The 67957-nt window shown below is 57.8% G+C and overlaps 3 protein-coding genes across 4 annotated transcripts in view; all 3 read left to right on the top strand.

Moving 5' to 3' along the window:
- Positions 1–15787, top strand: part of NAPA (NSF attachment protein alpha) — a 26647-nt gene extending 10860 nt beyond the window's left edge. The window contains exons 2-11 of the mRNA XM_081107817.1: positions 1583–1662; positions 3953–4069; positions 9527–9573; positions 10948–11025; positions 11251–11306; positions 11395–11479; positions 12308–12412; positions 13556–13624; positions 14046–14096; positions 15038–15787. Coding sequence (XP_080963943.1) covers positions 1583–1662; positions 3953–4069; positions 9527–9573; positions 10948–11025; positions 11251–11306; positions 11395–11479; positions 12308–12412; positions 13556–13624; positions 14046–14096; positions 15038–15139 — 790 coding nt within the window. The 3' untranslated portion in view covers positions 15140–15787. The remainder of the gene's footprint in view (positions 1–1582; positions 1663–3952; positions 4070–9526; positions 9574–10947; positions 11026–11250; positions 11307–11394; positions 11480–12307; positions 12413–13555; positions 13625–14045; positions 14097–15037) is intronic.
- A 3467-nt stretch (positions 15788–19254) lies between these two features.
- On the top strand, positions 19255–29301 carry KPTN (kaptin, actin binding protein). Of its 2 annotated transcripts, XR_013996927.1 has the most exons (13): positions 19270–19590; positions 19932–20014; positions 20137–20221; positions 20305–20359; positions 21801–21876; positions 21971–22044; positions 22263–22372; positions 22449–22526; positions 23215–23290; positions 24305–24440; positions 24525–24707; positions 28144–29103; positions 29208–29301. XR_013996927.1 is itself a non-coding variant. In XM_081108537.1 (12 exons), the coding sequence occupies exons 1-12, from the start codon at positions 19368–19370 to the stop codon at positions 28270–28272; spliced, it is 1308 nt and encodes a 435-aa protein (XP_080964663.1). In that variant the 5' UTR covers positions 19255–19367; the 3' UTR covers positions 28273–29301. The 2 variants fall into 2 exon arrangements, 1 of the variants encoding a protein (XP_080964663.1); XM_081108537.1 differs by having other exon boundaries at positions 19255–19590; positions 28144–29301.
- Positions 29302–36408: 7107 nt separating this feature from the next.
- On the top strand, positions 36409–64851 carry SLC8A2 (solute carrier family 8 member A2). Its single transcript, XM_081107574.1, has 9 exons — positions 36409–37098; positions 44090–44754; positions 51454–51876; positions 56579–56682; positions 56829–56846; positions 58107–58231; positions 58538–58637; positions 61406–61684; positions 63203–64851. Exons 1-9 carry the CDS (start codon positions 36424–36426, stop codon positions 63577–63579), a joined length of 2766 nt encoding a protein of 921 aa, XP_080963700.1. The 5' UTR covers positions 36409–36423; the 3' UTR covers positions 63580–64851.
- Positions 64852–67957: the final 3106 nt, after the last annotated feature.

Genomic DNA, 67957 nt, shown 5'->3' with positions numbered 1-67957 from the left:
GTTTGAACAGTTACAGAGACCACAGACCTCGTGGGCTAAGCCTGGTGGGGTTATGGGAGATGGAATGACTTACCACTGGTGGGTGAGGTACTAGTGAAGGTCCCCCGATTCAGGAAGAAGTTCATATGTACCACTTGGAGGTGGGGGTGCCAGGGTAGCTGTCCCTGCAGGGTGCTCTTTGTTTTTCTGAAAATGTACTCCTCTCTATCTCACCGGTCCCTACAGTCACACAGTATGTTACAAAGTAGGTTTTCTGAGGGTGGTTTTGCCATCCTGTCCTATATAATAAAAGGCTAATATGAAAAGTGTCCCCCTGGCCAGTCTCCCCCCCAATTGCCCCCACCCCCACCCCAATCCAGGGCAGAGCCGGCCTGCCATACCCAACCCATGCACAAATTCGTGCACCAGGCCTCTAGTTTTAATAATGCTGTGCTGAACATCCTGTAGTTTCTCTGATTAGCTTCTTAGGATAAATTGCTAGAAATGTAATTCATTGCTGGATCACAGGACCCAATATAAATCCTGATATTTAAAATATACATATTTCTTTTCTTGAATAGATAAAATATGCAGGTGATTAAAAAAATTCAGACAGGGGCACACTGTCCCTCCCAGGAGCACGCCCGCACCTTTCCCTTTCTCCTCTTTTCCCCCCACAGACGTGCATCTCCTAAACTCCAAGGGACCCCCCGAGACTTGCAACCAGGGGAGCGGTGGGCAGCAGCAGCTGTTCCCGGGCTAATCCCTGAACCTGTCCCCAAGGCCCCCTTTTCTCTGACTGCCCAGTGAGCTGACAGCAGCCCCGCCCAGGCTCCCCTCTTGCTTCTTCTATCCTAGACCCTTCCTTGTTTGATTGTCCCAGCTTTAATAAGCATACTCTCAAAATAAAAAATAAAATAAAATTCTGATAGTACAAACAAAAGGTGTCCATCTGTCTCCCATGCCTGGCCCCCACCTCAGAGAAAAATGCTGCAACTTGTTTTTGGTGTATTCTCCCAGAAATATTCTGTTCACATAAACATATATGCTTCTCTTCTCGCCCTCTCTTTTTGTTCTGTTTTTAACACAAATGGGAACTTTTTATATACACATTTAAAAATAGTATTTCTGTGTTTATATTATAATATTTATGGCCGGTCCTGAACTGGTAGTGACACTGGAGGGTTGAGAGGTCTTCCCTGAACCGCTATAGTGTGCCAGGCTAGGATTAAGTCATTGGGGAAGGGACGAGGCAGCCAAGGCTGGGCTCTTCCCCCAGGATGCTTTGCAATCTCTGGGAAAGGGACTTGCAGGGAGCTTGGGAGCAGCCCAGGCAGGAAGTGGGAATGGTAGTGGCTGTTAGAGGCTGTCACAATGGCGGGGAGGTCGGGAGCGCCTAGGCAGCCTTTGTGTGGAGGTGGAAGCCACAGACTCTCTCCTGAGCCCAGATAGAGGCCTGGACTGCAGCTGGATGCGGGAAGCTGGCTTTCCAGGGAAATCATGGGAGTGAATGCAGGCCACGTCTCCACTGTCTCTGCTCACTTCCCCTTTGGTACCAGGCTAGATATTCTCCTTATCCTTTCCCCGTTTCCTTTTTCCCCAGAGGCTCGTCCAAAACAGAGGAAGCCTGCGAAATCTACGCCAGAGCAGCAAACATGTTCAAAATGGCCAAAAACTGGAGTGGTATGTGATCGCTGCTACAGCTCCGCCGCCGTGCTTTCTCCTCGGCTTCCCGCCTCCCGGGCCTGGCTGGGAGCCCAGCCTCGCAGCCCCCCCCCCCTTTTAGGCTTCTCCGGCGTCACAGCCTGTGGGCCTGCTGTCTGGCCGGTAGAGCCACTGGGTTATCTTACAGCTTGGCTCCCTGGGCCTTGGAGAGAGGACGGAAGGGATGAGAACGGATAGATTCCTGAGTCCAGGTGGACCCGCATGGGTTGATGAGCCCTTCCAGGGGTTTCTCCTTAAATTTGGAATATCTGGTTTCCCCGGACACTGTTTCATACTGCTTCCAGCAGAGTCTGAATTCTGAGCCGGGGGGGACGGTCAAGTGGTCCAATAACAGTGATCACAGTTACCACTTATCAGGCACCGTGCTAAGCACCAGACAGGTATTATTTAATTGAATCATGGCAGCAACCCTACAAGGTCAGTGCCATTCATTAATTTTCCCATTTTACAGATTCGGAAACTGAGGCTTGTCCTGGCCCCTTGTCCAAGGTGCCACAAGTAGTAAGCGACAGAACAGAATTCAGAAGCCAGAGCAGGGCCCGGTGTTTAACCTGCTCCTGCGATGCCTCATAACCTTTGGAGCTGAGTGACTTGGGTTTGTGTCACAGCTCAGACTGACCTGTGACCCTGGAAGTTACTTGGCCTCCTCTAGTCATTTTACACCCACGTGTGTTTCCTCCTCAGTACCACGGCAGGGAAGTGGTTGAGACCGAATGGGGCCGTGGTGTGGGTTCATGGAGATCAGGCTCACCAGCGAGGGCGGTCAGTGAGGGCAGTAAATGTGGCGGCACAGTGTCATGTAATGCTGCAGGCGCCTCTACCCGGGAGAGGTCACCCCAGGTCAGGCGCCTCCTGAGACACTCCTATGTTGGTGGGCGGAGTGTCATCCGCTTCATGGCTCTGTGACTCGGCCCTGAGTTGTGGTCCGATTCCCAGGAGCTTGGTCGGCAGGGAGCTGCCTGAGGCCCGAGGAGGGATTTGAAAAGCCAGGGCGTGGAGCCCACCAGGGGCTGATTTCATAAAATGACTTGGAACATCTGCACAGTCGGATCAGGGGAATCGAGCAAAGACAAAGTTCCTCTCTGGGCGGCACAGGGTAAAATCGACTATTGTCATTTTCTGAGAATGTTTCCACTTCCACAAAACACAGTGTGCGTAAAGGAAGGTGCTACGTGGATGTTTATGCTCCAAGCTCGGGAAGTGCTTGAAAAATACTTATTTTTCAATCACACAGATGTTGCTTTTCCCTAGAAATTTGTAAACCAACCCTCACCCAAATTCCTAGGCAATTTTTTTTCTTTTTCTTTTTTTTTTTACCTTTTCTGCAAATTTTACACTGAAGTTTCTAGCCCTTAAACATAATAAAGAACTCATACATCGTAAAACCCTGGATGGCTTTGTCTGTCCTGCTGCTCTGAAGTTCCAGGGCCGGGGCCAGGCCCTCCCGTCCTCTTCCGGCTCAGCAATTCTGTGACGGGGACTCAGCCGGAGGCGGTTGAAGGGAAGCACCTCAGAGCAGCTGAGGTGTCTGTGGGGGTCTCAGCTAGCACAGTCCCCGCCCCTGGGGGAGAGACCCCAGTGTCTCCTGCAAGTCCCTTTAGGGGATGAGAACAGAAGCAGAATGGCCTGGGACCCAGGGAAGGTGACAGCGCGCAGGAGTTCAGGACAGACTGGGCTTCGGGTGCGTGGCCTCCTCGCGTCCCAGGTACTCAGGATCTTCGGGTCTGCGTCCTGTTTCCTGTTCTGGACGTGAAGCTCCTAGAGGGAGCAGACCCTGTATGCCCCCCATATGCCTCATGATTAATAGGGTGCCTTGCCCACTCAACCTGCAGTGACTCTACACAAGGGACTAGAACGTGGACAGAGGCAGAGGAGTACAGGGAATTAGGAAGAGCTGGGAGTCCTGGGGGAAAGAAATCGGACTTGGAGTTGGGGAGTAAATCAGGAAGTGTTTCAGAGTTGAATCTCAATTGCCCTCTCTTCCCCAGCACCCCTGCCTGTCCCCCTCCCATGATTCAGCCTGCTCTCTGCCTTTGAGTAGGGTTCCCAGCCCTGTGCTTGCAGGCTCCCCCGGGGGCACTGCTGGCTCAGGGAGCCTGAGGCCTAGGCCCAGACCTCAGCTCACCCAGGCGGCTCTGTTCCTTTCTCCGGGGCGCCCTGTATTCCTGAGAGCTCCCCGGGCAGTGTCTGCGTGGCTTACGAAGCATGGAGCCCCACTTAGGCCAGGGTCACTTTTTTTCTGTTGCAGCTGCCGGAAACGCCTTCTGCCAGGCAGCCCAGCTGCATCTGCAGCTCCAGAACAAGCACGACGCCGCCACCTGCTTTGTGGACGCCGGCAACGCGTTCAAGAAAGCTGACCCCCAAGGTGAGGGCCCGTGGGCCACCGGGGCTGGCTGCCCGAGCACCAGCTGAGCGCTCTGCGGAGAAGTCCTCAGGTTTCCACGGGCTCCGTTTTCTCCAGGGGCCGACACGCGATAGGCTGGCAGGGAGCCCCTCGCGCTTTAATTTCAGAACTGGCTCCCTTCCGGTGGCATTTTCATCCCGCTCCAAGCCTCCTCCTCCCCTTCTACTGTGTGTGCAGCTGATCGCTCCCCTTCCGCTGCCTGGGAGCATTTGGGAGTGGGAGTTACATTTCAGACCCACCGCATGCCAAGGGGAGAGGAAAATCTGTTCTGTTGTCAGAATTGACATGCAGAAGCCGGTGGAGGGCTTCTGAGACCAGCCAGGTAGGAGTCACTTCCGGAGAAGGAGAGGAAGTGGCCCTAACCTGGCTTCCCTGAGGGGCCCAAGGGGGGAAGGGAGAGGCTGGGAGAGAAGAGCCTGAGATGTAGTTGCCAGAGAACAAGTTTCCTCAGATGACAATGTGTTGGGGACAGAAGCCCCAACTGGGTCTCTGTCATTGTGAAGAACACATTTTGTCCCACTGGGCTCATCGGAAGCAGAAACCCAGTGGGTACCAGACTTTCGATTTCATGGAGCTGAGGTTTTAATTTGCTTTTTAAGTCTTGGTGCCAGACATAGGTTGCTAACTTTTAATTTTAGCAAGCAGAGATTTTTTTTTTTTTATAAAGACCATCTATTGTCACTCTCTTATGAGAATGGGAAAGACATGCTTTTCTTTAAAAAAAAAAAAAGAGACGCATAATCTTGGAATAAAGGCCTGTTCTTCCCAAGAGGGGACAGTTGTCAGCAGTACACAGAGGTCTCTGGGAGGGCCAGTGAGCACCGGTTCACATGCAAGCGCTGGGGATCGCTGGCAGGCCCATGTTGCTGTCAGGGACATTCATTTGATTCCCAGGATTTGGTCTCTGTGTAAACCAAGTAGCTTTTCTCTGTCCTTAGACTTGACCAGTCCCTCCTCTGCCACCGGGGGGTCTCACAGACGTTGGTCTGAGTGGTAGGCTCAGGCTCAGCAAGAACCCGAGGGATCTCTGGCTGGGTGGCTCAGTTGGTGGGAGTGTTGTCCCATACCCCAGGTCAGGGCACATACCCAGGTTGCTGGTTCTATCCCTAGTCGGGGCACATATTGGGAGCACACCGATCGATGTTCTCTCTCTCTCTCTCTCTCCCTCTCCCTCTCTCTCTCTGTCTCCCTTCCTCTCTCCCTAAAATCAATAAAAACATATCCTCTGGTGAGGATTAAAAAAAAGAGCTGGAGGGGAGGCCTTGTGACTGGTGGATCCTTGTCACTCCTTGCACAAAGCTGAGTGCTGGGCCACAGCAGGCCACGTGGGTGAGTGACGATGACCCAGGCCATCCCGGATTTGTTTTCAGCTGGAACCACCCAGAGATGTCTGTGTGTCGTCCCCCCCACGGAGGCCCCCCTGCCCCATCCTTCCTTCTGCTCCCTGGGGAACTGGTTGACCTGGAGATGCTGCCCTGGCATCTGTGACGTTCGGCTGCTGCTCCCGAGTGACTGGAAGGACTTGTTTCTGGGGCAGGAGCAGAGTGCCAGGCCGCGTGACGTGTGCACACACCAGCTGCTCTTTAAACAACGCAGCGCTTCCCGTGCACAGGCGCCACCCGGCCCTCTGATGTTGTGCCCTTCCCTGGCTTTTGATCTGAGTTTCCTCATCTCGGCAGGCTCTGCAGGGTGTGTGTTGGATGTGGCCAGGGCCTGTCTGTAGGAGCACAGGGTGGCAGAGTCTTCAGGCTGGTGGGAAAGCAGCAGGAGGTGTGGTGACGGTCCCCTCGTGGGGCACAGAGGCCGACTTAGTTTCTCCAGGGATCAGCAAGCACGGTTTGCTGCCCTGGGAGCTGAGATGGGGGGAGGGGAGTGGTTGGGGTGCGGGGGATCTTGTGGGGAACAAGAGGGGCAGCAGAGCAGAGAACAGGGTAATTTGGGCAGAGCCGGACCAGGTGCCTTGTCTGGAGCCCAAAAAAGGGTACCTGGTGCTGAGGATGGGCAGGGCTTTGCAGTGGCATCCCCATACCACTGCCTCATGGATGCCACCCCCAGTCACAACTCTGCGTTGGGGACCATTCCAGCCAGGGTCTGGGGAGAGGGCACATTTGCACCAGGAGTAGCAGCTGCCTGGTGTCTGGGGCCAGTGCAGCTTCACGGAGGCCATGGCAGCTGTGTGGCTCAGTGGGTCTGCGAGGTCTGGGAGGAGCTGCTCTCCTGCGACCTTGGACAGGTCACTTAAGCTGTTGGATCTGCATTTCCTGATGGTAAAGCAGAGATCACACGTGAGATAAGGCGAAGACATGCCCAGGGTGGCACCTAGCATGAGATAAAGTCCCGTGAGGGACAGCCCTCTGCTCACATCTGACAGGAACCTGGCCTGGGCTCAGCCTCCACCCCCTGGCAGCCTGCCTTGTGGAATAGCTGGAGGCCCTGTTTGGAACCTGGCCCTCTTTCCCCAAGCAGGTGATCCGCTCCCTGGGGCCCTGCTGATCACCTCCCAGTCCGTCCTATGTGAGCACTTCCTGCAGGAGCCCTGGGGGGCCCGCCCCTCCCTCTCCCCCTCCAGAGGCAGCTGGTGCCAACCTGGGCCTGAGGCCTGCCAGAGCCGACCAGGCGGGGAAAAGGATTTGGTTCCTGTCATCACGCTCTCCCGAGGGGTTGGAGGGGGGTGGGGGTCTTGCTGCCGCCTGGTGGGATTGGGGGTGGGGAGGTGACGCCCATAGCTGTCAGAGTTTCCCAACCACTGTCTGCCGCTCTGGGTGGACTCAGGCCAGGGAGGCCTCTTACCCCGCCTGCCTGACAGTTGGGCCCAGGGGTTCATGCATGTGCGCCCAGGACAGGGAGGTGACCAGGCCCCCATTCCCCCTCCCCCTCGTACCCCATGCCCCACTGCCATTTATTGGGTGCCTACTGCGTACGAGGTCCGGGCATCTACCTTTAATCTGTTCCACTTCCTGTGCGGTTCCGGGATTTGCCCGGTTTATCATGGAGACTGGCCGTGTTGGGGGTGGACTGCAGGAGTGGGATGGAGTTGGCTGGATTGAGGGCCCTGGGTTGCAGACGCCCTGTGTCCCTAAGCCAGGGCCTCCCCCTCCTGGGCCTCAGTCCCCCTCTCATCCTGGGCTGGATCATTCCGAGTCCCTTTCCAGGTCCAGTTTTCTGTGGGTAGATAAGGGCGGGGAGGGGGCGGCCGGAGATTCTGTGCTCATCCAGGGGTGTGCTGGCCACTCATCCTGGGGATCCCCGTGACCTGATAAGATAAGAAGCTGGTTGTAGCCACTGTGTCGGGCTTGTCTGCCAGTGCTCTGGCCAGGGTGTCAGTGGGGCCTGCTGCTTTCAGGAACAGCTGTCATGGAGCGAAGAGCAGGGATGAAGGGGATTTAACCCTATGAGTCCGTGTTGCTGCCAGAGGTGGGGGGAGCCGCCCCTGTTACACCACCAGGGCCTCCTTGCTGACAGGCTTCAGGGCTTCCAGCCGGTTAGGCCCCCAGGGCAGCTGCAGGGGAGTGTCCAGCCCCTCCCACTGCCGGCTGCTAATGGCACTGGGAACAGCCTTGCCACCTCTGCCTGCAGGTGCCCTGTTGGACTCCCAGCGGCTCAGGAGAGGGAGTGGGTGAGTGGTAGGGTGCCTGCTGGTCACACCCACCCCTGGGGTGGAAGCCAGAACAGGGGTGGGATGTGCAGGGCCCACTCCCTGCAGCCCAGCTGCTCACTCCTCCTCATCCTCATCATGGTGGTGCAGCCAGTTGCTAGCTTATCAGTTACTTCCAGAAAAGCTGTTACAAAATGTGTGTGTGTGTGAAAGTCACTCTTACTGTTTCCGGCTGTAATTTTTTGTTGTGTTCTCTCCCTGTCCTCCTCTGCCCCCTTTTTGCTCCTTTTCCTCTTCCCTACTGCCTCAGGCTTCCAGCTGTCAACCTCAACCTTAGCCAAATGGTGTCCATTCTCTGAATCTTTTGTGAGTGTCCAGAGGCTTTTTGGACTTGGACAAAACCTCTAGATCCCCTCACTCCCAGAGCAGTGCGTACAGATGCACATCTTGCAAATGTAGGAGGCATGAATACTCCCTGCAAGCCCGGCCCGGAGCTAAGTGCCAAGTTCTGATGTCGCCTTGGGTAGTGAGGCCATAAGCCCCTTGAGAGCAGGCACCAGGCCTTACACCTCTTTGTGGCATCTCGGCCTGGTGGGCTTGGCGGACTGGAGCCCCGGGAAGCAGACCGGGAGCCTTTCGAATATCCCGGACTGCAGGACGAACTTTCAGCCTTGGCTCAGCTCAGACCCTCATCCTGGGGTCTGTCCAGGCTGTCTCCGCCTCCCCCTACTCCCTCTCCTCCTGCGATGCATTAAAACGGTGTTAAAAAAAAATCCATCCAAGAGCTCATCTCTGTCTGCCAGAAAATGCCTCCCACGCATGCTTCTCTCTTTCCTCCAAATAACTTGTCAAAGGAAAAAAGCCATTCCCAAATTTAAAATCTTGCAAGAGCCCAGCGGCATGGCTCAGTGGTTGAGCGTCCTCCTATAAACCAGGAGGTCACGGTTAGATTCCTGGTCAGGGCGCATGCCTGGGTTGTGTGCTTGAACCCCAGTAGGGGGCGTGCAGGAGGCAGCTGATCAATAATTCTCTATCACTGATGTTTCTATCTCTCTCCTCCCTTCTTCTCTGAAATCAATAAAAATATATTAAAAAATAAAGTAAGATCTTGGAAGAGATAGTACAACAAAGGTAGCCCAATTCCTCCTCTCAAGTACCTCCCTACTATGTGTGTGTTTTGTTGGCAAACCTGTGGTCTGAGGAGCTGGTGGGGATCAGTGCCAGGTTAAGGAGGGTGCAGAGGGCTGAGTGCTGAGGTGGGAGCAAGAGAGTAATGGAGAGTCCAGCTGGAGGGGCCTCCTCCTGCCATAGATGGAGGCCAGACAGGTGCAGGGGACGTGGCGGGTTCAGGGTCCGCAATGAAAGGGTGTCCCTCAGGCGTCAGGCTTGGCCGCCTCTTGCCAGCAGCTCTCCTCTTGAGAGTAAAGCCTTAGAAGATCAGGCTCAGAACACCCAGGGGAGCCTGGCCATCAGCCTGACCTGGCCCCAGCCGTGTCCTGTCCCTGGGGTAACCGGGAGGGGTTGGCTTTGTGGCAGCTCCAGGGAGAGGGCAGGCACGTCAGCCAGGCTCCCCCCTGGAGCATGTGCCCAGCAAGTCAGGCCGTGGAATAAATTAGTCTGACCAGGTTTCCTGGGCTCAGGGATTCCTTCCCCTTCCCTCCCAGCGGTTCCCCTGGAGAGCGGAGAGCGGAGAGCAGAGCGTAGCCCTGGCAACTCTATTGATCTCGCAGGCGCCTCAGCCCTGCATCCCCCCTCTCCCAGCTTCTGCCCAAATGACTTGGCTTTCTCACTTCTCCTCCCCGCCTCCCTTTTTCTCTCCCCAGAGGCCATTAACTGTTTGATGAGAGCAATCGAGATCTACACAGACATGGTAAGGGTCGCTACAAGTCCTGGTCCACATATTGCCCCAGCCTCACCTCCCAGCTCTAGCACCAAGAGCAGGCAGAGAGGGGGATTTGTCACCTGCGCTGGGCTGGGCTGGGCTGGCTGGGTCCTCACCGGGTCCCCCACCCTGCCCCCCAGCCTGGCTGCTGGCAGTCGCTTCCAGCACGTCCCGGAGGCCATCCTTGTCTTCATTTGTGGAAGTTAAGGTTGCTAGGGACATGTGTCCTCCTCCCCTTGCCTGCCCTTCCCCACCAGCATCCTATCTGATTCCCAGCTCACAGCAGCCAGAGGGGGGCGTGGGCCGCGCCCAGAGTGGGCACAGCCCCTGCCCTGCCCAGGTAACATCCCCATGGACAGATGGGGCCCAGAGAGGTGGCCGGCCCGAGGCCAGGGGGCCGAGACTGTGGACCACAACCAGGCTCAGGCCCTGTGAACTCTTACCATTTGCCTCTTCACATTCCACCTGTCTGGTCAGACCCCTCCGCCCGGGCAGAAAGGGGTCCTGGCCCCACAGGTCCTGGCGATGCTGCAGTGTTAGTTACAGCAGCGGCCGCAGCTGCCATTTATTGGCCCAGACACTCTGCACGGGTCATCTTACGACCACAGCCCTGTGAGGTGGCGCTTGTTAGCCCGTGTGACAGGAGAGGGGCCCGCACAGCGAAGTGTTGCCCAGGGCACACACCTGCAGACAGGACTGGCTGAGACCCGAGACTAGGCCTGGCTGGGCTTAGGGCCTGACCCTTTCCTGCTGCCTGAGGCGTGGGGGTGGCTGTGAACCAGCCCCTGTGTGTGGAGCAGCTGGACAGGCACCTGGACCCCCACTGGGTGGAGGCGGGGGGGTGGGGGTTCTCAGGGAGCTGGAGGCCTCCACAGGGGAGGTGGAGGGGGATTTGCTTGTGAGAAGCCACCTCGATGGCCACACTGGGGGAGGGGAGGCCAAGGAGGCCTTGGGCGGTGGGGACACTCAGGCCCTCAGCCCCGGTTTCTCCAGAGCGTTGGTCCCATGGCTGCTCTGGGCCTTCTATTAAATGCTTCTTCCAGCCAGGCCCTGTGCCAGGTGCCTCTGCACCCCCCCCCCCCCACCTGTGCGCCATGGACAGGAGGGAAGGGGGGCTGGGTGTGGAGTGTCTTGCTCAAGGTCACCCAATCAGGGCAGCACTCAGACCTGGGCTCCTCACTCTAGAGCCTTCCTTTTAAGTCCCATTCCCTCTGCCCCTCGGTACCCTCCTCTGCACACCTCACCTCACAAGTGCAGCTGAGGGGCAGGGAGCCACAGCTTTGGGGACCAGGGGGGTGCATGGCGCGGTCGAGCTGGTGTGGGGCACTGGCCACAGGCATTCCCTCCCCGTGTCCCGCACAGGGCCGGTTCACCATCGCAGCCAAGCACCACATCTCCATCGCTGAGATCTACGAGACGGAGCTGGTGGACATTGAGAAGGTGAGGGGCCGGGGGGGACGAACAGAGGGGGCTGCAGCCAGTCGCCTGGGACCTGGACTCCTCTCTCTGCCCTGCTCCCTCCGGGAGTCCTCTGGTGTCTGAGCACCAGGGAAGGGGCGTGGGCGCTGGCAGAACTTGGATGAGGGCTCTGGCTGTGTCCCAGGGGCTGCCGGTGATAAAGGCTGCATTACCCCCTCTCACCCTCCTCCCTCCCGCGTCGCCCAGGCCATCGCGCACTACGAGCAGTCTGCAGACTACTACAAGAGCGAGGAGTCCAACAGGTACCCAGGGACCACTCTGCTCCTGCCGCCCAACCCCTTGCGCTGGCCACCAGCCACCGCCAACCTCTCTCCTCTCCGCCCCACACAGCTCGGCCAACAAGTGTCTGTTGAAGGTGGCTGGTTACGCCGCGCAGCTGGAGCAGTATCAGAAGGCCGTTGACATCTACGAACAGGTGGGGACCGTGGGGCTCCGAGCCCTGCTCTCTGCGGAGGGCGCTGCTCCCTATCCTGTGTGCCAGTGCCCCCCTCCCTCTGCCACCTTCTCTATCCCCCCCTCCCTCCCTTTCTGTCCGCCTCCCTCTGCCATCCCCTCGCCCTAACTCTACTCGCCTGGCTAAACATTTCCTCCACCCATGGCCCCCCGTCTGCTGTACCCTTTCCCAGCCCAGCCCCGTCCTCAGGGAGCTTCCTGGTCGACCCCAGAGTGAGATGACTCTGAAGAACCAGAGTCGGGGAGGGAACGGGAAGAACTGCCGAAGCCTGGGGAGCCCAGAGGAAGGGGGTCAGGGAAACAGGGACCCTCCCACGGCTTCGCGGGCTCCTCTCCACTGTGTGGGGAGGGCTGGGCGGGGCCCGGGCTGTCCTGGTGGGTTCATGGCCAGGAGAAAGGCAGGCAGCTCAGAGGAGAGTGGGGCAGGCACCGCCTCGTGTTCCTTCAGCCTGCCGCCCCTCTGCCCCTGACATGCCAGCCTCCTGTCAGGCCTGATAGTGGGGCCGTCTCTTACCATCTTAGGCACCTGGGGAGGCCCACAGACACCTGGCCTTGTGGCAACACCCGCCCCCCCCCCCCCCCGCCATTATGTCTCGGTCCTTGGTCATGCATGTACCCATTGCTAGCTTCCCTGGGGCTGGTCCCTGCCTCCCTGCCCTTGGGGTCCTGGTTAACAGGTGTTCTCCTGGGGCCCAGACCCAGCCTCAGTGAGCCCCCCAGTGCCTGGCAGTGACCCTGGCCCTCTGGCTGCCTGCCGGGAGCTCACAGTGCAGCCACCATGTCCCCACAGGTGGGGACCACCGCCATGGACAGCCCCCTCCTCAAGTACAGCGCCAAGGACTACTTCTTCAAGGCGGCTCTCTGCCACTTCTGTATCGACATGCTCAACGCCAAGGTGAGCCCAGCCAGAGCCCACCCCCCGCCCGGTGGCTACTGGGGCACTGGGGTCACTGTCACTAGGCCAAGTCCCCTCTCAACTCCTCAGAAGGGGTGAGCCCCTCCCTCACGTCTGGCCCCTGACAGTGGGCCTTGGGCGAGAACCCGTGTGCTCACTGGTGTCACCGGCCCGCCGCTGTGTGTGAGTTCCCGGTTCCCGACTCGCTCGGTGCCAGGCCTTCCTTTCGTGAGAGCACGTTTTGAATCCTTACTGCTCCCCGTGAGGTCGGCATCTCTGTCACTCATTTTACAGGTGAACACTCAGGCTGAGACCAGAGTCTCTTGTTCAAGGCCACATGGCTGGTAAACAGCAGCACAATTCCAGATCTCTCTGATCCCAGTCTCACGATGTGAACCATAGCCTGCATGTCCGCCTACCCATCTTCAGTTCAGGACCCCTTGGCAAGAGGGGCAGGAAATGCCCAGGGGGAGGAGTGAACTCCTGAATCAGGGTTTCTTAGGCGTTTCCAGCCACCCTACCCACAGCCTGGCACGTCTGAGCCCCCAGCCCTGCTCCCTGCATCGGGCCCCCTCAGATCCCTGCCCCACTGCTTACCCTGTGCCCTGAGCAGGTCACTGCCTTCTCTGGGTGTTTCCCTATAAAATGGGGCTCTCTGTCATTTGATAGTTATATGAAACGTGCCCAGCACCAGGCCTGACATGTAAGACGGACTCAGGCAGTTGTCATTGGCCCCCTCCCCTGGGTGAGCCTGGTTCAGGAGACAGTACTGGGCACTGGCCCGGGAAACGCTCCGTACATTCTCCCTTAACTCCCCGACAGCTGTCTCTGCAGCCAGGCTGGCGCTGAGCTCAGCTCCTTGGAGGTGACGCTAGGCACAGAGCCAGGTGACATGAAGGTGGGGGAGGGGCACAGAGCTGACTCAGGATCCAAGCCAGCCTACATCCCCTTCGCTGTCAGGCCAGTGGCCTCAACAGCCCCTTTATTGGCTGTCCCTTCCCTTCCCTTCCTTCCTTCCTTCCTCCCTCCCTCCCTCCCTCCCTCCCTCCCTCCCTCCCTCCCTCCTTTCCTTCCTTCCTTCCTTCCTTCCTTCCTTCCTTCCTTCCTTCCTTCCTTCCTTCCTTCCACCCGTGCCATGCTCAGATCGCTGTCCAGAAGTATGAGGAGCTGTTCCCCGCTTTCTCTGACTCCCGGGAGTGCAAGCTGATGAAGGTGCGTGCTGACCCCTTTCCCTGCCCTTTTGCATCCGGGCCTGGGAGTGGGTGGTTGGGAGCCTGCAGGTGGGTGGAGGCGCTCCAGTTAGGAGGCTCACCGAGATTATAGTGGTTCTCAAGGGGTTTTCGTTTTGATTTTGTTTTCCCTCTTCTGCCATTTGGATCTCCATTTTCTGGATAAAATCAGACTCAGGCAGCGATAAAGCTAGTAGAGGCTGAGCTGGGACACGCACACACATGCACACATGCACACATGCACACACACACACGTGACCTTTTGTCCATGAGCTTGCAAGCAACTTCCAGCACAGGCAGGATTGGGACGGAACCCTTTCCTTCTTGTCAGCATGGGAGTCCCCGATCTCCCTCCGTCCAGGTGGTGTGTACACGGATCTAACCTGCCTGCCATGTTCTTGCAGAAATTGCTAGACGCCCATGAAGAGCAGAACGTGGACAGCTACACCGAGGCGGTGAGTGGCCGGCGGGTGGCCGCCCTTCTCAGACATGCTCTGCCGAGAATTTCAACCTCTTTAACTCTGGCCTTGGCCCCTGGCTGTGAATTCCTTTCTGTAGACACCCCAGAATCTCGCGAGTCACCCCCAAGAGGTGCAGGGAGTATTCTCCCCATTTTAGAGATGATGGCACTGAGGTTGAGAATGAGGAGGGGACGTGTCCTTGGTCCCTCAGGGACAGAGCTGGGTTCAGGTCCACATCTGTCTGGCCCTGAAGACCAAGGCTGCGCCCCTGGAGTCCCCCTGAGTGCGCATCTGGGGGCCACCTCATCAGCTGCGGTGGGTGACCCAGGAGCCGAGAGGGAAGGAAATGAGCCGTCAGCCTCCCCCTTCGCGGGAGTAGGAGGGAGGCAGAGCTGAGGTGCCATTGGAGGGCCCGTTCTTCCAGCAGCCAGTTCCTCATAGAACTGCCCCAGCTGCTTCTGAATGTTCCAGAACCCGGTGTGTCCAGCTCAGGACCTGATCCGGTCATCCAGACAGCTGAGCGCCTGCCCCTCCGGGTTCTCGGCCCCTATGATGACAGACCAGCTCCCTCTGGTCCCTCCTGCCCCGACAGTGAAAGCTCAAGGAGAGGGGTGACGAAGGGTGTGGGTTCCCGGGCCCCCCCTCCCCTGTGGCACCCGGGACAGGCCTTGTCACATCTCCAGGCCTCAGTTTCCCATCCATAAAACAAGGAAGCTGGGCCTTTTCTTAAGCTACAAAGTTAATTATTATCCTGAAAGGGAACCACCGGGCCTGCGGCCTCCCTTGCTCCTCCTCAGGCCGCGGCTGGCAGGGACACATCTGGAGAACCTTGGGAGCAGAGACCTTTGGCTTCAGGGCTGGGACAGGCAGGGAGCCAGGGCCAGGCGTGGGACTAGCCACCTGTCACCATAGTCACCATTGCGGGTGTGCCACAGGTGAAGGAGTTCGACTCCATCTCCCGGCTGGACCAGTGGCTGACCACCATGCTGCTGCGCATCAAGAAAACCATCCAGGGCGACGAGGAGGACCTGCGCTAAGCCCCGCCCCCGGCACCTGTCTTCCAGCCCCTCTGCTTTCCCCAGCGGCCCCTCCAAACTCTGCGTGAGCCCCGAGAGGTGGCCCAAGACCTGGCTGGGACCTTCCCTCCCTTCCCCCCAGGAGTCTCGCAGGCCACAGTGCAGGCGCCACACTGCCTCGGGGCCCTGGAGGCCGGCCTGCTGGCTACAGTCACCCTCTGTTCTCGCACCCCTCGTCCCTCCCCGGCCCATTTATTTAAGCCCCAAAGAGACCCTTTTCCACCCCGAAGCACAGAGTCTGTGGCATAGACCGATCAGCTGTGGGTGCTGCCAAGGGGTGGGGTCAGCATCTGACCCTCCATCACCTGACCAGCTGGGGCCGGAGCGTGAGGTTGGTTTCTGTCTCCCCACTTCTGTCCGCCAGCCAAGCGCTGAGCACATGCAGCAGCAGCTGAGATTGGCTCTCTGCTGTGGGGGGAGTTCCCCCTCCCCCCAGCGCCGGGAGCCTCCCAGCCTCCTGCAGCCCAGCCTCCCAGGAGAGACCCCAGGCCCCGGAGCAGGGGCTCATCCTGCACCCGCCCCACATCTGCTCCTGCCACTGTGCTCTGAGGTTTTGTTGGTGGGAAGCTGCAACTGGCCCCCAAAAGAAAATAAAAAACAACACTTTTGCATGAGTCTTCCTTCCTCTTCACCTCTGCGACCCCCTCTTTCAGGGCTAGAGTCCAGTCTCCTGGCCCCCACTGGTCTCTGATCACACTGGGGAGAGGAGGCCAGCTTTGGAGACTCGGCTGGGTCGGAGGTCTCGGAGAGGGAGGCCCAGGGATGGTGGGTTTGGGGAGGAGCCGTGGACTTGGGAGCCTGGGGACCCCCCCGTTTTCATCTGTGAGCCCTGGTTTCCTCAGCTGGGCAGATGGCTGGCAGTGCCACCCTCAGAGCAGCTGGAGGATGGGGCAGCAGTCACGTAAGAAGGGGTGGAAGAGGCCCACGGAATCTCCCAGCCTCACCCACGTCCACAGGCCCAGGGGGAGCACTGCAGGCCCCGGTGGCACCTGTTCTACATGTCACAGGATGGGGATGGGGGAGAGCGGCTTTGGTGGCAGAGTACAGGACCCAGTAGGTGTGGGGAGTGGGAGAGATGACAGGATCCCTTTGCCTGGGAAGAGTGGGCAAGGACTACCCACCTCCACCCTCCACGGTGCAGCTTGCGAGTCAAGTGAACGTCTGCCGTGCCTGTGCCTCCTTCCACCCCTCATGGGGGTGGCTGGAGGCGGCCAGAGGCAGGCGGTGTCACCGGGCAGCTCCTCAGACAGGTGCTCCAGCCAGAGCCGCAGGGAGCGCAGGAGAGGTTCTTATCAGAGTGGCCTGTGCGACACCCGGCCCTGCCCCTCTGGCCCCTTCTGCTCCTCTCACAGCTCCATTGATTGATATTGGCTGCCTCGAGCTCAGTGACGACTCCCGAGACCTGGGATTGATTACCGATGTCTGCCATGAGCACAGGCTGAAGAATGGTTTAGAATCTATTTCTGTCATTCGTGACTGAAAAAGTCATTCTCTACCCTGGCTGTGCTGGAAATCAGAAAAAGTATTTAAGCTAGGGTCACACCCTGAAAAATTCTGGTTCCCCACCCTTTGGGGTTTATTTATTTCCTGAAAGTTCCACAGGCAATTCAAAAGAGCAGGTAGGCTTGGAAACCACTGAACAAGACAATCCTTTCCAGACTAGAACTTCATTTATTCATTCGCTCAACAATTCTTAAGCGGTGTCGTTTAGAGGTTACCACGTGCGGTGAAGCCTGAAGAAAGCCTTCTTCAGAAGCAGCAGAACTAGACCCCACATGCTAGTCGCTCGGCGAGTATTGACTAAGCACCTACTGTGCCTGCCCTAGTCCAGCACCTGGGGACACAGCATTCAACATGGAGCCAGACCCTGCCCTCGAAGGCTTTCATCATCCCCAGATGCAGAGATCTGGGACCGACACACTCCCCTCCACATCCAACCTGCCTTTGAGAACTTCCTTTTATGTCTCTTATGTAACTGTCTGGCAAAGGCCTGGCACGTCTTTGTAGGTTTTTAACACATTTACTGAATGCTTGCTTTGTCAGGCCTTGTAGTCCACATGCTGGGGATGTTACTGCCATCTCGGATCTTGCAATCTGCGTATTCTTTCTGCCTGGAGGGAGGTGACAGGAAAGTTGGCCAACTATAGCCCGGCCAGCGTGGCTCAGTGGTTGAGCGTGGCCCTATGAACCAGGAGGTCACAGTTTGATTCCCGGTCAGAGCACATGCCCGGGTTGCAGGCTCGATCCCCAGTGTGGGGTGTGCAGGAGGCAGCCGATCATGATTCTCTCTCATCATTGATGTTCCTCTCTCCCTTTCCCTTCCTTTCTGAAATCAATAAAAATATATTTTTTAAAAGAATGATTATTTCTTTTAAAAGAAAGAAAGTTGGCCAACTCTGGAAACTATACAGGTGTAGAGTCCCCAAGCCCGTCCTGTCATTCTAGGGACAAAATACTCAGGAAGCTCGTAAGACCCTGGATTTAGTGTTACAGAATTTACCAGGCGACTGAAAAAATACACAGGGAGTACTCAGAGACCCGGGATAAACCCATTTACTTTCAGATGCACTAGTACAATGACTCGGGGTCAGTTCTCCAAATCCTGAGTGAGTGAATATGGAGGAGGCTTTCCCTTTATACCCTTTGGATTCTTTGTTTTCTCTGTTTCCTAACTACCAGGCTGTTGTGGGGGCTTCCACAGCCCGTCCTGAGTCAGTCACAATGGGGAAGTTACATTGTACCTAAATGCTTGGTCTGGGTGGTGCCGGGGACCTCTCCTCTAGCTAAGCTGTTACATTCTTTGTTTATGGCCCCTCTGTAAAATGGGAGTATTCTGGGAAACAGGTTCTGCAAGACAAGGCAGGCATCAATGGAGTTAATATCGGCTGGCAAGAGTGTGGTCAGAAGGCAGGTTACTGGCACAGACTCAGATTGCTAGCCCCCCACCCCCAAATGTCTTATGTCCCCCTTCATTAGAAACACCTGGTCCGCTCCTTTCTAGCCTATCAGTCAAGGGACTTACTCTCCCTGAGCCTCGATTTCATCCTCTATAAAGTGGGCTAATAAACCCCTGCAGGATTGTTGCAAACTTATCGAGGTAAATTTGGGAAGGATGTGTGGCTCATAGTGCCCAGCGAATGCTGAATAAGTGAATGCTGGGTAACAATAGGATGGTTGTGAGGATTCAATGGGATAATCCAGCCAATGTGACTGGCACAAAGCCATTCAATAAAGGAGGAGGTTGTTTGTCAGGACAGATAGCTAGACCTTTCTTTCTTTGGGGTAAGAAGAATGCATTTCACCATTTTATTTTATATATACATTCAATGTTTTACTTAGAAACAACTTGAAACCATCAAGATGTTGGTTTGAAAAAAATTAATTCAAAGCTAAATTGAAAGTAATCAGCCAGTTTCTCAATTAGAATCGATATTCCGGGATGAGTAGCAGGATGTCTAGATATAGATGAGACTCTCATCTAATATTCAAAGCTATTCCTGAGAGCCAATTGATTAGCTGAAGCAACAGGCATTTCCTTTCATAAATGTATTTTTGTTGACTTCAGAGAGGAGGGGAGAGGGAGAGAAACATCACTGATGAGAGTCACTGATGGGCTGCCTCCTGCACGACCCTCGGGGGATCTAGCTGGAAACCGGGCATGTGCCTGACCGGAATGGAACCGCGACCTCCTGATTCATAGGTAGATGCTCCACCACTGAGCCACACAGGCCGGGCCATTTCACCATTTTAAAAGTGATGTGATTAACAAACTATTGGTGCGGTCTTATTTGGATTATAATATTACTTCTTACTAGGTGTGTGGTCTTCCTTTTACCTCTGTGTGCCTCAGTTCCTTCATGCATAAAGAACAGTAACTGCCTCAGACTGCTTGTGGGTTTTAAATAAATCGATAGATGGGAAGCGCTTAGAACAAACAGTTCCTGACATATATTAAGCTTTATTGTGGGAGTTATCTACCGTCCACATAGCGCGCAGGCGCGTTGGGGCCAAGTCTCCAGGAGGCCTGGCGGCCATCTTGGTAAAGGGCAGCGACGCAGCTGTGACGTCGTCAGTCTGCGCGACGAACGGGCACCCGAGGAGGTCCCGGTCGCTTCGGGAGCGTGGGGTGGGGTAGGGTGGGGCAGGGCGGGCCGCGCGGGGCTACGGGAGTGAGTGGCTGGGGCGCGCGATGGGGGAGGCGGCCGTGGCCGCGGAGCCTTGCCCGCTGCGCGAGGACAGCTTCACGCGCTTCTCGTCGCAGAGCAACGTGTACGGCCTGGCGGGCGGCGCGGGCGGGCGCGGGGAGCTGCTGGCCGCCACCCTTAAAGGCAAGGTGCTGGGCTTCCGCTACCAAGACCTCCGACAGAAAATCCGGCCGGTAGCCAAGGAGCTGCAGTTCAATTACATACCCGGTGCGTGGCGCTGTGGGGCCGGAGGGCCGGGAAGATGGTGTTGAGAAGGCTTCTGAGGCTCTGTCTGAGCCGGATCGCTATGATGGGAAAATGGGACCAGGGTGATTGAAGGGGGTCGGAGCTGGTAATCAGGAGGCGTTGGGGCCAGAGGGCAGGGATAATAGGAGCCTGGAAGTGGTTAGGATTCAGGATCTCTGCTCCCATGATGATGGTGATCAGGACTCAATAGGATTCAGAGATCACGATCATTGCAGTGGTTAAAGGTTATGGAGTCAGAGGTCAGGGGTCACTATGATTGGAGGTATTGCCTGAAACTTGAACTTTGAACTATCCCCTCCCAGTGGATGCTGAGATTGTCTCCATCGACACTTTCAACAAGTCGCCCCCAAAACGGGGCCTGGTCGTGGGGATCACGTTCATCAAGGTACCCAGAGCCCCCTCCACCTACCCGTTCCCTCCTCCTTACACACATGTGGATCCCACGGAATCTGACCCACATCCCTCCTGCCAGCCCTACTCTCCCCTGAGGCCAGTTTCCTTTCACAGGATTCAGGGGACAAAGGCAGCCCCTTCCTTAACATTTACTGTGACTATGAGCCTGGCTCTGAGTACAACCTCGACTCCATTGCCCGTAAGTGTGGCCTGGAGGGAGGGAGAGGGCGGGGAGGGCGCCTGTAGGTCCCTCGTGCCCACCTACCTGTGTTCCCCCTGCAGAGAGCTGCCTGAACCTGGAACTCCGGTTCACTCCTTTCCAGCTGTGCCATGCCGAGTGAGTAAGCCTGGGATGGGGTACAACAGGGTGCGGGTGTACCTGCAGGGGAGGGGCTTAGCAACGGAGACCGCAAACCTGCCCCCTAGACAGTCACATTCTAGTTCTGTTTTTTTAGAGCATCGTGCGTTTAAGGTGTCCGTGGACCAGACGCGTGGCTGATGGGCTACCATTTTGTTATCACCAGACTAGATCATCAGAATTCATTGAGCATCCGTGTTCTAGATATCTAGAATTCTCAGGTTCTCGGGTCTAGATTTGGATTTTCCAAGAGCTAGAAATGCTATTTTCTAGAGTTGCCAGCTCTGAGATTCCAGGAACTGAAAGTGCTATAGTTTGATAATTCTGAGGTTCTGTCATGATAAAGTCCTAACATTGTCATATTTCAAGGCGCGACCCTACAGATCGTCTAGAATTCTGGGGTTCTAGAATCCCACACTATGAGAATTCCATTCGAGAGCTCTGGATTCCATCCTAGAACACCAATGGTCTGGCACAGGTGCTAGCAAACTTTTTCTGTAAAGGCCCAGGTGGCAAATACAGTAAACGGTAGGCTTTTGAGAGCCAGGCCGTCTCTGTCACAACTACTTGTCTGCTGTTATAGCAAGAAGGCAGCCATTGACTATGTAAATGAGTGGACACAACTGTGCTTCAATAAAACTTTATTTATAAAAACAGATGGTCGGTTGGATTTGGCCTGTGGGGTCATAGTTTGCCAGCCTCTGCTCTAGCCGGTGAGAGTTCTAGAAACTGATTTTCTGGATTCTAGGATCTGGATGTTCTACCATTCCGTGTCTGAATATCCTTGGTGGCAGTTTATTCAAGGCCTGGTAATTCAAAGGAGACGGAGAACAGAACTAGTTCTAGAGAAAGAGATTCCAGTGTCCTGGGCTCCTGCAACCCACTCTGGAGCTTTATCTTACACTAGAGGCCCAGTGCACGAAATTCGTGCACTGGTAGGGTCCCTCACAGCTGCCGGCCAGGGCCTCCCTTCCCCTGGCTGCCTGCCACCTTGGCCTGGCACCGCTCGCTCACCTGCTCCACCATCCTGCCACAGTCCCGCTCTCGTTGGGGCCCATTGGGGCCGGCAGTGCCTCCACTGCCGCATCGCCAATGCCCACCGTGTTCTGCGCTGCCCCCTGGTGGTCAGCGCACATCTAACTCCCAGCTGGTCAAACTCCCCAGTAGGGACAATTTGCATGTTAGCCTTTTATTATATAGGATTTCTAAATCTCATCCGGAATGAAGACTCTAGCAGACGAGGGCTCTAGAAATGGGAGGTGCTCGCAGGCTGACTTTCTATAGTTCTGCATCCTGAGGTTCTGGCCCTGGATCCAGTGTCTGGATCCCACAGCATTAGGGTTCTTGCAGGCAGAGGTTTTGCAGACTCTGCCACTCTCGGGCTCTGCCATACGGGGGTCCTAGATGTCTCTGCTTCCAGGGTCCAGGTCGGGGATCAGCTGGAGACCGTGTTTCTCCTGAGCGGGAATGACCCGGCCATTCATCTCTACAAGGAGGTGAGGCAGGGGGAGGCGTGGCGGGCACAGCCCTGCCGGTAGCGTCAGGGGATGGCCACTGATCCAAGCGGGGGTTGGGTCTTGGTTCTCCCAGAACGAGGGGCTGCACCAGTTTGAGGAACAACCCGTGGAAAATCTCTTCCCAGAGCTCACCAACCTGACCAGCAGGTAGGAGAGCGGCCAGATGGGACCAGGGCAGGTGGCCGCAGAGAAACTGGGTCGTGGGAATAGACCCCTAGAGAAGTCGGGTGGCGGGGATTACCTCAGAGAAATCCGGCAGCAGCGAGGGTCCCAGGGCTACAGGGCAGGCCGGGTTGGGAGATGGAATGAGGGACTGGGACCCCGTGACGGCCTCCGGCCCCTCTGTCCGCCCGCTCCCCCTCCAGTGTCCTCTGGCTGGACGTCCACAACCTCCCCGGCACATCCCGGCGACTGTCAGCCCTGGGCTGTCAGAGTGGTTATGTCCGCGTGGCCCATGTGGACCAGCGGAGTCGAGGTGATGGCGGGGCCTGGGGGGTAGGGATGGGGGGCCGAGGGTGGCGGCAGGGCCCTGAGTGCCCCCCTCCCCGCAGAGGTTTTGCAGACGTGGACGGTCCTGCAGGACGGCCCTATCTCCCGCGTGATCGTGTTCAGCCTGTCGGCCCCCGAGGGTGAGCCCTGGACATGGGGGGACAACTCTGCAGGCTCGGCGACCCCGCACCTATATCTGTGCCCTGCTCCCGCGTCCAGCCCTCACCCCTCTCTCGGTCCCTCCCGCCTGCCCCCCCTCCCTCCACGCCCTCAGGTCTCCCTTCCAGCTCCCGCCCCTGTGGTCTCCTCTGCCTTTCGCATGGGGATCTGACCTCACCCCTGCGCTGTGGCTCTCTCTGCTCCCTGCTCTGTCCTCACTCTCGCGCTGTGCTCTCTGCCTCAGCTTTTCTTGAGGCCTCGCTGTCTCACCACTCAAGGTCTCGCCTCTCCCCCCGCGTGTGGCTCTGCTCCTCCTACCGGGGTCCGCCCTGCGCTGCCGTCTCCCTGGGCCTGACCAGCTGCCGTCTGTCCCCCAGGCTGGTGTTTATTTGTCCTTCCACCGTCATTCCTACTGTGGTCTCGCCTTGGACCTCCCTGCTGTCACCAGCTTTTGCCTCTTCTGCAATCGTGATCTAACCCCAGACCTGTCCTCCTGGCCTCTGACCTCGGCCACTCTCTCCTCCTCTAAGCTGTGCCCCTCCCTTAGCACACCCTCAGGTCTTTCTCCTGAGGTCCAACCTCTGTTCCTCTCACCGAGGGGAGGGAGGTCCGAGGAGGACCCTGGGCCCATCCCCTCAGACCTACCCCCCATTCATGTTCTTTCTCCAGAGACCAGGGACGGGCCGCAGCGGGAAGAGTACAGCGTGCTCGTGGCCAGCATGCTGGAGCCGGCAGTGGTGTATCGGTGAGGGGCCCGGGGCGCGTGGGTGCTGTCTCACCCCAGACCTTTGCTCTGTGGTCTGACCTTGTCCTTCTCAGCAGAAAGTCCCTCTGGGTGAGGTGGTTCAGGGCTGGGCAGGTAAAGGTGTTCATGGCCCAGGGAGTAGGTGCAAGTGTTTAAGTCTAGAACTTGTAGGGGTACGTGGAGGCCTTGGATGGGCACGAGCTGTCCGCTCTCCCTGGAGGAGGGGAGAAAGCCTGCTGGCAGGTGTGTAACGACCGCCTTCGTGTGTGAGAAAAGCTTGATTTGTAGCATTTGCCGATTCCCGTGGTGTAAATCAGCCGTGGGCAAACTACGGCCCGCGGGCCGGATCCGGCCCGTTTGAAATGAATAAAACTAAAAAAAAAAAAGACCGTATCCTTTTATGTAATGATGTTTACTTTGAATTTATATTAGTTCACACAAACACTCCATCCATGCTTTTGTTCCGGCCCTCCGGTCCAGTTTAAGAACCCATTGTGGCCCTCGAGTCAAAAAGTTTGCCCACCCCTGGTGTAAATACTCCCGCCATGGCGGAGTTCAGGCCACTGACATGATGCCAGCAGGCTTGCCAAGCTTGTGAGCATTTCCTCTGGTGAGCCAGCACGAGGCAGCTGTGGCGCACCTGGTGGGCAGTGAGGAGGCCCCAATGGGGACCAAGCTCTCCAGGCTCCATGGGGACAGTGTGGGTGTCTAGATCCCCCAGGGGCCCATGTCAGTTTCCATTTGGGAATCAGGTGGTCCCACCTCCAGGGGGAGGTGTGGGGCTCCAGATGGGGGAGTAGCCGGTGGGCAGTCGGAGTAAGGGATTTGAGCTCCCCTTGGTAGAGAGGAAGATGATCAGGTTGGAGATGAGGGAGATCAGGGGGGTGTCCAGGCTTCAGGAGGGTGTGCAGACCTTTGACGTGGAGCTGTGTGGGCCCTGGCCCAGGGTCTGGCACTAAGGGTGGTGGGCGCTGCGATCTGACCTCAGCCTGCCCCTGCGCTGGGGACCCTCAGGGACCTGCTGAGCCGGGGGCTGGAGGACCAGCTTCTGTTGCCTGGCAGTGACCAGTTTGACAGCGTCCTCTGTGGTCTGGTCACCGATGTGGATTTGGACGGGCAACCGGAAGTCCTGGTGGCCACCTATGGGCAGGTAGGACCTGAGGGAAGGGCTGACACCCCCCCTCCCACCCACTGTCCCTGCCGCCCTGGGTCACCCAGCCCCTCGCCCCTGCAGGAGCTGCTCTGTTACAAGTACTGCGGCCCTGAGTCGGGGCTCCCCAAGGCCGAGCGCGGATTCCGCCTGCTGTGGCAGAGAAGCTTCCCCAGCCCACTGCTGGCCATGGCCCACGTGGACCTGACCGGGGACGGGCTGCGGGAGCTCGCCGTGGTCTCCCTGAAGGGCGTGCACATCCTGCAGGTAGCGGGCTCCACGGGTTGGGTCCCTGGACGTGGAGCCTGAGATGGGGTTTTTGTACACCTGCTTGATTGAGGGCATGTTCACGGGGAATGTGTGTGGGGGGGAGGGGGTGGGGGGGTACATTCTCTCACCTTCAGGCAAGTAGATTGGCTGCAGGCCCCCTCTGGGGGGTGGGAGTAATCTTTTTCTGGGAGGTGGTTCCTGTTGACTCAGGAGAGCTCCCAGGAGAAGGGGCAGCTGGGAGTACTCACAGCTGGCAGGGAGCATTCACAGCTGGGGGGAGCGCTCGCAGCTGGGGGAGCGCTCGCAGCTGGGGGAGTGCTCACAGCTGGGGGAGCACTCACAGCTGGGGGAGCACTCACAGCTGGGTGGAGCACTCACAGCTGGGGGAGCACTCACAGCTAGGGGAGCGCTCACAGCTGGGGGAGCACTCACAGCTGGAGGGAGCACTCACAGCTGGAGGGAACACCCACAGCTAGGGGAGCACTCACAGCTAGGGGAGCACCCACAGCTAGGGGAGCACTCACAGCTGGAGGGAGCACTCACAGCTGGGGGAGCACTCACAGCTGGAGGGAGCACTCACAGCTGGAGGGAACACCCACAGCTAGGGGAGCGCTCACAGCTAGGGGAGCACCCACAGCTAGGGGAGCACTCACAGCTGGGGGAGCACTCACAGCTGGGTGGAGCGCTCACAGCTGGGGGAGCACTCACAGCTGGAGGGAGCACTCACAGCTGGAGGGAACACCCACAGCTAGGGGAGCGCTCACAGCTAGGGGAGCACCCACAGCTAGGGGAGCACTCACAGCTGGGGGAGCACTCACAGCTGGGTGGAGCACTCACAGCTGGGGGAGCACTCACAGCTGGGTGGAGCACTCACAGCTAGGGGAGCACTCACAGCTGGAGGAGCACTCACAGCTGGAGGGAACACCCACAGCTAGGGGAGCACTCACAGCTGGAGGGAGCACTCACAGCTGGGGGAGCACTCACAGCTGGAGGAGCACTCACAGCTGGAGGGAACACCCACAGCTAGGGGAGCACTCACAGCTGGAGGGAGCACTCACAGCTGGGGGAGCACTCACAGCTGGGGGAGCACTCACAGCTGGGGGGAACACCCCCCCTCCCCCGTGAAGGGGATTCTGACACAGCATCTGTCCCCCCAGTGCCCCTCTGTCTCCCTGTCTTTTGTCCTTCATTCCTCATGCTTTGTCACCTCGTCTCTTCCCTGTGGCCTGGCCCAGACCTGCCCCTGTGATCTGACCTCCATCCTTCCCTCTGCCCCCAGGACTGCCCTCCTCGCTGCAGCCACCCCTGTTGTGCGCGTGACCAGCCTCACTCTGGCCGTGGTCTCCCAGCAGCAGCTGCTGAGCTTCCGGCCCCGGAGCCCCACTTCCCCCCCTGCCCGCAGTGCGGCCTCCAGCCCTTCTTCCGCAGCCAGTCCCCAGCTTTCCGCTCTGGCCACCTCGAGCCCTTCCTTAGTCCAACCTCCCAACTTTCTGCTGTGGTCAAGCCTGAGGGCTGTGGCCCACTGCCCAGCTTTCTGCTGTACTTTGACCTCTGACCCTCCCAAGCAGCCTGACTGCCGTTTCCCCTGTCACAGTCTCATATCCAGCCGTTCCAGTGGTCCAGGGTCCAACCCGGGACCCTCCATTGCAGTTTCACTTCCTGCTAACATAGTCTGACCTCTGACCTTTGCCCCATGGCCCAGCCCCCACCCCTTAGGCCAGTGGTTCTCAACCTTCCTAATGCCGTGACCCTTTAATACAGTTCCTCATGTTGTGGTGACCCCCAATTTCATTATTACAAACTGAACATAATGAAAGCATAGTGATTAATCACAAAAACAATATGTAATTATATATGTGTTTTCCGATGGTCTTAGGCGACCCCTGTGAAAGGGTCGTTCGACCCCCAAAGGGGTCACGGCCCACAGGTTGAGAACCGCTGCCTTTGGCCATGGTGAGTATGCGTTTCCTAATGTGGTATTTGCTTCTCCTTCCACCTGGTCTGACTCCAGGATCCTTTCCCGTGTTGTCCAGTCTGGGTTCTCTCTACTGTGTCTGACCTTACTGCCTCGTCTGCGTCTTGCTTGGGCTTGTCCTCCCGTCTGTCCCTCAGGGGAATGGCCTAGGTTAGAACTCAGGGCACCCATGCAGGGCAGACCCTAGGGGAAGGGTCTGAGTTGAACCAGTGGATGAGTTTAGACCCGAGTAAAACGGAATGAGGTTAGGCTCCGGAGCGGTCTGAGGTTAGAGCCTCACAGAAAGGGCGTAGGGCCCTGGCGGGGTGGCTCCGTTAGATAAGGGCTGTCCCAATACACCAAGGTTGTGGGTTTGCTCCCCAGTCAGGGCACATACAGGAATCAGCCAACAGGTGCAAAAATAAGTGGAACAACAAATCGATGTATCTCTCTTTCTCTTTATAAAATACTAGAGGCCCTGTGCACAGCCTGGCCTTTGCCCTCTCACAGTCTGGGACCCCTTGAGGAATGTCCACCTGCTGGCTTAGGCCTGCTCCCTGGGGGATTGGGCCTAAGCTGGCAGTCAGACATCCCTCTGGCAGTCCAGGACCCCTTGGGGGAGAGGCTCCTGCCACCGCTGCTGTATTTGCCAGCTGTCAGCCTGGCTTCTGGCTGAGTGGTGTTCCTCCTGTGGGAGTGCACTGACCACCAGGAAGCAGCTCCTGCTTTGAGGGTCTGCCCCCTGGTGGTCAGTGTATGTCATAGCAACCGGTCGTTCTGCTGTTCAGTCAATTTGCATATTAGGGTTTTATTATATAGGAGATGTGTGTGTGTGTATAAATTTTTTTTTAAATGGAAAGAGCATAGGTTCATCTCATTGGAAAACTCTGAGGTTAGGCCACAGGGGAGACGCCTGTGGTGTGACCGTGGCGGCAGGACTGCCCTTCGCTGGGCTCTAACCCTCCCGTCACCCGCACTGCGATCCGTCTTGAGCCATTTCACTGAGATCTCTGTCCCTTCTATGAGGGTCCCACCTCAGACTCCCCAGCCATCTAGCTCCGCCCCCCCGCCCCCATGTGGGACATTCCTCTCTCATCCACTTTGCTCTGCCCTCCTCTGCCCTGTCGGCCTCTCCTTCCCTCCAGCGTGTCACCTGTGTCTCTGCCTGTGGCCTCACCTCGGCCTCTCCAGCGTCAGACCTCCCTCCCATAGAACGCAGTCTCTCTCACATCTTGATCCATCCCATCTCTTTCATCACCTTCTAACCTCAGACCAACAGCTGGGCCCAGGCTTGATTCCTCCCACTGGAAATTCACTGAAGGCTGCCCCCTGGGTCTAACCTTCACCCGCCAGGCACCTGTCCCACCCGCACACTGGTTTGCTCTCTGGCCCCCGCCATGGCTGGGCTCCGGGCCTTTGGGGTGGTCTGACCTGCACCCCTCAGCGCTCTCAGCCCCGCCCTCTCTCTTGCTCCCCCAGCACAGTCTGATTCAGGCCTCGGAGCTGGTCCTGACGCGGCTTCGGCACCAAGTGGAGCAGAGGAGACGTCGGTCACAAGTGCTGGGGGACAGCGTGGGCCCGGGGCCTGCTGGGACATCGGCCTCCTGAACACCCACCCACTGCCCCCCATTGGGGTGCTCACCTCCAGCCCTTCCTGAGGCGGGGGGTGGGGGGGAGGGAAGAGTCCTGAAGGAGGGCATGCCTGGCCAGCCCCCAGGTGCTGGGACTGGGAGCTCTTGCCCTGGCTCTGTCCCAGGGCGCCCTGCGACCTCACCTAGCGCACTCCTCTGCCTCAGTGTCCCCACTGAAAATGGGGTGATCTCACCCAGGCCCCCCTTCCACTCCAGGTGAGACCTGGCCAGCCACCGATTGTTTTATGTCCCGAGGAGCTGGACTTCCCGTTGTCTTTATTCTTTTGTTCAGCAAGCGAGTCCTGAGAGCCTGGCCCCAGGTGCTGGGCTGGACTCTCCCAGAAGAACGGAGGGAGGGACGTGGGAGAGAGGGTCCAGGGATAGACCAGAGGCAGGACTGAGCAGAAGCCGCAGTGTAGACCTCGGAGGAGGGAAATGAGGCTGGGCCCTCGCCGAAAGGCTGCGGTTAAACCGCTGTGGAAAAGACCAGACTACAGGGCAGCCGTTTCCAGCCGGTGCCGCGAGAAGTGTTAAAGCATGCAGTACCTGACTGTTTAGTCAGGGCACGGACCTCTTCCCCTTAGATTGTCAAATTAAAAAAATGACAGCAGCCGCATGGCCAGTGTGGCTCAGTGGTTGAGCACCAGCCTGTGGACCAAGAGGTCGCCAGCTGGATTCTGGGTCAGGGCACATGCCTGAGTGTGGCTCGATCCCCCGTAGGGGGCGTGCAGGAGGCAGCTGATCCGTGGTTGATGTCTCTCTCATCATTGATGTTTTCCTCCCTCTCTGTCTCAAATCAATTTTAAAAGTATATTTCTTTTTTTAAAAATTAAATCTTTATTGTTCAGATTATTACATTTGTTCCTCTTCCCCCCCCCCCCCATAACTCCCCTCCTCCCAGTTCCCGAAAAGTATATTTCTTAAATGACAACGGCCAACACAACAACGGCCGTTTGGTGTGAACAAATAAAAATTACACCTTTTTGCGTTTGTGTGTCAGATCAGCAAAGAATGTATTGGTTGGTGTGCACAGAATATTAAGCTGGGGTTGGACCTGCAGGGAGGACGGGTGAGACCCCCGTGGAGAGCTCTGGACCTGAGACTAGAACCAGTGGGGAAGCGAGATGGAGCTCGAAGGAGAGGAAAGGGTGTGAAGGACACTGCGGGGAGCTGTCCAGCTGCAGAGAGGGTCTGAGGCTCGACCCTGTGGGTAATGCTGAGGTTGGACCCCAAGGGCCACGGTGAGACCCCAGCAGGAAGGAATTGGCGTTAGATCCCCCGGGAATGCTGGGGCGGGACTCGGGATACATCATGCTAGGGTGGACGAGGTCAGTCCTAAATGGAAAGCCCCCAGGCCTGGGGACAAGGCTGATCACAGCCTGTGGCCGTGGGACCTGCCCCTTCTCTGGCACCAGGAGGACTCAGGCCCCCCTCCCTGAGCAGTGGAGGGCCGGGGTGACCAGGCCTCCCTCGCTGACCAGTGGAGCGCCGGGTGACACGAAGGTCTGCCCTCCCCCACCAGGGGCCAGGAATCGGTCGGGAGCCTGGGGGGTGACTCCGAGCAGGACCAGGCTGGTGGGCGGGTGGGCTCCTTCCTCTGGGGCAGAGGTGGGTGGGATCCTGCTCCCCGAGGAGGGCCTGTGGCCATCGGCCTCCCACCATCGGTGTGACACACGCACTGAAAGTGAAGGCCCAGCCGCCAGCTCTCCGCGGGCGTCTTAACCAGGTAGCCCGCCATTTCTTGGTGAGCCTGGCTTCTCATCCCCCAGAACCCAGGCCCAAGTATGGGAATTGGCAGGGGGTGTCTCCCACCTGTGCCGTCACCCCCCCCCCCCCGCCGTGCTGGGCGGGTGGGGACCCTGGGGGCGCTCCGGGAGGGGGTTAGTGATGGTGTGGTCTGAGCAGGGCCACACCCTGGAGAGGGGCGTGTGTGGGTGTGTCCACTCCAGGGCTCAGGAGTTGGTCTGGGCCATGGGCCCTCCGCAGCTCACTTCCTGGCTTCCCGCCGCGTCCGTGGTCCGGGACAGCGTGTGGTGTAGCGGCGCGGGGGGTAGAGCCTGAAGCCACGCTTCACCGCCCTGTGCCTCGGTTTCCCCGTCTGTCACTAAGGCTAACATGTCCGCCTCGCAGGGTTGGTGGGCGGGTTAGCCCCATCAGCATGTGTCAAGCGCTTACAAGAAGTGTTCGTAGCACCTGCACGTGCCGAGGGCGGCGTGAGTGGCAGCTGCTGCTATTATTATTAACGGCGCCTTTGTGGTTGTTTCCGCTGGCAGGAGTTTGGATCTGAGTGGCTAAACATTCCTGTCCTCCCCCCAGTCCTGGGAGCCGGCAACTATTTGTAGCTATTTTTTGCGTCTTTGGCCCTTATATGGAGCAGAGGCGGTATGTGTGTTGGGGATGGGGGCGGAGGGTGCCTCTGAATGACCCCTCCAGGTCCCCCCCCAAAAAACATGGGAAGAGCGCCCTCCGCCGCTGTCCCTGCCTGTGGTGCTGAACCCGGGGGGAGGTGGGAGGCGCGGGCGGCCTCCTCGCGCCCCGCCCCTCGCCAGGCCCCGCCCCGGGCCGCCCCCGCCTCGCCGCCTCCCCTCTCCCCGCCTCTCCCTCCTCCCCTCCCCGGCGCTCCTCCTCCCTCCCTCTCCAGCCGCCCCTCCCCCGCGTCCCTCCCCCCTCCTTCTCTCCTCCCTCGATCCCCTCTCCCTCCCCTCTCCCTGGCTCTCCCTCAGTCTCCGGCTCCTCTCTCTCTCTCCCTCTCCTCTCTCTCTGTCGGGCAGACTCGCCCACCACTGCCAACCCAGGGCTGGGGGGACCCTGCCCAGGCTGTGGCTGCAGGTAAGAGATCCCCAGTCAGTGGGGGTGTCGGGGAGGACAGAGTTCCCCAGCCTGGTTTGGGCGGGGGGGTGGGGGGGTGAGGGCGTCTGTAGAGCCGGGAGACGCTTTTCCCCCCCGAACTCGTCGATGGCGGCTGGGGGGCTGCATATTCCGGGGGGGGGTACCCAGGCCTTCCCAAGGGGCGGGGGCGCCGCCAGGAGCCAACATCCTCAGCGCCCCCCACCCCCGCCTTCCGGGGAGTATGGCGGGCTGGGGGCTGGGGGCTGGGGAGGGGGTGCCTCCTGGGCACCGAGGGGCGAGAGCACACCCGCCCCCCTTCTCTCCCCGCCCCCGACTTCCTGTGTCTGGTGTCCCCTCCTGCCTGCACCCCTGGGGGTCTCTGTCCGGCGAGTCGGTCCCTGCATCCCCGTGTCGGGCTCGCGCTGCCCTGCGATCCCGCTGTGCCCGGTCCGCGCCGCTCCCCTCCGGGCCCCTCGCCATCTGCGCTTCGCGTCTCCGCTCTCCCCGTCCGTCTCCGCTGGCCCCGCGTCTCCCCCTTCCTGCTGCCCCTTCCCCGCTCGCCTCTCCATCTGTCCGGGCGTCTGTCTGCCTGTCTCCCTGCCTCCTCCCCCGGCGGCCCGCTCGCTCTCCTACACACCTTGGCCCCGCCCCGGCAGGGGGAGACCTGGAGGAAGAAGGTACGCCCTGCGGAGTGGGCTCCCCCAGAAGGCGAGGAGTCCCCCGAACTCCGCTCCCTTCCTCAGCCCGGCCCCTCCCGTCCTCCCCGCCGCTCCTCCCGTCCTCCCCGCCACTCCCCTGTAGAGCTCCTTCTCCCCCGCCTTGGTCTGGCTCTGAGGCCAGTCCGTCTGACCTGCGCCCTGACCTGCGCCCTGACCTGCGCCCGGTGCAGAGCAGACGGAACCAGCCCTTCTGCCCAACGTCCCCCTTCCTCTTCGCACGGACGGCCAGTCCTGCCTGCAGTCTAACCTCCACACGTCTTGCTGTTTGTCCGTTCGCAGTTCAGCCTTTTCACAATTTCCGGGCACCTTTCTAATCCAGGCACAGCGCTAGGTCCTGGGTCAGACCCCCCAGCCCCTCCTGCAGCCTCCCCTCCCTCCGCTCATGGTGTGCCGGCCTGGGACGGTCTCTCCGTGGTTCGTGGGGACGGAGCTCAGAAGCTCCTCTACCGCCCCTGGTGGGTCCGGGAGGGCCCTTCTGAGGCTAGAGGCCCCGGCCGGCCAGGGCACCCTCTTCTTTCCTGGAGGGAAGGGGCCCCAGAGGGAGTGGGCTGGAGTGAGCGGCAAGGGAGAGGGGTGAGTCTCCAGGTGCCACGTGGCTCCGGCTGGGCTAAAAGAGCACCGGGTCAGGAGTCCCGAGAGATGAGTTTCCATCTCTGCTCTGCCCCCGACTTGAGGCTGGGTGACTCCGCCAAGCCTCTCCCCTCCTGGGCTCCAGCTCACCCACCAGCACTGTGTGTGTGATCCCCAGGCTGGGACATCCCATGGCTCACCAAGTGTGTGCCTGGGTGTGTGCTCACATGTGTGTGATCCCCAGGCTGGGCTGGGACATTGCATTGCTCACCCTGTGTGTGTGTGCGCGCACATGTGTGTGATCCCCAGTCTGGGACATTGCATGGCTCACCCTGTGTGTGTGTGTGTGCGCACATGTGTGTGATCCCCAGGCTGGGACATTGCATGGCTCACCCTGTGTGTGTGTGTGTGTGTGTGTGTGTGTGTGCGCGCGCACATGTGTGTGATCCCCGGGCTGACACCTGGCTCACCCTGTGTGTGTGTGTGTGTGTGTGTGCGCACATGTGTGTGATCCCAGGCTGACACCTGGCTCACCCTGCAGCAGTAAATGTGCACGTTTTGAAGCCTGGGTCCCCACCTTGCACATCTGTGCGAGGGGTGGCGGGCACCCCCTGCCCCCCACAAGCACAGCCAGGAACCGCCGCTGCCCTCCCCAGTGTGAGGGGCCTGAGGGAAGAGGCCCCACCTTCCCTCACGCCAGACTGGCCCCCCTCAGGCTGGCAGCCCCACTCTGCGGGGGAGGTCGCTGAGGTCCCAGGAGGCGTGGGAGGCAGAAGCGGGGTGCTCACACTGACCCAGCTGGCCACCGGCCCACCAGAGAGAGGAGAGAGATGGCTCCGGAGATGGGGCCGGCCATCTGCCCTCCCGGCTTCCTCCCTGGCCTCCACCTGATCCTGTGGCCCCTGGATGCTCAGCCCAGATTAGGTTTCAGTTCCGCTGATGGACAGAGAGGCAGAGGCAGACGAGGGGAGCTCAGCTGTCCCCGCCGCAGGGCGCAGATCTCGCGGCTGTTCATTTCACAAATATTTATCTTGTGCTTTCTCTCCTCCCCCGAGGCCGCCGTGAGAGGAAACCAGGTTTCTGAGGGAAAGGCAGGCAACCAGCCTGCTCCGAGGGCAAGGAGAGCAGGCGCAGCAGCCCTGGGCGGGCCCTGGCCCTCCCCCCTGGCGACCGGGGGGTGGGGGGGTGGGGGAGGGACAGGTGGTCAGACTTGAGGGAGGGTCGCAGGCCATGGCCCTGCCACAGGGAGGGAGGGAGGGAGATGCTTCGGAGGAAGGCTGGGCTCCCGGGTGGCCCCCGTTCCTCCTGAAAGCCGAGGAGGAGGGAGGGAGAAGAGCGCGAGCCTTTGCTTTGGATCCTGGTGGGTTTGTAATTATGCCTAAGTCGTTGCTAATTAGGGGGCTGCTAATTAGACATATCATTAGGGAACTTGCTGGTGGGGGCTAATTGTGCGGTGGCCCTTTAAGAGTCACCCCTCTCTCCCGCCCACACACACACACACACACACACACACACACACACACACACACACTCCTTCTCAGGGAGGTTCTGCCAACACTCTGCCTCCCTCTCCAGGAGGAGCCAGCTCCCCGCCCGCCCGGGAGTGCGTGCGTGAGGAGGTGGGCGTGCTGGGAGCAGGCTGTGGGCTAGACTCGGAGAACTTGCTTCAGACAAAAATGGCAGGTGCTGGGAGAAGAGAGGCTGGTGGCCGGAGAGGGGTCGGGGCTGGTGGAGCCTAGCAGGACCCCTCCCTTCCTCTCTCAGTTCCTTTTCGATGGGTTGCTGGGTTACCATGGCAACGCAGGGGTGGGGCAGAGCCGCGGGAAGCCAGGGCCACTCTTGGAAAGAGAAACGAGGACGGGGAGCCGCAGGGTTGCCGCTGGGGGGCTTCAGGCCAGTTACTGACCCTCTCTGAGCCTTGGTGCTCTCATCTGGGAAGTGGCTGGGGACTCCCCCCAACGGGGCTGGTGCGTTGTGAGTAAGATGTTCAGAGAAGAGGACATTGGGGCGGACTCCTCGAGGAGAGAGAGGGGGGATGAGGAGGAGAACCGGAGGAAAAGGGAACAGCAGGAGCGAGGTCTCTGAGGCCGGCACGTGTCCCTGGTGTCGGGGCGGCGAGGAGGCAGTGGGCCGAGTGAGCAGGGGAAGGAGGGGATGAGGCCGGAGGAGGGATGGGGGCCAGACTGTGCGAGACCCTGTGAGGGGGGCAGAGCAGAGGACGCTGGTGCTCTGAGTGAGGAGGGAGCCACGCAGGGTTCTGAGCAGCGGGGAGATGTGCACTGACTTGCATTTTTAAAAGACACCTAGACAGACAGACACAGCCACTCAAACCCAGGACCAGAGGCAGGAAGAGAGGTGTTGATAGTAGACACCCCACACCCACAAACAGGACAACACCTCCAAAACGGTTCGTATGTCACAGCTGCTAAGGAATTGTGCACCTCGCAGAGACTGGAGTACTGGAGAGAGACACCTGCCACCAGGTGGGGGTGTGTGTGTGTGACAGGCCCTCCAGAGGCCCCTTCTCAACCCCACCTGAGACAGACAGACACCCAGCACCCCCTGCAGCCCAGATTCCGAGCATGAGCGCACTGAAGGCCAAGTTGGGAAACATTAGAATCACCTAATGCAGTGGTTCTCGACCTTCTGGCCCTTTCAATACAGTTCCTCATGTTGTGACCCAACCATTAAATTATTTTCGTTGCTGTCTCATCACTGTCATGTTGCTACTGTGATGAATCGTCATGTCAATATCTGATATGCAGGATGGTCTTAGGTGACCCCTGTGAAAGGGTCGTTCAACCGCCAAAGGGGTCGCGACCCACAGGTTGAGAACCGTTGACCTAATGAATCGCCTCGAGCCCTTCTCCTCACCCACTGAATTATTCAGTCTGTGTTTTTTGTGCCTGGCTTCATCCATGCATTGTGTGTCTGTGGGACCCATCTGTGTTGTTGGGTGTATCAGTAGCCCACTCCCTTTTCAGTGCTGTGTAATATTCCTCGGTGTGGCCACATGATACTTCTCCATGTTACTGCTGACAGGCATCTGGGTGGTTTCAAAGTGGCAGCTATTAGAAGTAAAGTTGCTATGAACACTCTTGTAGTCCAGCCAGAGTGGCTCAGTGGTTGAGCATTGACCTGTGAACCAGGAGGTCTTGGTTTGATTCCTGGTCAGGGCACATGTCTGGGTTGCAGGCTTGATCCCCAGTGTGGGGCGTGCAGGAGGCAGCTGATTAATGATTCTCTGTCATCATTGATGTTTCTCTCTCTCTCTCCCTCTCCCTTCCTCTCTCTGAAATCAATTTAATATATATACTAGAGGCCCAGTGCACAAAATTTGTGCACTGAGGGGGGTTGTCCCTCAGCCAACCTGTGCCCTCTCACAGTCCAGGAGCCCTCGGGGGATATCTGACTGACGGCTTAGGCCCACTCCTGTGAGCCCAGCTTCTAGCTGAGCTGTGCTTCCCCTGTGGGAGCAAACTGACCACCAAGGGGCAGCTCCTGCATTGAGCATCTGCCCCCTGGTGGTCAGTGCATGTCATAGCGAGTGGTTGAGTGGCCTTAGCATATCATTAGCATATTACGCTTTGATTGGTTAAACGGCTGACTGGACAATCAGACACTTAGCATATTAGGCTTTTATTATATAGGACGTATATTTAAACACTCTTGTATGTGTCTAGTCTATTGGTGGACACATAACCTGTTTCTCCTGGGTAACGCCTGGGAGCGGAATTGCTGAGTCGTAGCGTGCACATTGTTCAGCTATGGTTCCCCGGGGTGGTTAGACCAATTTACACTCCCATCTGCTATGCGTCTGTCTTTATCTTTCTGGGTCTTTCTCCCTTCGTCTCTGTCTACCTCCCTCGGTCTCCGTCCTCCCTGTATTAGTCCTCAGCCTCCCTCTCCTTCTCCATCCCCAACAAGCCTTGACTCCTGTGTGTCCGGGAGGGGTGCCCTCCTCTCACCCAAACTTCCCCCTCCTCCCCCGCAGGACCCCGCCACCCTCCATGGCTCCCCTGGCCTTGGTGGGATTTGCGCTCCTCCTGGGGGCTCCCCCCTGCTCGGGGGCAGCTACCCCGACCCCCTCTCTGCCACCTTCCCCCACCAATGACAGCGACACCAGCACGGAGGTCTGCCAGGGTTCCAACCGCTGCCAGCCGGGGGTCCTGCTGCCCGTCTGGGAGCCCGACGACCCCTCGCTGGGCGACAAGGCAGCGCGGGCCGTGGTCTACTTCGTGGCCATGGTCTACATGTTCCTGGGCGTGTCCATCATCGCCGACCGCTTCATGGCCTCCATCGAGGTCATCACGTCGAAGGAGAAGGAGATCACCATCACCAAGGCCAACGGCGAGACCAGCGTGGGCACCGTCCGCATCTGGAACGAGACCGTGTCCAACCTCACGCTCATGGCCCTGGGCTCCTCGGCGCCCGAGATCCTGCTGTCGGTCATCGAGGTCTGCGGCCACAACTTCCAGGCGGGCGAGCTGGGCCCGGGCACCATCGTGGGCAGCGCGGCCTTCAACATGTTCGTGGTCATTGCCGTGTGCGTGTACGTCATCCCGGCCGGCGAGAGCCGCAAGATCAAGCACCTGAGAGTCTTCTTTGTCACGGCCTCTTGGAGTATCTTCGCCTACGTCTGGCTGTACCTCATCCTGGCCGTCTTTTCCCCGGGGGTGGTCCAGGTAGGCACAGCCCCATGGTCACCGCCTCAGTGCATGCATGTCTGCAAAATCCAGAGGGGGGCGCCCTGGACTTGGAGGGGGGGGCCGGTTCATGTGTCGGCACAAATGCATGCTCAGACCCCAGAGGGCGCCCGGTCACGCCCTGAGCAAGAGCTTCCGGCTGGGGAGGGAGGGCATGTGGGGCTGGAGTCCCGAGGGTGCTCCCAAGCCGTGTCTAGATGGTGCTCCAGGCCCTGGAAAGGGCTCCTCTGCTGGGGGGGGGGGTGTGTGCCATTGGCAATATTCCCACCCAGAAGGCCCCACCTTTTAACACTCACAAGGGGGCCACGTGTGCTACGGATGCTTGTGGTCTCTGTAATGCATCCTGCCGTTCCGGTAGCCAGCTATTTGCTAGGTGTGCTTACGTTCTCCTCCTCGCCCTGTCCTTTGCATTATTTATTTCTCCTTTTTCCAGAAGGCACGCCCCCTGTGCACAAGTCATGCTCCGGTCGCATAAGCCAGCCTTGTGTTTCCTGACGATGCTAATTGCTTTGGGCAACGGGTGCAATTTGCATAACTTATCCGTGGACAAGCACAGATACATGCCCACATCTGCCGCCTCTAGCTCTGAATTCCCCCGGCAGGCTGTCGTGGTTTGCACCCTCCATTCACCATTCCCCAGTGATTGCTGATGTTCGGATCATTTATGCCACTGGACTGTAATTTATACTCACACCAGCACAGGTAGAAGCCCAGCCCGCAGCAAAGCCCGCTTTGCATAATTTATTCCAATAGTGAGGCAAAATTGAGACCGAGCTGCATAATTTACACCCACATTCACATGCTCATCTGCCTCTCGTTTGTCCAGTGTCTTAGCCGGCATCCTGTCTAGCCTGCGTTTAAAACGGCGGTTCTCAACCTGTGGGTCGCGACCCTTTTGGGGGGTCGAACGACCCTTTCACAGGGGTCGCCTAAGACCATCGGAAAAACACATATATAATTATATATTGTTTTTTTGTGACGAATCACTATGCTTCAATGATGTTCAGTTTGTCACAATGAAATTGGGGGTCACCACCACATGAGGAACTGTATTCAAGGGTCGCGGCATCAGGAAGGCTGAGAACCACTGGCTTAAAGCATCTGCCTAATTTATTTCCCACAGTCCCGGAGACTGCAGGCTATATTTGCATAATTTATTGATGGGCCTGCCTAATTCATTTGCACACATGCAGAATTTATTTGAGGCTCCCCAGGAGGCCTTCACACGCGTGCAGTCTATTCATGCATATCTGTCAGGTTTTACCAGTTCACGTTTCTTTCCGGGAAGGACCTGGAGGTAGAGGCATAAACATTCTTTGCCGATGATACAAAGGCAGGACTGCGGGATGAGAAGGCAGAGAGGAGAGGGGGAGATGGCGGCGGCGGCAGACAGCGGGAGGGAGGGAGGGAGGGACAGTCACTGCGACAGACCCATGACTGTGGCCCTGAGCTTCCTGGCCTCATGGCCAATAGTACAGAGCCAGGTGTCACACTTTCCTTTTGTGTTTAGTTTTAATTTTTAGCTATTTTAGAGGAGGGGGTGAGGGGGAGAGAGAGACATCAATTTGTTGTTTCCCTCATGTATGCATTCATTGGTTGATTCTTTTTAAAAATATATATATATATTTTTATTGATTTCAGAGAGGAAAGGAGAGGGAGAGAGAGAGAGAAACATCAGTGATGAGAGAGAATCATCGATCAGCTGCCTCCTGCACGCCCCCCACCAGGGACCGAGCCTGCAACCCGGGTACGTGCCCTTGACCAAAATCAAACCTGGGACCCTTCAGTCCACAGGCTGATGCTCTATCCACTGAGCCAGACCAGCTACGGCTGATTCTTTTTTAAAAATATTTTTTTATTGATTTCAGAGAGGAAAGGAGAGGGAGAGAGAGGTAGAAACATCAATGATGAAGAGGAGAGAGAATCATTGATCGGCTGCCTCCTGTATGCCCCACACCGGGGATCGAGCCTGCAACTGGGGCATGTGCCCTGACGGGGAATAGAACCAGTGACCTCCTGGTTCATAGGCTGAGCGTCATAGGTAGACACTCAACCACTAAGCCACGCAGGCCGGGCTGTTGGTTGCTTCTTGTATGTGCCCCTGATCGGAGCTCGAACCCGCAACCTTGGCATACTGGGTCGGCACTCCAATCAATGAGCTACCCGGCCAGGACTCTATCACACTTTTCAGGCTGTTAAAAAGGTTTCCAAAATGGTCTTGGATGAGGATTTATACCAAAACTGTGAAGAGAATTTTAGACTCACGGCTGAGAGGTGGATAGGGATGGGGGTGGAGGGGAGGTTTCCCCCGAGAAGGAGCTGGCTGGGATGTAGGGAGCAGAGGGTTTAAGACGCCAGGGCTCTGGGTGGAGCAGCAGCTGCGGAGGGGCCTATTGGGAGGAACAGAGACCAGGACTGTGGGACATTTTGTGAAACAGCTGACGGAACTGGCATGAGATAAAGACGGCCCCGGTTCCCCCTGGATGCGCCGAACGGGGCAGGGAGAAGATGAGCCTGGCTCTGCCTTCCCCCCGGAAGGGCTGTGTGCCCTCCGGCGAAGCCTGTACCCTCTCTGGGCCCCCGTTTTCACATTTGAACCACGGAAGGGGTTGAACTAGACCACTGGTTCTTTTTTAAAAAATGTTTTTTAAAAAATATGTTTTTATTGATTTCAGAGAGCGGAAGGGAGAGGGAGAGAGAGAAATATCCGTGAGAGAGAATCATTGAGCAGCTGCCTCCTGCAGGCCCCCTCCTGGGGATCAAGCCTGAAACCCGGGCATGTGCCCTGTCTGGGAATTGAATGATGACCTCCTGGTTCATGGGCCAACACTCACCACTGCACCACACCGGCCGGGGCTTTGTTGTCGTTAATCCTCACCTGAGTATATTCTTTCCATTGATCTTTAGAGAGAGTAGAAGGGAGGGAGAGGGAGGCAGGGAGGGAGAGAAACATCAATGTGAGAGAGACACATCAATTGGTTGCCTTCCGCGTATGCCCCAACTGGGGCTGGGCATCGAATCTGCAACCCAAGTACGTGCCCTTGATGGGGAATCGAGCCCAAGACCCTTTGGTGCACAGGCCAACGCTCTAACCACTAGGCACCACTGGCCAGGGCTCGACCAATCGTTTTTGGCCCTTCTAACCTAATGCTCCTTTTTTATAACAGACAATTTGTTTTATGCCCTTTATCCTGCTGATGGGAAATTCTTAGGTAAGAAGAGAGAAGTCTTCTAGCCTCAGAGTTTAGTTCGTGGGCCCTGGAGCCAGAGGGCTGGGTTCAAATCCCACCTCTGCTGCTTCTTAGCTGTGTAACTAACCTCGGGCAAGTCCCTCACGTGCTCTCAGGGCTGCGTGAGGATCCGCTGAATTGCTTCCTGTGGAAGGGCCTAGAACAGCCAGCCAGGGGCAGAGAGAGGGTGAGCTGTTCTTCTCATGAGTGACCTTGAACTTGCCTCTGCTGTTGGCTTCCCCACGTCAGCGTAACCCCTGACCTACGACATAAAGGAAAGTAACCTCTCATAGGACAGTGTGCGTTCCCACATGTCAGTGCTTCCACATGACTACCTAACCGTCATGACGAGGGAGCCCCATGCCAACACCCACTTATAAACAACGAGCCCTAGCCGGTGTGGCTCAGTGGATAGCGTGCCAGCCTGTGGACTAAAGGGTCCCAAGGGCTCATGCCCCGGCTGTGGGCTCGATCCCCAGTAGGGGGTGTGCAGGAGGCAGCCGATCAATGATTCTCTCTCATCACTGAGGTTTCTATCTCTCTCTCCCTCTCCCTTCCTCTCTGAAATCAATAAAGATATCTTAAAAAAGAAAAGAAAAGACCAGAGACCATTCCATGCAAGGATTCAAACAGAGGACCAGGTCGCCGTGAGGTTAAAAGTGAGCATCTTTAGTGCATATGAAACACCCAGGAGCATGCCTCGTACGTACAAAGTCAGAGGGGAGTTCTGCCCTGGTTATTATAAGCAGGCTTTTCACTGACATGAATGTCCAGTGGGAGGTTCCGAAACGAAGTCGGCAGGACGTGTATTGTGGGGGGGCTGTCCCATGCATCTCTGATGTCAGCAGGCTGGAACTCCCCAATTATGTGCACCCATCAGCACCCCTGGAGTTCTGATCCCCCGCTGGGGGGCGTGCCTGTCCACCGGGACCTGAGGAGTCTCACTCCCCTCCCACCGTGGGCGAGTGCACACGCCCTCACTGTGGGTGCCCTACAGGGGAGACGGGACCTGCTAGGGCAGCGGTTCTCAACCTGTGGGTCGCGACCCCTTTGGGGGTCAAACGACCCTTTCACAGGGGTCACCTAAGACCATCGGAAAACACATATATAATTACATACTGTTTTTGTGATTCATCACTATGCTTTAATTATGTTCAATTTGTAACAATGAAAATACATCCTGCCTATCAGATATTTACATGACGATTCATAACAGTAGCAACATTACAGTTATGATGTAGCAGCGAAAATAATTTTATGGTTGGGGGTCCCCACAACATGAGGAGCTGTATTAAAGGGTCGCGGCATCAGGAAGGTTGAGAACCACTGTGCTAGGGTCTCCTTTAACTTCCCTGCAGGGAGCAAAGCCAATCGTAGGGGCTGGAGACTGTCCTCTGATGAAGAGAGAATCCCCCGCAACATACACGCTGGCCAGTCCGGTGCCCAGGGGACGGGGGCTCGTTTTACAGCTTCTTCTCACAAACCCATCTGGTGGCTTTTGTGCGGTTTCACTATTTTCAAGTCCTGCCTTTTCCCTGAGCCATCAGTAAACACAGCGAGATCTTAAGAGATATTTCCCCGACCAGACTCATTGTTAAGATTCCTCTGGGGCCAGCAAATAGTAAATCCTTTTTACTCTTTTCTTCTTTATGTTTTTTGTGTTTGTTTGTTTTTTGTTCATCCTCACTGAAGTATTTTTTTTTTCCATTGATTTTTAGAGAGAGTGGAAGGGAGGGGGAGAGACAGAGAGAGAAAGACGGATGTGAGAGAGACATATCAACCGGTTGCCTTCTGCATACACCGTGAGCCTGCATCCGAAGCACGTGCCCTTGACCAGAATTGAACCCACGACCCTTCAGTCCCCAGGCTGGTGCTCTAACCACTGAGCAACAGCGTTTCTTCCTTATCTTTAACAAGGAAGGTAACATTTGAGTCTTCTTTAAAAATATTTTTAATTGATTTCAGAGAGGAAGGAAGAGGGAGAGAGATAGAATCCTCAATGACGAGAGAGAATCATGGATCGGCTGCCTCCTGCACACTCCCCACTGGGGATCGAGCCCGCAACCCGGGCATGTGCCCTGACCGGGAATTGAACCGTGACCTCCTGGTTCCTAGGTCAACGCTCAATCACTGAGCCAGGCCGGCCGGCTGGGCTCCATTTGAGGCTTTTCACGCATATTTTCAGGGTGAACTGTCATGTGCTAGTGGATGCTTTTGCAACGCGCCCAGAGAAGAATACTAGTGATGATAATGATAATAGCAATTTCGCATTTTGAGTATTTTCCACGTCAGGAACCGACCATGTCGCATGCCCCGGTGCATAACTCACTCAGTCTTGGGGAGGTGCCCACCTCGTGGACAAGAGGCTGGGCCAGACGTCCCGGGATCGGAGCTGGGCATGGCCGGGCTCTCTGGGGAGGGAGCACGTAAACATGGGAACTGGTTTCATGAGGCTGCAGAGAAGCCAGACTGAGCCTCTTTTAGAATCAGCCCTGTCCCCAAGGGCCCCGTTCTGAGAAAGGCGCCTGGCCAGGCCGCATTCAGGGTGGGGGGGAATGGGGGGGGGCAGAGCGCATGGAGCTGGGACTGCGGGGAGGGGGCTGCCTTGGTGGTGGCGGAGAATAGCTGGTTCCTGGGCGTGAGGAAAGCGGTGAAGGAGGCGACCAGGAGAGAGACAGGGAGAGAGCGACAGACTTCCGAGCATCTCACAAGGGAAGGAGATCGAAATCCACAAAACACATAAAAGGACGTGGAGACGAGTCAGGAGGCAGCAAGAAAGGAAGACCCTGGCGGGTGGCTCAGTGGTTGGGGCCCCGGCCCATACACCACGATGTTGCGGGTTTGATTCCAGGTCGGCATGTACGTAGGTTGTGGGTTTGATTCCCAGTCAGGGCGTGTGTGGGAGGCAACCGATCTCTCTCTCCCTCTCTCCCTCCTCCTCTCTAAAACCAATAAACATATCCTCGGTGGGAATTTTTTTTAAAGGAGAGGAGGAGGAGGAGGAGGAGGAGGAGGAGGAGGAGGAGGAGGAGGAAAGGTAGAAAACAAAAATCCAACAGACACAAGGCTGAGACAGACCAACACAGAGAGACGAGGAGACAGACAGAGAGGAACAGGGACAAGAGCGGAACAGAGAGGAAGAGGGAGGAGGGTGCAGAGACGGAAGTGGGAGATGGGGGAGATGGGGAGATGGGGAGATGGGGGAGATGGGGAGATTGGAGAGATGGGGAGATGGGGGAGATGGGGAGATGGGGAGATGGGGGAGATGGAGAGATGGGGAGATGGGGGAGATGGGGAGATGGGAGAGATGGGGAGATGGGGAGATGGGGGAGATGGGGGAGATGATGGGGAGATGGAGAGATGGGGAGATGGGGGAGATGGGGAGATGGGGAGATGATGGAGAGATGGGGAGATGAGGAGATGGGGGAGATGGGGAGATTGGAGAGATGGGGAGATGGGGAGATGGGGGAGATGGGGAGATGGGGGAGATGGGAGAGATGGGGAGATGGGGAGATGGGGAGATGGGGGAGATGGGGAGATGGGGAGATGGGGAGATGGGAGAGATGGGGAGATGGGGGAGATGGGGGAGATGGGGGAGATGGGGAGATGGGGAGATGGGAGACAGGGACCACCTGCGGGGTGTTGGGACCCAGACGCGGGAGGCAGACGCGGAGAGCCGCGGGGGGCGGAGCGCGCCCCCTGGCGGCGGCGCTGACCCGCGTCCACCCGCCCGCCCGCAGGTGTGGGAGGCGCTGCTGACGCTCATCTTCTTCCCGGTGTGCGTGGTGTTCGCCTGGATGGCGGACAAGCGGCTGCTCTTCTACAAGTACGTGTACAAGCGCTACCGCACCGACCCGCGCAGCGGCATCATCATCGGCGCCGAGGGCGACCCCCCCAAGAGCATCGAGCTGGACGGCACGTTCGTGGGCGCCGAGGGGCCGGGCGAGGCGGGCGGCCTGGGCCCGGGCCCCGCCGAGGCCCGCGAGCTGGACGCCAGCCGCCGCGAGGTCATCCAGATCCTCAAGGACCTGAAGCAGAAGCACCCGGACAAGGACCTGGAGCAGCTGGTGGGCATCGCCAACTACTACGCGCTGCTGCACCAGCAGAAGAGCCGCGCCTTCTACCGCATCCAGGCCACGCGCATGATGACGGGCGCGGGCAACGTGCTGCGGCGCCACGCGGCGGACGCCTCGCGCCGGGCCGGCCCCGCCGACGGGCCCGCGGAGGAGGAGGACGACGGCGCCAGCCGCATCTTCTTCGAGCCCAGCCTGTACCACTGCCTGGAGAACTGCGGCTCCGTGCTGCTGGCCGTCGCCTGCCAGGGCGGCGAGGGCAACAGCACCTTCTACGTGGACTACCGCACGGAGGACGGCTCGGCCAAGGCGGGCTCCGACTACGAGTACAGGTGGGTCCGGGGGCGGGCGGGCGGGAGGGGGGCTGTGCGCGGGGCTTCGGGTGCCCGGGTCTCCCGGCTGCCTCCGCGCCCATCCTGGCGGGGCCTCGGGGTGCCCGGGTCTCCCGGCTGCCTCCGCGCCCATCCTGGCGGGGCCTCGGGGTGCCCGGGTCTCCCGGCTGCCTCCGCGCCCACCCTCGCGGGGCCTCGGGGTGCCCGGGTCTCCCGGCTGCCTCCGCGCCCATCCTCGCGGGGCCTCGGGGTGCCCGGGTCTCCCGGCTGCCTCCGCGCCCATCCTGGCGGGGCCTCGGGGTGCCCGGGTCTCCCGGCTGCCTCCGCGCCCATCCTGGCGGGGCCTCGGGGTGCCCGGGTCTCCCGGCTGCCTCCGCGCCCATCCTGGCGGGGCCTCGGGGTGCCCGGGTCTCCCGGCTGCCTCCGCGCCCATCCTCGCGGGGCCTCGGGGTGCCCGGGTCTCCCGGCTGCCTCCGCGCCCATCCTGGCGGGGCCTCGGGGTGCCCGGGTCTCCCGGCTGCCTCCGCGCCCATCCTCGCTCTGCTATGCCCAGACCTGCAGGATTCATTCATTCATTCATTCGCTCGCTCCTTTTTTACATTTTAAATATATTTTTTTCAGAGGGAGAGAGAAACATCAATGATGAGAGAGAATCATCGATGGGCAGCCTCCTGCACGCCCCCTACTGGGGATCGAGCCCCAAACCCGGGCATGTGACCTTGACTGGGAATCGAACCCTGGCCTCCTGGTTCCCAGGTCGGCGCTCAGTCACTGAGCCACGCCGGTCAGGCCGTTCATTCACTGTTGAGAGCCTACTTGGCAGCACACTGTCCCAGGCGTTCGGCGCACATAAGAGAACTGAGTGCCCACTGGCCAGGGCTGCCCCTCCCATGTTCATCACGTACCTGTGGGCTCCTGTGCTTGGCACCACACTGTTACCTGTATGCTTCCCTGGTAGAACAAGTACCCCATGGACACCATGACTAAAATAAAGCGTTTACTGAGTGCCTACTGTATGCCATGGGTATATCATGGTGAACACGATATCTAAGGTCCCTACCGCCCGGCTACAGTAAGGCTGCAAACTATTAAACTATCTGAAAACATCAGGTGAGCCCTAGCCGGTTTGGCTCAGTGGATAGAGCGTCGGCCTGCAGATTGAAAGGTCCTGGGTTCGACTCCGGTCAAGTGCACATGCCTGGGTTGCAGGCTCAGTCACCGTGGGGGGCGTGTAGGAGGCAGCCGATTAATGATTCTCTCTCATCATTGATGTTTCTATCTCTTCCTCCCTCTTCCTTCCTCTCTGAAATCGATCGAAAAACATTAATAATAATAAAAAACCACCATCAGGTGATGTAAGTACTACGTAGGAATATTAAGATAAGAGGAAGGCGACGGTGCCCCAATTGTGCCCAGGTTTTTGGCTCCACCATAAAGCAACCCACCGCTTGCGCCCTACTGAGCCTCACTGCCCTGTCCTCACACCCTTTGGAACAGACCTGTGATCTTCCCTCATTCAAGCACCTGCTGTGCGCCAGGCACTTTCTTTTGTGGCTCAACATACAAATGCCAGCAAGATAACTTCGCTGCCCTCCTGTGGCCCACAAAATTCTTTATCTATTTGTAGTTCTGTCCGTACCACACTCTTTCAAGAATTGTAGCTTTACAGGATAGCTACTGTAGTTACCTGGCGTGCAAGTCTCCCTTGGTTTCCTAAAATAATAGCACTTATCGTGTGTCTGCTGGGTCAGCCATGGGCCTGGGCAGTGGAGACAGCAGCAAATGAAACACATAAAATTCCTGCCAGACCAGTCAACGTCCCCACCGGCCGTGAGGGAGAGACAGGCCACTAGGACGTACCCGCTGAGCACATAGAAATGCCAGAAAGGGGCAAGAGCCGTGAGGAAACTAAGGCAGCTGCAGCACGGCCCTGCGCCCATAAACACTCGAGCGTGCCTCTCCAAGAACAACGACATTCTCCTGCGTAATCACCAACGGCTCCCACACTCAGGACACTCAATACCGAGTCAGTGTTACTGCGCGATGTGCAGCCCACGCGTGCATCGCCCCGGCGACCCCCGGAGCATCCCTTACGGCTGCGTGTCCCCCTCCCTCTCTTCCCATCCATCCCAGAACCACGCCTTGTCTCTGATCGTCGTGTCTCTTTGTCCGCTTCACTCTGGATCCGTCCCTGAGCTTCCCGTGGCTTTCGTGACCCTGACACTTTGGAAGAGGACAGGCCAGTTACTGGGACAGTCCTCGGTTTGGTTTGGGCTTGTCTGTTTCCTGTGGTCAGATTCAGGGGGTGCGCTTCGGGCGGGGCCGGGGAAGTGATGCCGTGTCCTCCTCCTTGCCCAGGAGGCACGACACCCACTGGTCCCCTTACTGGTGACGTCCCCCTCACCCTTTGTGGTAAAGATGGTGCTAAAGACTTTCAACAGTAAAGTTACATTTAAAAAACACGCACCTTAAAAAAATGATGGTGCTAAAATCACCACATTCTACTATCCCTTGAAGTTTACATTTCTTTTTAAAAATATGTTTTTATTGCCGAACCGGTTTGGCTCAGTGGATAGAGCGTTGGCCTTCGGACTGAAGGGTCCCAGGTTCGATTCTGGTCAAGGGCATGTACCTTGGTTGCGGGCACATCCCCACTGGAGGGTGTGCAGGAGGCAGCTGATCGATCTCTCTCATCAATGTTTCTAACTCTCTATCCCTCTCCCTTCTTCTCTGTGGAAAATCAATAAAATATATTAAAAAATATATATATGTTTTTATTAGTTTCAGAGAGGAAGGAGAGGGAGAGAGAGATAGAAACATTGATGAGAGAGAATCTTTGATCGGCTGCCTCCTGCCTGCTCCCTACTGGGGATCGAGCCTGCAGCCCGGGCATGTGCCCTGACCGGGACTCAAATGGTGACCTCTTCATTCATAGGTTGACGCTCAACCACTGAGCCACACGGGTTGGGTCAACCCATTTCTTTTTTTCATTTTAATTTTTTCAATTACAGTTGACATTCAATATTCTGTTAGTTTCAGGTGTACAGCACAGTAGTTAGGCATTTATAAAACTTACAAAATGATCCCCCCAATAAGTCTAGTTCCCACCTGGCACCAAACATAGTTATTAAAATATTATTGACTCTCTTCCTTATGCTGTACTTCACATCCCCATGACTGTTCTGTAGCTACCAGTTTGTACTTCTTACTCCCTTCACCTTTTCCTCCCAGACACCCACTCCCCTCCCATCTGGCAGCCAGCAGTCTGTTCTCTGTACCTATGAGTCTGTTTCTGTCTTGTTTGTTCATTTCCTTTGTTTTTTAGATTCCACATATAAGAGAAATCTTATGGTATTTGTCTTTCTCTGACTGACTTATGTCACTCAGCATAATACCCTTTGGGTTCCTCCATCTTGTCACAAATGGTAAGATTCCACTATTTTTTTATGGATGAGTAATATTCCATTGTGTATATGCACCATATTTCCTTTATCCACTCATCTATTAATGGACATCTAGGTTGCTTCCATATCTTGGCTAGCCTATATAATAAAAGCCTAATATGCTAAGTGTCCAGTCGTTCAGTTGGACATTCAACCAATCAAAGGATAATATGCTAATGATATGCTAAGGCCGCTCAATCACTTGCTATGATGTGCATTGACCACCAGGGGGCAGATGCTCTGACCAGTAGGTTAGCTTGCTGCTGGGGTCCAGCCAATCAGGACTGAGCGAGATGGGCTGGACATGCCCTGAAGCCCTCCCATGGTCCTTCCCCTGCTGGCCAACCTCCTGCATCCTTCCCTGGCCCGATAGTGCACTGGTGGGGTCCCTTGGCCTGGCCTGCATCCTCTCACAATCCGGGACCCCTTGGGGGATGTCGGAGAGCCGGTTTCGGCCCAACGGCAGAACGACCGGTCGCTATGATGCACACTGACCACCAGGGGGCAGATGCTCAATGCTGGAGCTGCCCCCTGCTGGTCAGTGCGCGCTCCCACAGGGGTAGCGCCACTCAGCCCAGAAGACCGGCTCACAGTTAGCTAGTGCAGCGGCGGTGGTGGGAGCCTCTCCCGCCTCCACGGCAGTGTTAAGGATGTCGGACTAGGGCTCCCAGACTGTGAGAGGGCACAGGCCGGGCTGAGGGACTCTCCCCACCCCACCAGTGCACAAATTTCATGCACCAGGCCTCTAGTTGTAAATGCCACTGCAATGAACATAGAGATGTATATAGCTTTCAAACTAGTGCGTTGGATTTCTTTAAATAAATACCCAGATGTGAACTTGCTGGGTCATAAGGTGGTTCTATTTTTTTTTTAACCTTTTGAGGAATCTCCACACAGTTTTCCATAGCAGCTGCACCAATTTGCATTCCCACCAACAGTCGAGGGTTCCCTTTTCTCCACATCCTTACCAGCTCTTGTTTGTTGATAAGTTTACATTTCTAACATCCCACAACTTTAGGATCCTGAGATTCTAATATTAATATGTAAATATCACTAGCTAGCTTTTGTTGAGTGCTTTTCCTGTACTAATGCAATTCTCTTTTTCTAAAAAAAAAACATATTTTTACTGATTTCAGAGGGGAAGAGAGAGGGAGAGAGAGAAACATCAATGATGAGAGAGAATCACTGACCGGCTGCTTTCTGCACGCCCCCTACTGGGGATCGAGCCTGCAACCCAGGCATGTGCCCTTTTGGGAATTCAACTGTGATCTCCTGGTTCGTAGGTCAACCTCAACCACTGGGCCACGCCCGCTGGGCTAACTCCATTCTTATCACAACACCATGAGGTAGACACTGTTATTAGCTGCATTTTACAGACAGGGAACTGAGGCTCAGGGGGCTGCAGCATCGGAACTGCCCAAGTTCCGGCGGGCCCGGGGCCGGCCCTGCTGGGCGCAGGTTGGCCCACCTGGCTGGGCGTCGCAGCCACCATGGACAGCGTCCTCGGGGGCCAGCGGGCTTTGGCAACAGCGTCCACGTTCCTCCACTCGGGGTCTTGTCCTCTGGTTCTAACACTTTGCCAGAACCTTGGGGTCCCTCTGCCCCTCCCAGAGGACTGGGCTTCCCTTGGAGAACTGGAGCCCACGACCCCTTTCTTCTGAAAGTGATAATTAACGATCGTGAACACTTATCGATCATATAGTGCATTTCAGAACCGGAGCCGAGTCCCTGAGGTGCATGGTGGGAGGGGTGGGAGGGAAAATGAAAGGTTTTGGAGATGAATTGACACCCCAGAGTTACTCTGCTGTCTACAGCTCTACCAGGGAGAGCCCACTCATTCCCTGTCCCCTCACAGCTCCCCCTGATTAAGCTAATGTCCCTGCCTCGCTCCCTCCCCCACCCCACTGTAGAGTATCTTGTGTGCCCTGCAGCGACATGTTTAACCGTAAGCCAGCCCACCCCCCTCCGCTGCTCAGAGGCCTCGCGCCGTCTCCATCTCACTTGGACTAATGGCCACAGCCCTCCTCGTGGCGCACCAAGGCCTACGCCATCTGCTCCTGTTCCCCCTGTGACGTCATCTGCCCCCCTCTCCCCCCTGCTCCCTCCACTGCAGCCACACTGGCCTCAAACACTCCAGGCCGCTGCTGCCTCAGGACATATGCATGGGCTGTTCCCTTGAACATGAATACTCTTCTCCAGATCTCCTCCACTTGGCTCCCTCCTCGGGTCTCTGCTCAGATGTGCGCTCCTCGGCAAGGCTTTCCCCGGCCACCCTAACACGGCACCCCCTCCCCACTCTCCACCCTCTCCCGCTATTTTCTCCATGGCACCATCGCCACCTGACGTCATGTTTGTTATTCATCTCCTGCACTAGAACTCTCCGCTGCTCTGGTTTTACTGCTGTTTCCCCAGCACTTAGAACAGTGCCTGGCACACAGCAGGTGCCCAATAAATATTGGTTGAACGAAGCAACTGCAATTAAATCGTTAAATGTGTAATTGTCACCGTGATACGGCTCTGCCATGAGGCTGTGCACTCTGTGAAGACAGCCTGTTCCCCCACTGTGTTCCCAGCAGGGCCCAGCACAGGGCAGAGCAGGTGCTCAGGGAGTGTTTGTTAAATGAATGAATGAATGAACAAATGATGCCAAGTTCAGGAATGTGGTCTTTCTCTTGGGGGTGCCTGGGAACACAGAAGGGTTTGTCAGAAGCCTGACAAGGTCAGTCCTGGGCCCTGCAGTGCTTCTATTCCAAGGGCGGTCCATTTACGGGGACTGTCTGCATCCCCTGGGAGCTAACTAGAAATGCAGAGTTTTTGAAACCTGCAGCTACGGAACCAGAACCTGCATTTTAACAGGATCCCCACGTGATTTGTGTGCACGTTAAGGTTTGAGACTCATGACTATGGAACCCTCCAGATTCTCTCTCCACCTTGGGACTTTGCATGTGCTGTTCCCTCTGCCTGGCGAACGCCTGCCCACAGAAGCCTCCTCCAGGAAGCCCGCCCTGATCTCACAGTCATCATTATCTGTATAATGCTGGACCAACTCTGCCCGGTTCCCCTCCTGCATCCCCTCCCCACCCGGAGCCCACCTGATTCCCCCTCCGTATTATTTGTTTAACGCCTGTCCACTCTCATGCCTGAGAGCTGTCCCGTGGCACTGCCCCCTCCTCCGGGAAGCCTGCCCTGACTGCCTTTGCCCCCCGTTTTTGACCGCCTGCCCTTCACCCCTCTCTCCCCCGCCCCTCCGCTGCAGCGAGGGCACGCTGGTGTTCAAGCCGGGCGAGACGCTGAAGGAGCTGCGCATCGGCATCATCGACGACGACATCTTCGAGGAGGACGAGCACTTCTTCGTGCGGCTGCTGAACCTGCGCGTGGGCGACGCGCAGGGCATGTTCGAGCCCGACGGCGGCGGGCGGCCCAAAGGGCGGCTGGTGGCGCCGCTGCTGGCCACCGTCACCATCCTGGACGACGACCACGCGGGCATCTTCTCCTTCCAGGACCGCCTGCTGCACGTGAGCGAGTGCATGGGCACCGTGGACGTGCGCGTCGTGCGCAGCTCGGGCGCGCGCGGCACCGTGCGCCTCCCCTACCGCACGGTGGACGGCACGGCGCGCGGCGGCGGCGTGCACTACGAGGACGCGTGCGGGGAGCTCGAGTTCGGCGACGACGAGACCATGTGAGAGCGCAGGGTCCCGCCCCCCCCTGGGGGTCCGGGAGGGGGCGGGGCCTGCTGGAGGGGGCGGGGCCTGCTGGAGGGGCGGGGCCATGCCCGGGAAGGGGGAATGAGCGGGTGGGCTGCTAGTGGGCGGGGCGTGGTTGTGGGAATGGGCGTGGTCTGGCTGTGGGTGGGGCCTGGGTAGGTCCGCGCTGGTGAAATGGAAAGGTCAGTAGATGGACAGGGAACAGAGAGGGGCCGGGTCAGGAGAGAGGAGGGAGGAGACAGCAGTGATGGGGTGTGGCCAAGATGATAGGAAGGGGCGTGGGTGGAGAAGTGGGGGCTGGGGGGAGGGTCAGGGCCTGGGCAGAGGAGTGTGGAGACTTCACCGGTAGTTGGTGGAGATGGAGTGTGGCCTGCGGAGATGAGGGGAGGGTCCCGTGGAGGTGGGAAGAGGACGGAGTGGAGGGCGAGTCTGTGGAATGGAGACAGGGCCTAAGGCATGGGTGGAGTCTGGGTAGGGACTCGAGGAAATAGACCTGGACAGCGGGAGAGGGCGGGGCATAAGGAGAGGGGGCGGGGCTTGTGGGGAGCAGGTGGAACCTGGAGAAATGAGAGACCGAAGCAGCGGTTCTCAACCTGTGGGTCTCGAACAATGAAAATACATCCTGCAGATCAGATACTTACATGACGATTCATAACAGTAGCAACATTACAGTGATGAAGTAGCAACGAAGATAATTTCATGGTTGGGTCACAACATGAGGAACTGTTATTAAAGGGTCGTGGCATTAGAAAGACTGAGTAGCCATATGGGGACCTGGGAAGGGGGAGGCAAGGCCTGGGAAACTGGGGGGCTGGGGTTTGGGAAGGTGGCGTGGAGCCTGGGGAGTGGGGCTGGGTGCACAGGCAGACATCTGTAGACACACAGACACAACCAACACACACACACGCACACAGGCAACATACAGACACAAAATGTCACAGACAGGCACGTTGAAACAGGGCTGCTTTGACGCCCAGACACCCGGCCACGGCCTGACACAGATGCCCGAGTCTCCCGGGGGTGCCTGCAGCCTCACCTCCCCCACCCGCCTGCCAGGGATGCTGCGCGCCTGTCCCCCTTCGCTCCCTTCCGCCGCCCCCGCACGCCCGTCTGTCTCCCTCCTCCTGCCGCCCACGCTCCTCCCACCGAGCAGAGCCCCCACCGCGCTCCTTCCCCCTCCTCCTCCCACCTCTGTGCCTTGGCCTCCGCCCAGCCTCTCACCGCTCTCCCTCTCTCCCCTGTGTGTCTCTGCCGCCTCCCACTCTCGCCCGGGTCTCTGTTCATCTCTCCATCTCTGTATCCAGCTCTCTGACCGGGTAATATTTCAGTAATGAATTCTCTCCATACCTCTCCATCGTTCGCTCTGTCTGGCTGGGGTTGAGAACTTGGGTTGGGGGCTCAGAGCACCATCCGTGGAGGGGAGAGGATGCAAGAAGAGACAGACAGACAGACACAGAGACAGAGGAGGCCTGGAGAAAGAGAGAGGGAGGGAGAGGCAGAGACAGGGTAACAGAGTCAGAGAGAGAGAAGCAGACAGAAGAGAGACAGAAACTTCGAGACAAAGAGAGAAGGAAACGGAGAGACAGAGATACCGCAAGAGAGGCCGAGGAGCCCTGGCCAGCGTGGCTCAGTTGGTTGAGCGTTGTCCTGTGCACCAAAAGGTCTCCGGTTCAATTCCCAGGGGTTCGGTTCCTGGTGCGGAAGGCTATCTGATCTCTCTCTCTCTCTCTCTCTCTCTCAAGGCTATCTGATCAACGTGTGTGTCTCTCTCTCCCTACAATCAATAAAAACATTTGTTTTAAAAAGGAGAGGGAGAGGGAGAGATTGAGGGACTGAGATGAAGGAAGACTGAAGGGAGATGAGAGATATTCTGAACGGGAGCCTCAGGGGGACTCGGGGAAGGAGAGGTCCTGGGGAAGCAACGGAGAGAAAAAGAGGTCGGGCAGCAAGAGACCACAGGAAGCAGCAGGAGAGAGGGAATGGGCCTGAGGTCAGAGGCCCCAGTGGGCGGGAGAGGGGAGTTTCCAGGACACAGGAGGGCAGGCGTGAGGGTGATGGAGAGTCAGGCTGGGGGGGGCTTCCTCCTTGACCTCAGCAAGCCCTGCCCTCGTCCCGCTCTAGTCCCTCCTGTGTCCCTCCCGCTTGGGTGTCTCCCCCTGGGTCCCCTGAGGCCATGCCTGCCAGGGCGCCAGTCGGTGTACGTGTCACTGGGTGTCAGTCACTGCATGTCGGTGGACCGTGGCATGTCTGTGAGAGAGTGGGCGTGTGTGTGCGTGTGTGAGTGTGTGTGTGTGTGTGTGTGTCCCTGTCAGCCGCGCTCCGCGTGGGTCAGGGTGTGTGAGGAGGTGTCTCAGCGGATCCTGCTCCTCGCCAAGGCGCTTCAGCACCACGGACAGCTCCAGCCCCCGCCTGAGGTGGGGGCCGGCGATTCTTTGCACCCACAGAAAAGTTAAACTATGCTGAGAGCAGGAGCGGGTGGCGGTGGGCGGACGCCCCCGCATGACCGCTTTGTGTGTGTCTGTCTTTGCATGGGTGTCACTGTGACTTGTGCACTTGTGTGTTGAGATGGGTCTGTTGTGTTGAGATGGGTCTGTTGTGTTGAGACCCTTTTGCTTGAGTTGTGCTGACGTGGCTGTTCCACTCTGTGAACACTGACAGCCAGACAGAGAACAGATAAAGAAAGGCAGCCGAAACCGGTTTGGCTCAGTGGATAGAGCGTCGGCCTGCGGACTGAAGGGTCCCAGGTTCGATTCCGGTCAAGGGCATGTACCTGGGTTGCGGGCACATCCCCAGTGGGAGATGTGCAGGAGGCAGCTGATCGATGATTCTCTCTCATCGATGTTTCTAACTCTCTATCCCTCTCCCTTCCTCTCTGTAAAAAATCAATAAAATATATTTTTTTTTAAAAAAAGGAAAAAAAAAAAAGGCAGAGAGCTGGGGAGAGACGGAGGCAGCGAGGGTCACAGCCAGAGACAGGGACGGAGAGACGGAGAGGGAGAGACAGAGGGAGGCTGAGAGATGGGCAGAGACAGGGAGATTGAAAGAGGTGCCGAGACGCCGAGAGAGAGAGAGAGAGAGAGAGAGAGAGAGAGAGAGAGAGAGAGAGATTGAAGGGAATAAACAGAACCAAAAGGCATAAGGAGCGAGGTCTGCGGGAGGAGAGGCTGCCTGGTAACACCAGGGTCTGTAGGTTGGCCCTGTCGCCCGGCTGTGGTGGGGGCGTCGTGTTCATGGGCATCTGGTCCCCGCAGGGAATGGCTGCGGGTGCGATGGTGTGCGGATGGGGGCGGTGTGATTGGCTGTGCTTCCTCTCTGGGTGACTGTGTGGGCCGGTGTTTGTGTGCCTGGGTTCTGGGGCTGGGCCTTGTGGTTCCTGCCGCCGAAAGCGCTGCCAGTGCAGTGTGTGGGCTTTCTGGGGTTGTGGGTCTTTGTGACGGAGGGGTGGGTTGTGTGCCTGGAGGGGAGGGATAACGTCCGTCCGTCTGTTCCTCCCCTGCCACACCCCGGTTACCGTAGCAGCGGGGATGCCGGGGAAGTCAATGAGCGCTCGGTTAGCCTTCCAGATGTGCACAGGACAGATGTGCACAGGACAGAGGGCAGGCAGCCGGCGGTCTCTTGGGCCAAAGGGTTTCAGTGAACAGAGGTCTGTGGAAGGTGCCCTGCCTTAGGCGTTGGCGAGTCAGCAGAGAACGTAAATGAACACAGGCCACGGCCCTGGGGGAAGCTGCCTTTTGATGCCAGGAGGCAGATGGCAAAGAATAAACAAAATAAGTGCACACCCTAGCCTAGATGGTGTGTTAGAACAAAGACGACAGAGCACAGAAGGGGTTCGGGATGCCGGGGGGTGGGCAGGGGCGGATTTCAGTATTAAAGGAGGTGGTGGGAATGGGCCTCATTGAAAAAAGAAGATGGAGCCTGGCCCGCATGGCTCCGTGGCTGAGCGTTGACCTATGAACACAAGGAGGTCACGGTTCGATTCCCGGTCAGGGCACATGCCTGGTTGCGGGCTCCATCCCCATTGTGGGGTGTGCAGGAGGCTGCCAATCAATGATTCTCTCTCATCATTGATGTTTCTCTCTCTCTCTCTCTCTCTCTCTCTCTCTCTCTCTCTCTCTCTCCTTCCCCTCTGAAATCAATAAAAAAAAAAGAAAAGAAACAGGTGGAGTTTGAGAACTAGAGGAGTGAGGGCGTGAGCCTGGAGAAACAGCCATGTAAAGGCCCTGAGGCATGCGCAGGCTGGTTGTTCCAGGGACAGTGGGGAGGCCAGTGTAGCTGGGGTGAGTGAGCAAGGGGAGGGGGGGCAAGGCCAGGAAGGGAACCAGGGCCACATGGCACGGGGCCTTGCGGGCCACTCAGACTCTGGCCTTGATCCCGGCTGAGAGGGGAACCGCCTGAATGCCCCGAGCAGAGGAAGGACCGGGTGTAACGGGGGTCGTGTCGGAATCCCTCGGGACGCCCTTTAATAAGCCTCAGCTTCCTGGGCGGCTTCTGGGCTTGTGCCTGTCAATGGAGATAATAAGAGAAAGGGAGGGCCTTCCTCTGAGGATGGTTGCAGGACTGAATGAGGTGACGGGACCCGGGACGGAGCGGGGCTCAAGGAACGGGGTGGCTGAGAGGGAAGTTATCGGTGGCTCAGGGGAGGGGCCTCATGCCCCGTGTCCTGCTTCGCCCGCCCAGGAAAACTCTTCAGGTGAAGATAGTGGATGACGAGGAATATGAGAAAAAGGATAATTTCTTCATCGAGCTGGGCCAGCCGCAGTGGCTTAAGCGAGGGATCTCAGGTGAGGGCTGAGGGGTGGGCTGTGGGAGAGATAAACGGTCCAGGGTGCGGGGCCTTGGGGGGTCCACTGTGGGTGCTCCTTCAGACTCGTGGATCTGAGCTTCCCAGGGAAGCGATCTCACTTTCTCTCTGTCTGTCTCTCCCCAGCTCTGCTGCTCAATCAAGGTGAGTGGAGTTTACCTCCTGGCTTTACTAGAAAGGGGGGCCGTGGAGGGGGCATCAGGGAGGGTCAGGGCCTCGAGCTGCTCTTCCCGGTCAGGTTTGAGGCAGGGTGAAGGTGAGATACAAGTAGACTTGGGTGAGGGATGGAGCTGGCCTTAGAGTTGGTAGGGCCAGTTGAATTTGGGGTTGTAGCGTGGGGTTCAGAGGCAGAGATTGTTTTGTTTGTAGTCAAGGTCAGAGGAGGGAGTAAGTCATAGAATCCAAACTGGGTCTGCGGTGAGGCCAGAGGGAGTCAGGCTTGGGGTTACTTAGGACTGGGGTGGACTTAGGATTTGAGATCAGGATTAGGATTTGGTCAAGGTTAGAGTTCAGATGGAAGCTGGTGTTTAGATTTGTGAGTAAAATTAGGGTCAGGGTCCGAGACTGGGGTGAGAGTTGAGGCTATAGGGTCATAGGGAGATAGTGAGAGAACAGAATTGGTGTTTGGGGTTATGGTTAAGGCTGGACAAAAGATTGTAATAGTCAGGGTAAGTAATACATGCTGCTGTAACAAATAGGCCCCAAATCCCAGGACATGAACACAAAAGTCATTTCTTGCTCAGGCAGTGTTTCCTGAGAGTGTAGCTGCCTGGTGGGTGGCTTTCTTCAGAGAGTTAGGGTTGGTGCTGGGCTTGGAGCAAAGGATCAACACGCTTTAGGGTGATAAATGAATTCAGGGCCAGCTATAGAGGTCTAGGTCCAAGATTTGTACTGAATTGGGTCACCCCTCTTTTTGCACTCCCTCAGTCATACTCTAGGATGTTTTCAGAGCTTCGATATAGAGACCAGTCCTCTTCCCGCAAGAGTTGTGATGACGTCAGTGATAATAATAAAGAAAGTAGCTTTTCTGACTATCATGTGCCAAGCACTGTTCTAAACACTTAACATGAATTAATTCTTTTAATTCTTGCAATTGCCTTATCAGGGAGGTATTATTATTGTGCCCATTATATAGATATGGACACTGAGGCACAGAGAGGCTAAAGCATTGCCCAAGGCCACACAGTGGAACCTCATAGGAACCTCAGAGCCCACCAACTGAACCTTGTGGATCAGCCATGGGAGCTGGGGCGGGAGCTGGGGAAGATGATGGTCAGATAGGAGGCTGGGGCAGGCTGGAGGGGTGTCACCAGGTGGCTTCCCAGAGGACACAGACAGTGAAGGCATCACAGGCCCAATTAGCTAGGCCTCCCTGGAGTCTAACCCCCATCCCTCATGCTGCAGGGGACGGGGACAGGAAGCTGACAGCGGAGGAGGAGGAGGCTCGGAGGATAGCAGAGATGGGCAAGCCGGTTCTTGGGGAAAACTGCCGGCTGGAGGTCATCATTGAAGAGTCGTATGATTTTAAGGTGATTTTCTGGGGCCTCCCTGTCTTGGGGTTTTGCTTGAGTTGTTTCCGTGGAGAGAGTCTAAGAGGAGATCACCTATGAGGGTCACAGGAGAGGGGCAACCAAGGGTCCAGAGCCACCCTCCAGGTCCCTCCATTAGCACCACGGACAGCACACGCCTCCCTTTCCCCTTTTGCTAGTAGCCCTGGGGTATGGAAGGTTGGGGGCCCCTGAGCATGGGGTGTGGGCCCCCAACCCCAGTCCCCCTCGTGGGGCAGTCTTGGGTGATCGCGGACAACAATCTCTCTCCCACCCTTTCGTCCCCAGAACACAGTGGATAAACTCATCAAGAAAACGAACTTGGCTTTGGTGATTGGCACCCATTCATGGAGGGAGCAGTTTCTAGAGGCAATCACGGTGAGCGCAGGTAAGTGGGGAGGGAGGAGAGAGAGACAGAAGAGGGAGGGACGGGGCGGGCAGAGAGAGACACAGAGAGAAATGCCTGGAAAGACAGAGGGCAAGAGAGACAAGGAGAGAAAGACAGAGAGAGAGAAAGAAAAGAACAGGAAGGACACCGGGAGGAGGAAAGAAACAGGCAGGAAGACAAGAACAGACGGAGATCAGAGACCAGCAAGACGGACGGACGGGCACGCAGAGAGACTCGCCGCAGAGACAGAGGCGAGGAAATGGGACCTAGAGAGTGAGGCCAGTGCCCGGCACGAGGCCAGGGAGGGGCAGGTAGACCCAGAGAAAAAGGCGGACAGAGGCGGAGGGGCAGGGGCGGAGGGGCAGGGCTGCGGGCGGGCGGGAGGGCACCGCCCAGGCTTCCCTGTGGAGATGGGAGGGTGGAAACAGGTCAAAAGGCCTGCCCGCCCCAGATGGAGCCTGGGCTCCTCGTTGCCATGGAGACAGTCACCACAGCACCCAGCTGCACACACACACACACACACACACACACACACACACACACCCCTACGGTGTCCGCCCTCCTTAGGCCTCAGACGGTTTCCGACTGCCCCCCTGTGGCCAGAGACACTATGACACTCGGATCACAGTCTGGGGTACACATTGGGGAAACTGAGACCAGAGACAGAGGCGGGGCTGGCCTGAAGCCCCCCGCGAATCCAGAAAGAGCTGGGGTGGAGCTCGGGGCTCTGTCCCCTGCACAGCACCCGCTTCCCGCCCGGGAGGCCTATCCAGTAGGAACCGAAACAGAACTGTGGCTGGAAAGACACTGGTCAGAGGTGGGACCCCCAGACGCCAGGCTTCGGGGATAGAAAAGCAGCAGGCAGCGGCCGAGAGACAGCAGATGGGAGGCCTAATAAGAAACGAGGTGGTGTCTCCCCCGCGAGGCCACATCCTCTGACTTCTCCTTCTGAGGGGTCCCCGGCCCCGGCCCCGTGCAGGACACTCCTGGGGACAGAGATGACCATGACAGCTCAGGCCCTGCCCTCGTGGAGCTCACAGTCCCGTGTGGGAGACAGAGCTGTCACAAGAGCGACAACCCAGAGTGGGCAGGGCCGGACTGGGGCCCTCCGGGAGCTGCACAGGGAGGGGGCCTGGCCCAGCTTGGAGGTCGGGAGAGCTTCCTGGAGGAGGAGGCATCTGAGCTGAGTCTTCAGATGCAAATAGGAGTGTGTCCTCCATGCTCTGGCCTTCGCGTGTCTCCCTGTGGTCAGTGAGGGGTGCGCTCGGTGGCAAGTCACAGAAAACTCGACCACAAGTGGCATAAGCACACGAGTTTATTTTTCTCACAGGAGGAAAAATAATCTGCAGGAGGCAAGTGAGCAGCAGCTTAATGATGTCATTAAATCCCCAGGCCACTTCCTTATTTCTCAGCGTTTGCTTCGTGGTTGCAAAATGGCTGCTGCCCCTCCAGGTGTCGAGTCTGTATTCCAGGCAGGAAGAGAGGGAGCCGGGGAGCAGGACGGGGCAGCAGGCCTGTCGCGTTTGAGTTTCCAATTCCATTTAACTCGGGGTCACAGCAGAAACCTCCCTCTTTGAGATGTAACATGCAGAACCCCCAAAACCCCACACAACCACTTACTGAAGCATCTACAAATCCAAGCATTTACTTCCTTAACAAGGCAAGTGACTAAAAGTGGGGAAGGTGTAATTGACCCGAATCCCCGAGCCCGTCCAGCTCTCATGGCTTCCACTGCCCCTGGGCAGCCTCTGCCGCTGACGTTCTGCGGAGCCACTGGGCAGCATCACGGGAAGTGGCTTCATAATTTGGTGGCCGCCTGCCTTTTATCCCCCGAATTATTCTGAGTGACCGGTCAGGGGTCACGGGGTCTCTTAGCAGCAGCCTTCCAGATGTTGGGTTGGCACACCGGTGTGCTCCTTGCCCTTCATTCATTGCTTTGTGCTTGTCAGTTTAGGGCGAGGCGGACAAGTTGTCATTTGTGCCTTCTCATCACACAAGTCACTGCAGGTCAAAAGCGGGTCGGTTTTGGTCGCAGTAGCTGACACAGGCGACTCTAAGAATGACGGGCCCTTCACAAGGCTCAGAAGACACATCCACAACACCCCACCCCTATCAGGAAAGCTCGGTATTTCCAGAAACCCTCTGTTTAGGCCTCATTGCCAGACGGGGTCACATGGCCACTGCTGCAAGGGATTCTGGGAAAGCAAGTATTTAGCTTAGGACTACTAGCTGCAAGGAATTTAGGGAAAGTGAATGTTTTCACCTGAGGACATGGCCATTGCTAGCCTTAAGGGATTCTGGGAGAGTGACGGTTAGCTGGCTCTCTCTACCTGCAAGGAATTTTGGGAAATCAAGCGTGTGGCTACTGTCAGCTGCAATGAGTCGAAGGAACTGAACACTTCTTCCTGCAGAATATGTCTACCTGTGAATGTTTCTACATGGCTGTCAGTAGCTGTAAAGGGATGTGGCCACCCCTAGCAGCAAGGGATCCGGGGAAGCTGGATATTTTCAACTGGGCATATGGCCTCCTGAAACTTAGAGGGATTCTGGGAAAGTAAATATTTTCACCTGGGCCTAACGTTCTCCTAGCTGCAAGGGATCCTGGGAAAGTATTGTTCTTAGCTGCTGACATGGACACACCTAGCTTCAAGGGATCCTGGGAAAGTGATTCGTTTTATGGGACTGGCTGTCCGGAAGTTGAACAGAGTGGGGCTGCAGGCGAGGAAGGAGGCATGGGTGTGTGCCCCAGCTGGGTCGTGTGCCCACAGGGGACGAGGAGGAGGAGGAGGACGGGTCCCGGGAGGAGCGGCTGCCTTCGTGCTTTGACTACGTCATGCACTTCCTGACGGTGTTCTGGAAGGTGCTGTTCGCCTGCGTGCCCCCCACGGAGTACTGCCACGGCTGGGCCTGCTTCGGCGTCTGCATCCTGGTCATCGGCCTGCTCACCGCCCTCATCGGCGACCTTGCCTCCCACTTTGGCTGCACCGTGGGCCTCAAGGACTCCGTCAACGCTGTGGTCTTCGTGGCCCTGGGCACCTCCATCCCCGGTAACCCCCTGGGGACCACTAGCGGGCTGGGGTCTCGGAGAGGCCAGGCAGTGAGGCCTCAGAGAAAGGTCCTGCAGAATGAGCTGATAGGATCTTCCAGAACGCATGTCGGGGGTCCCAGATTCACTATGAGTGGAGTCCCCAAAGCAACCAGGGGGAGTGCCCCACCAGGTGGAACTCAGGAGGTGGGAAATGCTGGAAGCCTGATGATGGATTCCATAGAAGCAGGATGTTAATTTCCCCTTCTCTCCCCTTCCCGCGCCAAGGAACCAGATAGAACTCTGTTGCTGGGCATGAGAGGAACCAGGCCAGTGAGTTTTGAAGCTTTCGCAAAGATGAGGGAGCGAGTAGAAACCAGAGGTTGAAGGCGGGGGTGCCATACAAATAGGATGGTCGCGTTTCAGAGACCATCGCTTATGTCCCATTAAAAGGCAGCGGCCACCATCCCCCCAAATAAACCCGAGCGATAGTCCCTTCAACACCGGGTGTCAGAGACTCAAGTTCCTGCAGGAGGAGGGAGGCCAGGTGGGTGGGGAGGCCGAAACCTTGGTTTCCACATCGCTGTGGTCACCAGCCAGGTGGTGGCGCTGCCCTTGGGGAATGTTGGCCTTTCCAAGCCTGCCCTCCAGACCAGAGGCCTGAGTTGTTAGCCAGACGTTCAGGAGTGGGTGGGGCCGCAGAGGCCAGGCCCCTGCTTGACAGAAACCACGTGGGGAGCGGACAGGAAAGGGGTTGCACGGGGTGGAATCTGGCACTGACCTGACCGGGCCTGGTGGCAATGAGCCGATTGGGCCCGTGGAAAGCAGGCAGCAGGCTCCGTAGGATGCAGAGCGGATCCCACGAAAATCAGGCGGCAAGTCCCTCAAAGCAGGCTGCGTCCCACAGGAAGCGGGCGTCGGGTCCCACAGAAAGAGACAACGGGTCACACAGAAAGCAGGCAGAGGCTCAGCTGGCCTGGCTCCGTGGTTGAGCATCAACCTTTGAACCAGGAGCTCATGGTTCCATGCCCGGTCAGGGCACATGCCCAGGTTGTGGGCTTGATCCCCAGTGGGGAGCGTGCAGGAGGCAGCCGTTCCATGATTCTCTCATCACGGATGCTTCTATCTCTCTCTCCCTCTCCCTTCCTCTCTGAAATCAATAAAAAAAAATTTTTTTTTTAAAGAAAGAAAGCAGGCAGTGGATCCCAGTGAATGTAGGCAAGTCCCCTAGAAAGCAGGAAGCGAGTCCAAGGGAAACTGGGCAGCGAGTTCTACAGAAGCAGGCGGTTGGTCCTGAAGAGCAGGCATAGGGATGGCGACAGACGTTCCCTCTTGGGTGGGATCAGGGCCTCACACCCTTGCCTACCACAGGGTCCCCCCAGGGCTGCAGGGGGGAGGGGGGAGGCGGGGCCTGCGCCAGCCGGGCCTGGGTCACAGGGCGACCCAGGGGCACGGGGAGGCTGTGTGTCCGATGGGCAGCAGGCGAGGGGACGGGCCCACGCCAGGACCGGGGGTGACCCGCGCGTGTCTCTGCCCGCAGACACCTTCGCCAGCAAGGTGGCGGCGCTGCAGGACCAGTGCGCGGACGCGTCCATCGGCAACGTGACCGGCTCCAACGCGGTGAACGTGTTCCTGGGCCTGGGCGTGGCCTGGTCGGTGGCCGCCGTGTACTGGGCGGTGCAGGGCCGCCCCTTCGAGGTGCGCACGGGCACGCTGGCCTTCTCCGTCACGCTCTTCACCGTCTTCGCCTTCGTGGGCATCGCCGTGCTGCTGTACCGGCGCCGGCCGCACATCGGCGGCGAGCTGGGCGGCCCGCGCGGCCCCAAGATCGCCACCACCGCGCTCTTCCTCGGCCTCTGGTTCCTCTACATCCTCTTCGCCAGCCTCGAGGCTTACTGCCACATTCGGGGCTTCTAGCGCCCCCAGACTCGGCTCCCCGCGAGACGGCCACACGCGCGCTCCCCGGCCCGGACTCAGCCTCCCTGCCTCCTGGGAATCCGCCTCCCCCGCCCACGGCCCCACCGACAGCCCCTCCCTTCCCCTCGCGAGCCTCCCCGGCCCTCCTCCTATTCGGTACCCCCTCCAGCCCGTCCACACCCCTTTGGGGAGGGGCGCCTCGAGGCCCCGCCCTCAGGGACCCGCCCCAGACACCCAGCCCTGACTCCCCCCAGGACCCCCCCCCCCGCCCAGGGGAAGGGCCTCGGAACTTCGCCCTCCCTGGGGCCCTTGAAGGAGGCGGGTCCACCCCAGGATATCCAGGATCTCAGCCATTTCCCCCACCTTCAGGGAGCGCCATTCAGCCCCCAGGGCAGGGGGGAGGGCGGGGGGGGGGCGTGCATAGGGGGCCACACCTCCCTGGCTTCTCCGCTCAGGCCCTTGGGAGCGCGCTCTTTCTCGAGGCTTGGAGAAGGGAGGGGAGCAGTCGGGGTTCAGAGCTGGAGGGGGTGCCTGTGGGACCTGCCATTCCTCACATCCCAGCGCCCCGCTCTCGTCCACTACCTCCGAGAGCCCAGCCGCGCCCCGGACGGGGCCTGTGTGTACATAGTGTGTTGGGGAAGGGGTCGCGGGAGGGTGCATGTCTTGGGGAAAGGGGGGTGGCCGACTTCCCTTTGGAGAGGGCAGAGACTCCCCCAGCCATGAGAACCGACTTTGGGGAGGAGGCCGGAAATCAAAGGGAGTCCAGCCATTCCCCCCAACAATCCGGACGGGTCATCGTGCCCTCAGTGCCAGCCAACCCGGGCAGGACCCTCGAAGAGGAGACCGAGGGTCCCAGAGGACCTACAAGCCAGCACATGCTGCCACATCTCTGCCTGATGGGGACCGGGGGCGGGGGGCGGGGGGGAGGGCGGGGCCTGGGTTCTGGGGGGGGGCATTTTTAACTTTGGGGGCCACCCATCTGCTGGTAGGCCACCTGCGTTTTCTTACTGTTGATGTTCCCCCGCGCAAAAGACATACCTGGGGCGTGGGGAGTGCGGCCCGCTTCTTGGGGCTCCGAGGATGACCCCGCAGCCCCCGTCACCCCCTGCCCCCTTCCCACGGGTTTTTAGCGTCCGGTCGTCCTGTTGTGCACCGGCCCAGCATCCCAGACTGTCGCCCACTCCCCTTCTCCTCTCCCAGCTCACCAGCACCAGTCACTGTCTCTTTTCTCTGTGATTTCTGTAAAAGTTGCCATAAAACTTGGAAATTCTGCCTGGGAAACGGCCTTCCGGTGAGAAGTTGGGAGGCAGGAGGAGGGAGCGAATGAGGACTTTGGGATTTCCGCAGCTGTGAAGTAGACCAGGAAATCTGGGTTTCTTTCCAGCCCCCCCACCCCTCCTCTGCAGGACACACCCACATGCAACCAGCCACCCAGAAGGTCCACACAACTCGCCTCCCACCCCCCAGCCAGCCCTCACTCCTGGCCTGGAGCTCCCCTAGCCACACCCCTAATCCATCAGCACCAAAGTATTCCTCTACAGGGGGCATCCTGGGAACTCAGATTTGCCTGAGCAGGAGCTGGGGTTGATGGGGGTTTCCCCCAATAAAGCAAGTCACTTTCTCAGAATGCTGGAATAGGGGGGAGGACTTGTGAACCCCCAGCCTTTTCGAGCCAGTGGTTAGCATGAACGGAGTATGCGGGCGTGGGGAGTGCAGAGACCTCGAAAGGACCAATGATCAGAGATCCTCTCGGCCACGCTGAGGAGCTTGGAGTCTATCCTCAGAGCGAAGGGGAGCTTTGGAAGGGACTGCATGGGGGTGGAGTGGGGCCGGCCATGGATACCCGATTTTCAAACGTTCCTTCTGGCTACCTGTGAGAACGGAGGCTGGGGGGGGGGGGCGGGAGGGGCCTGGGGCAGCAGAGGAGGGGGTCCCGGAGTCGGGTGGTGGGGAGGAAGGTGGGGAGAAGGGGGTGGTTGAGAGGGAGAATGCATCGGGGCCCTGGCGGGGAAGAGACGGTGCCAGGGAGAGTTTATGGAAGGGACGGTACGTGGACACAGGAGGGACGGCGCAGTACCCGGGGCGGCCAGTGGAGGGAGCAGTGGCCACCCTGCGCTCGAGCGTGTGAGCTGAGTCCCCTGAACCGCCGAGGCTGTGGCTGTGGCTCCAGAGGAGCGCAGACCCCGCCGACCCCCGCCCAGGAGAGAAGGGGGACAGAGTGAACACCCCAACCTCCTCCTCCCACCCACCAGGCTCCTGCTGGAGCCTCCCCCGCCCCGGCCCGGCCCGGCCCCATTGGCTCAGCTCCAGCAGCAGCCGGAGGTCAGAGAGGGAATGGCCTCAGCTTCTGGGCACAGGGAGGAGGTGCGATGGGAGTTCTCAGAGTCCTTTCTGGGCCCGGAGCAACGAGGAAGGGCTGAGGTCCGGGGACAGGGGCACGCTTTGGAGGGAAGGGGGAGGGGCGGTGAGTAAGGGCTCAGGGGGCGCGGTAGGAAGAACAGGCGTGGAGAAGGCGCTGGGTTGAGGGGGGTGCGTGCTGAGGGCGAGGTGCCTGTGGGGCATCCAGAGATGCCAGGGAGGGGACGCCTGGAGCCCAGGAGGCGGCTGCCTGGAGGGAGATCTGCCATTTGTTGACCATGAGGTGTCACCAGGCCTCGGGAGGGCGAGGGCTGCCCAGGGAGAGGGTGCAGAGTGAGAAGGGGCGCGGGCAGTGCCTTGAGGGGCTTCGACCTCTAAGGGGCACATGGAGAGGGACCCGCCAGAGAGGTAGGTGGTGACCTGGGCGCATGAAACCCGGAGGAGGGTTTCCAGAGTGAGGGCGTGGTCCGCAGGGTCAAAGGCTGCGGCAGGTGGAGGAGGAGGAGGAGGAGGAGGGTGAAGGGACCCCCGGGATTTCGGATTTGAGGAGAGCTGTTGGGTGGAGGGTGTGGGGGCAGAAGTCAGGTTGGTCCAGAGTGAGGAGGGAGTGGCAGCTGGGGAGACTGAGTCAGGGCATGGAGGCCACACGTTGGAGAACCTTGAAGGAGAGGGGGAGCTGCTGGAGGGTGATGGGGTCCCAGAGGGCTGTCGCCAGGGTGGGCGGGGGCAGGTGTGACGCAGCGGGGTGCTGGGTATGAGGGCGGCCGAGAGCATTGGGGAGACGAGTTTGTGCGAACAGTGCCCTCAGCAGCTGGCAGTTATGGAGCCCACGATGCCAGGCTGGGCTCTCCTGGCCACAGCCTCATTCAAACCGCCATTGTCCCAGCGTCACTCCCATTGCCCAGGGCAGGAAGCTGAGGCTCAGGGGGTGGAGCAGCGAGGAAGGGCTGAGGTCAGGGGACAGGGACACGCTTTGGAGGGTAGGGGGTGGGGTGAGTAAGGGCTCAGCTCAGTGCTGGGTGTCCCCAGAGCTCGGGACGTGGACGAGATGATGCAAAACCTTACAGATGTCCCTTCACCCCCAAACCTCACGATCCCCACCTGGATGAAGGCGTCCAAGGGAGTCAGCATGGGAGTGACTTAAATGATTTGCCGGGGGGTTGGGGGGTGGGGGGGGCGGCCTCACAGGAAGATTTCTTTTCTTTGTGCCTCAGTGTCCTCGCCTGGAAAATGGGGACAATAACAGTAATGGGACCTAGTTCACAGGGCCGTTGTATTCTATTATAATTTAACATATAATTTATTAGAATTATATACACTATATTATATTAACTTCTGTGCATTTTTATCATAATTATATTAAACTAGAGGCCCAGTGCACGAATGTCGTGCACTGGGGTTGGGGGGTTGTCCCTCAGCTGGCCTGCGCCCTCTCGCAGTCTGAGACCCCTCGGAGAGTGTCTGCCTGCCGGCTTAGGCCCGATTCCCCCGGAGCGACAGCCGCAGGGCAGGAATGCAGGGTCCTGGGAACCTGCTGTACCTCCTGAGTCCCAGCTGCTAGGCCACCAAACCCTGGGGGAGCTGGGCGGCAGGGACCAGCTTCTCTCTCCCTCCAGCCCCTGGATTCTTCTATTTTTCTTACAGATCTTAAAAAAATTTTTAAGGTTTCTTTTTTACATTGGTTTGTTTGACTCAGAATTCAAACATATTGAGTTGTCATGTCTTTTATTTTGTTATTTTTTTGTTTGTCTTTTAAATATATTTTTATTGATTTCAGAGAGGAAGGAAGAGGGAGAGAGATAGAAACATCAATGATGAGAATCATTTGATTGGCTGCCTCCTGCACACCCCCTACTGGGGATCCAGCCTTTAACCCAAGCATGTGCCCGGAATCGAACCCCGGGACCCTTCAGTCCGCAGGCCGACGCTCTATCCACTGAGCCAAACCGGCTAGGGCTTTCTTAAAGATTTTTTAAAATTTGATTTTTAAAGAGAGAAATGCCCTAGCCAGTTTGGCTCA

Source organism: Myotis nattereri (assembly GCF_964212035.1).
Source record: "Myotis nattereri genome assembly, chromosome: 15".
In the NCBI taxonomy this organism is placed as follows: Eukaryota; Metazoa; Chordata; class Mammalia; order Chiroptera; family Vespertilionidae; genus Myotis; species Myotis nattereri.
The sequence above is the reverse complement of the archived record's forward strand: the minus strand, read 5'-3'. Positions and strand labels throughout refer to the sequence as shown.

Bases quoted from the DNA above. Each gene is read 5' to 3' on its own strand.
- SLC8A2 (XM_081107574.1), top strand. From the start codon at position 36,424: ATGGCTCCCCTGGCCTTGGTGGGATTTGCGCTCCTCCTGGGGGCTCCC. The intron at 37,099-44,089 runs GTAGGCACAGCC...GCCCGCCCGCAG, and splicing joins TTTCCCCGGGGGTGGTCCAG to GTGTGGGAGGCGCTGCTGAC. The intron at 58,638-61,405 runs GTAAGTGGGGAG...GTGTGCCCACAG, and splicing joins GGCAATCACGGTGAGCGCAG to GGGACGAGGAGGAGGAGGAG.
- KPTN (XM_081108537.1), top strand. From the start codon at position 19,368: ATGGGGGAGGCGGCCGTGGCCGCGGAGCCTTGCCCGCTGCGCGAGGAC. The intron at 19,591-19,931 runs GTGCGTGGCGCT...ATCCCCTCCCAG, and splicing joins GCAGTTCAATTACATACCCG to TGGATGCTGAGATTGTCTCC. The intron at 24,708-28,143 runs GTAGCGGGCTCC...TTGCTCCCCCAG, and splicing joins AGGGCGTGCACATCCTGCAG to CACAGTCTGATTCAGGCCTC.